The sequence below is a fragment of the Triticum urartu genome, chromosome 6 (assembly GCF_003073215.2).
Source record: "Triticum urartu cultivar G1812 chromosome 6, Tu2.1, whole genome shotgun sequence".
NCBI lineage: Eukaryota > Viridiplantae > Streptophyta > Magnoliopsida > Poales > Poaceae > Triticum > Triticum urartu.
The window spans coordinates 386,585,102-386,657,190 of record NC_053027.1 but is presented as its reverse complement, the minus strand read 5'-3'; the positions used below and the strand labels follow the sequence as shown (position 1 = coordinate 386,657,190).

The window sequence follows — 72,089 nt, the reverse complement described above, 5'->3', positions numbered from 1 at the left end:
ACTTCTTGGAATCTTTAGTGATTCTCCGTGTCACACGAGGGATCTTTTTCAGATCGAACATGTAAGGCATCCCACGCCGCATACATACCAGGGGCTATGTCATAGTCCCACCATAAAACTCCTATGGCTAAGTGAAAGTGTTAACGCCTTATAGTCCGATTGCCTGGTTCGCCGCATTATCACCTCCTTCACGGACCAAGACGTTGGATAAAGAGTGATTAAATGCTTTCCCGAACACCCCCGTACTTCCTACGAGGGGGCTGAAGCCGACGACTGGAAAACTTTTAGATTATATTAAAACGGCCGCACAGGAGGAATCCAAGCTTTCAAGCAAAACATAAAAATAGATTAACTATAAAATTGTCTTTTACAATTTCCATACACCTCATTCGAACATTATGTCGTTCGAGCACTGACCCGCTATCAAGAGGGCGGCCTCTAGGACGTCTTCAAAATAATGCTTCGGTTCCAGGCGGTCCTCGCCTTTGGGTGCACTCTTCGCCGCAACATCAATGGCCTTCATCTTCCCCCAGAATGTTTTGACTCGGGCAAAAGCCATCCGTGCACCCTCAATGCACGTTGACCACTTCATAGCATTGATACACGGCACCGCATCAACAAGCCTCTGTACCAAACCGAAATAGCTATTCGGAACAGGCTCGGTTGGCCACAACCGGAGTATGACATCCTTCATGGCAGCCGCGGATATCCTATGAAGTTCGGCCCATTGGGACATCTGTTCATTGAGCAACAGAGGGCGCTTTGATGCGCCAAACTGCGACCAAAAAAGCTTCTCCGTTGCATATCCATCTCGCGCTTGGTAATACTGCGCTGCATCGGAAGAACTCTTCGGCAAGTCCAAGAACTCGTCTAGAGAACTCCACACTTGGTTAAGCTGAGCATAGTTCATGTTGCCGAACTTAGCCTGCAGCAGAAAGGGCTTTCCAGCCATAATCTCCTTCGCTTGCCGAACTTCCTCACGGATTGCTCTGGATTCTGATCGCGCTTCTCTCGTCTCCTGCCGGGTCTTGTCCAGTTCAGCCGTTAAGGCTTTACTCTCCTTCTCTAGAAATTCACAGCGGCCGGTAGCATTCTCCAGTTCGAGCATCATCGTGGATATCTTTTCCTCATCTTGGCGCCGTGCAGCTTGTTCGTTTTTTAATTCAGCCGATGCCTTTTCGGCAGCAGCATTGCTCCGCCAGGACTGCTCCTTGGCCCGGTCCAGCTCCACTCGAAGAACTTCAACGGCAGCAGCACCATCTGCAGCCATGCATATTCCAGCATCTAAATTTCAGCATCATGCTTATACCACAAAAATGTATGAGGATTGATTAATGCGAGATCATCCCCTGCCACGTCAAGCTTCCGCTGTAGCTCGGCAATTTCAATAACCCGGGAAGTGGTCGAGGGGGAAGCAGCCTGTGTTCAAACTCATCGGGTTAGTCCTCACAACGATCATTTTTGATCCTCTGTTTGCTTCCTAATGGAAGACAACCTGAGTCTCAGGGGCTACTACCTATATACAGGCGCATCTTTGCAAAGGAAGCATAACTGAAAACATTATGTCACATACCTCGAAGCCCTTCAGTAGGCTCATGAAGGCTTCATTTAATCTGCTTTTCACGGACGAAATCTTCTCAATCATCGTACCCATCAAGGTACGATGTTCCCCCAAGACAGATGCTTTTTGCAACATGTCCCGCAATATATCCGGATCCCCCTGGTCTCCGGGAGCCACTCAGGGAGCACCACCATCCTCTAAAGGAATCTATTCACCCATCTCCAGAATCACTGTCGGCTATGAGCTAGACAGTCCGGGGCCTTTGCTATCATCAGCCCCGGACTCCCGGACGGTCGGAGATCCACCTTCGGGCACTGCCGCCTTTGTCCCTTGTGCAGGCACATCTTTGCAAAGAAAACATAGCTGAAAAACATTATGTCACGAACCTCGAAGCCTGTAAGTAGGCTCATGAAGGCTTCATTTAATCCTCTCTTCGCGGACGAAATATTTTGAATCACTGTACCCATCAAGGTAAGCTGCTCCCTCGAGACAGATGCTTTCCGCAACATGTCCCGCAATACATCAGGGGTCTTCGGGTTTCCGGACACTGCTCCAGGGGCACAGTCATCCTTTGAAGGAATCTGTTCGCCCGTCTTCAGAATCACTGTCGGCTGCGAATCAAACAGTCTGGGGCCTTTGCTATCATCAGTCCCGGGCTCCCGGACGGTCAGAGATCCACCTTCGGGCACTGCCGCCTTTGTCCCTTATGCAACTGGTTGATCAAAAGGGACCCTCCGTGATGACACTTCATAGTCATCTGCCTTATTGGGCGAGGAGGATCGAGGAGGCGTCTCGCTCTCCATCATCTCTGGGAGGAGACTTCCCGAGGAAGAGGATTGCCCAGAAAAACTTTGTGTCGGCCTGTAAAAATGCGTGAACGCATCACAAATATCTTCGATTAACAGCAACGAAGCGGACGCTATCAAAGTACCCTAGATTCACTTACGGTTCGGCCAAGGGCTTGTCCCCTTGCTGGAGCTATTCAGCGGCATCGCTGCCCAAACCCAAGCCGCTCGCTGGTGGCATCTTGCCCCTCTTAGATGACTGCCCCTCCCAATCTTCTGATGTGGCCCTTTTCCTCCTGCTAGGAGAAGGAATACTATATCCCTTTTCGCCCCTGTCTTCAGGCGAGGAAAGGTCGATCTCTCCGGACTCAGTGTCTGACTTACCTCCAGAACCAAGGTTCTCTTGATTTTTCTTGCTCTCCTCTTTGCCCTCTTTTACCGGTGCCTGGCGTGGTACCGGAGCGAGCATCCTTATTAGCACTGGAGTAGCTGAGTTTGACCCGTTCCACCTTCTTTATCCAGCCCTGGAAAAAGATGGATTGCTCAGTATCTTATTATGGGACGCTCGACTACAGGGTGTTCAGAAGTGTAATACTTACCGGGGTGGTCGAATGATTGCTGTGGAGGCCGATGTCTTCGGTGGTGGCTGGCCATTGCTCTCGTTCCCCGAAGAATAACCTCCTCATTCCTTCGTGCGTAGTGCCGAAGAAGTGCTGAAGAGTCCACAACCCTTCTTGGTTAAATTCCCACATGCAGCGAGGTCGCCGCTGGCACGGCAAAATCCGACGGACCAGCATTACTTGAATAATGTCAACAAGATCAATGCCCTTCTAGGCAAGGCTTCGGATGCGACCCTGCAGAGTCCGCACTTCATCAACGGATCCCCAGTCCAACCCCTCATTGATCCATGATGCAAGCCGAATTGGGGGGCGGATCGGAACGCAGGCGCAGTTGCCCACTTAGAGCCACAAGGCTCGGTGATGTAGAACCACCCCTGCTGCCATAAGTCGGAGGATTCGGCTAAGGATCCCTGAAACCAAACAGTGCTAGCAAGCTTGCGCACTGTGGCACCACCGCACTCTACCTGCACCCCCTCTATCACTTGCGACTTCACATTCAATGTCTTGAGCCACAAGCCAAAGTGCGGAGGAGTTCAGAGTAAGGCTTCGCACGTGATGATAAACGCCGAGATAAGAAGAATAGAGTCCGGGGCCAGATCGTGGAAATCTAGCCCATAATAGAACATGAGCCCTCGGACGAAAGTGTTGAGTGCAAACCCTAACCCGTGGAGGAAGTGGGACACGAACACGACCCTCTCACCGGATCTGGGGGTGGGAATAACCTGCCCCTCGGCAGGAAGCTGATGAAGGATTTCTGCGGTCAGATACCTCGCCGCCCGAAGCTTGGCAATATCTCCCTCCGTGACAGAAGAAGCTACCCACCGGCCTTGATGGCTAGATCCGGACATGATTGGGGCTTGTGGCAACTAAAATCCGGGTGTTGGAACTCGGAGGAGCAAGGGTTGAGGAAGAAGCAAGCGTGAAAGAAAAAAGACAGGCCTGTGCCCCTATATAAAGGCTGCGAATATTAAACGTCTCCTCCTGGGTATAAAAGCTTGTCTATTCCTAAGGAGTTGTACCCAAGCAACGGTTGGTTTACCCACGTCTGGGTCGACAAGAATCCCCTAAAAACAGGGAGACACGATCTCCGCTTGGACAAGACATGCCAATAAAACCACGTCTCGGGACATGGAGCGACGGGCCAGCTAACGGTTCGAATATAATGGTCGAGCAGGAACAATGTCGTATTGCCAAAAGGTTGCCAGCGGATTGAACTCGTGAAATATTATGTCCTCTGCAATTGTGTATACAGGTCCGGATACAATAATTATATCTGAAGACTATCTTGGTGTTCGGAAAGGGGAACCCGCCTTCCAATGCCGAAGACAATCTGCGCGCTGGACTCCTCGTCATTGAAGCCAGGTTCAGGGGCTACTGAGGGAGTCCTGGACTAAGGGGTCCTCGGGCGTCCGGCCTGTTATCCATGGGCTGGACTGATGGGCTGTGAAGATGTGAAGGCCGAAGACTGTACCCGTGTCCGGATTGGACTCTACTTGGCGTGGAAGGCAAGCCTGGCGACCAAAGATTCCTTCTTATGTAACCGACTCTATGTAAACCCTAGATCCCCCCAGTGCCTATATAAACCGGAGGGGTTAGTCCGGAAAGGACACACATTACCATAATCATATAGGCTAGACTTCTAGGGTTTAGCCATTACGATCTCGTGGTAGATCAACTCTTGTAACACTCATATTCATTAAGATCAATCAAGCAGGAAGTAGGGTATTACCTCCATATAGAGAGGGCCCAAACCTGGGTAAACATCGTGTCCCCCTGTTACCATCAATCCTAGACACATAGTTAGGGACCCCCTACCCGAGATCCGCCGGTTTTGACACCGACAGTACTACCGCAGGGCCCCGCAGTACTACCGCCTGTGCAGCAGAAACCAGAACAGCACAGATGCAATGAAGCAGAGGGCCGTAGAACTGCTAGCGCGGTACTACCGCTCCCCCTTGTGGTACTACCCCAAGGCAGGGATAGACTGGATATTGGGAAGGCACGGACATATAAAAATACATCCGTGGCAACTTTCACTGAGTTGGGACCTATGCAAAAATCCGACACAGTAGTACTGCAAGCCAGGAGTGGTACTACCGCGCGGGGTGCGGATGTAAAAAATTACATCCGCTCCTACTGCCGCGCATGCTGCTGAGCCAGGCCAGAACGCACGGTACTACCGTGCACCGGGCGCGGATGTAAAAAATTACATCCGCCCCTACTACTGCAGCCGCAGCAGCGCCTGGCCTGGGGCCACAGTACTACAGCTCCAAAGGAGCGGTACTACCGTGGGCGCTTGAGGTACTACCATGCTAGGGGCCGGTACTACCGCAAGGGCCTGTGGTACTACCGCTCCTAGGAGCAGTACTACCTCATGCCCAAGTTCAGCAATCACGACAATTTGCATAGACGAGAAAAGACGGAGGATGCTCCAAAGTGCCAAAGGAAAGGTGGTGCAAAAAGAGTAGACGTCTATGTGATGATTCCACCCAAACATTTCCAAAGCGGACCCCCTCTTAATAGTACGGCTTTCCTACGACTCAAATCCACCAAAAAGAAACGTAGAGAAACGCCATCTTCAATAGTCTTCGAGGGGCACTGAGGGAGTCCTGGATTAGGGGGTGTCCGGATGGCCGGACTATAACCTTTGGCCGAACTCCTGGACTATGAAGATACAAGATTGAAGACTTCGTCCCGTGTCCGGATAGGACTTTCCTTGGCGTGGAAGGCAAGCTTGGCGATACGGATATGATCTCCTCCCATTGTAACCGATTCTGTGTAACCCTAGCCCTCTCCGGTGTCTATATAAACCGGAGGGTTTTAGTCCGTAGGACGAACAACAATCATACCATAGGCTAGCTTCTAGGGTTTAGCCTCTCTGATCTCGTGGTAGATTTACTCTTGTACTACCCATATCATCAATATTAATCAAGCAGGAGTAGGGTTTTACCTCCATCGAGAGGGCCCGAACCTGGGTAAAAACATCATGTCCCTTGTCTCCTGTTATCATCTGCCTAGACGCATAGTTCGGGACCCCCTACCCGAGATCCACCGGTTTTGACACTAACATCGGTGCTTTCATTGAGAGTTCCACTGTGTCGTCACCATCAGGAAGGATGCCTCATCCCGTCTTTAAAGACGGCACTGTTGTTAAAGGAGCTTTGGCTATCGGCCAAACTCTCCGGCTAGGCAGTTTTCTTATGACCGCCTGTTCGGCCGCCGCGCCGACGATGACTTCTCAGGTCATCGAAAGCAACCTTCACGTAAACTTGAAACTCGCCGAGCAGTTAGATCCGATGGAGCTCTCCTGCCTAAACGAGCTCTTGGATCGCATCGCTGCCCTGGGAGTCGCTACAGAGTACGATCAGATTGGGCCTAAACCCGATCTAAGAGAGATTAACTCTCCCCAGGTCACCCATCGCGTTGCAGTGGTGGAGGAACAATGCGGCGATCCTTCATCTATCTTAAGGACTAGTTATGTCTGGATTCCCAATCCCTCCAAGCCGGATACCTGCGGAGAGGAGGACGTCACTCAAGCCCTGAACCTAAAGTCAGGCAGCAGGCTAGATTCATTGGGCAACATCCAAGAACCCAAGCTTCCGAGTTCGGAAACTCCTTGGCCCCTGAGTCTCAGATTGGGTGAAGTTCCGGATTTAATTCCACCCACCCACCCAAACATAAGCGATCTATCCCAAATTCGGCAAGAGCCCGCAGAAACAGTACACCATTACTGGGCCAGATTCCTCCTGGTCATGAACAGGATAAAGGACTGCTGCGAGGAGGATGCAATTTCATTCTTCTGCAATAATTGCACGGACAAGGGGATCCTCAACGCCATAAGTCGCCGTGAAATTACACGCTTCGCTGACTTGGCGTCCATAGTACGAAAGTACTATGCGATGGAAAGCGCCTGGAAAATCGAAATAAAATTTTGGGACAATCCGGCTCTGAATACAAACCCAGTCCGAAATAAAAGGGTGCACCATCGCCAGGCACCCGGGTTAAAAAAGCAAAAACCCTCTACAGGGCATGGAACCGTACTGGAGGGCTGGCTCAATGGACCCTGTAAAATTCACAGTACAGAGGGCGCCACACCAACTCATAGCCTTAGAGCATGTTGGATACTCCGGCATGTGGCTAGAAGTGGGTCAACTGGAGGCTCTACCAACGAAGTAACATCCTCAGCCCACGTAATAATGGCAGTCATTGCCCCGTGGATAGAACCATTCCTAGCCTACCTAACCAGGCAGGAACTTCCCGAGGACCAAAATGAGGCACGCTGCATAGTGCGGCGATCTAAAGCCTATAAAGTCCATGAGGGAGAGCTTTATAAGAAAAGCACCACTAGAGTCCTTCAAAGGTGTATCTCCGAAGAGGAAGGGCGGAATCTTCTAGCAGAAATTCATGCCGGACTCGGCGGGCCCCACGCCGCAGCCCGGGCCCTTGTAAGCAAGGCCTTCCGTACAGGATTTTATTGGCCGACGGACCGGGCAGATGCTCAGGACTTAGTCCAACGATGCGTTGGTTGCCAACTCTTTGCTAACCAAAGCCATATGCCACCCACCGCCCTCCAAAATATACCGATCACCTGGCCCTTCGCGGTCTGGGGGCTTGACATGGTGGGACCCCTTAAAGGAGGAACCCACAAGAAAAAATACCTACTGGTCATGGTGGATAAGTTCACCAAATGGATAGAGGCCAAGCCTGTTAAGACGGCCGAATCTGGACCGGTGATAGACTTCATATCCGGGGTCGTACGCCGTTACGGCGTCCCCCACAGCATCATCACTGATAATGGCACGAACTTTACGGCCGACGAGGTCAAACTCTGGTGTAAAAACATGGGCATCAAGCTCGACTATGCCTCAGTCTATCACCCACAAACTAACGGTCAAGTCAAGCGAGCAAATGGTCTAATCATGAGAGGCATCAAACCCAGATTGGTGCGGTCCCTCAAGGAACCTAACACGCATTGGGTAGAGGAGCTCGACTCCGTACTCTGGGGGCTGTGGACCACGCCGAACCATACCACCGGATACACACCATTCTTCATGGTATACGGCGCAAAGGCGGTTTTGCCCTGTGACATAATTCATGACTCACCTCGAGTGTGCATGTACGAAGAAAGAGAAGCCGAGCTTGATCGGCAGACAGTTTGGACGCCTTGGAGGAGGAGCGTGACGTGGCAAAAGCCCGTTCCACATTTTATCAACAACAGGCCCGAAGATACCAAAGCAGAGAAGTACGGGCCAAAACTTATAATGTTGGCGACTTAGTTCTACGCCTGCCGGATAAGAAAAAGGACAAACTCAAGCCCAAATGGGAAGGTCCCTTTATTATTGACCAAGTCCTGACTGGTGGAGCGTACCGTCTGCGAGATGCATCGGATAACCGACTCGAGCCGAACCCATGGAACGCAGCCCGTCTCCGAAGATTCTACGCCTAGCGCCGGACTCTGTGTTCGTCTCCTTCCTCTGTCCATTTTTTATACACTAGCTGTCTTATATTTCTCTCCTTCTCCCCTCTTTTTTCCCTTATAGCCTTTAAGGGCTCATTCGTGCCTCATTCGCACACAACTGACGCACTATTCGCGCTTATTATACCTGGGGGCTTCTTTAACAGAAGCTTATTTATATGGGCTTCATGCCCAACACATGTGTCACACTTCCGCATGTACCTTTTATTCACCATTATATGCATCGATATGACTTAAGTTTTGGCCAAGCTTGGTTGCCTAGCTCCTGTGCTTACCCCTACGTTCCTGATTGTTCGGCTAGGTGGTAAAGGGAGCACCTCTGCGATTGCTACTGCCGGGTCAGCCGGATGTGTACCTCAGACTGGGTGAAGCCGAAAGCTAGCGTTCTTAAGGGAATACTCGGTCGGTGAACTAAAGATGATTTCTTACTTGTTTATTCATCCGCCCCCAGACGTTTTTCTGCTTTTTTCGCAGTCCGGACATGCACTTTAGGGCATGCCTCCCAGGGAAAGGAACCCCTAATGGAACTATTCTCCCTGGAAGATGTTTCTTACTAACCATGTAATATAACATAACTAGTTGGGCACTTGTCTGTTCAAGCACTTATGACCCCTACGCCTGGTCTCCATGCATGCCCCGGTTCTTACATAACCAAGAGGGTATTCGGACACACTCCGGACTATCGGGTCCCGAGGTTGAAGCGAAAAGGTCCGCCATGACAAACGATCTACAATCCGGCTAGAAGGCATTTCACATGTCATCTTACATTACATAGTCAATTTGACTGGGCAAATTCCTCCTCAATACCATCCAACAGGTTGTCTAGTTTACAGTCCTGCTGGGAATATTTGGTGGCCAACTCTACCTGGCCGTACACTAAGCTCACAGGGATCTCCTTCCCATCGGGCCCCACAGGCCCGACCTCGGCCATGTGGTTTGGGTCAGCCTTCGTGTACCGCGTCTTCACCATGGCCCAGGCCTCCCTGGCGCCTTGACGGCAGGCCGATATCTTCCATAATTGGAAGCGCCGCCGCGCTCCCTTCAGCTTCTCTGCAAGCTCTCCAAGGCCTTCGGGCACGGAGACGGAGGGCCACAAGGCTTCGGCGATGCCTCGCATCACCTGCCGAACTCGTTCGTGCAGTTGTGAGAGCTCGGGAAGAAGGTCACCCGTAGAACTGGGCATTTCCTCTGCAGGACGACCTGTTAGCATACCTACAGACATAACTCTGTTAGTCAACTTCCTCGCCGAACTCTTTTTCAAAGTTCGTTCAAGCACTTACTAAATATGCCGCGTCGAAGCCGCCGATTCTCCTTAACGGAGTCCAACAGTTGGGCACGAACATCCTTTAGTTCCACGCCCAGCTGGGTGTTGGCATCTTGGAGATCATTCTTCTCCTGCCTCACCTTTGTGACCATGCTCTCACCAGCCTTTAGCTGGCGTAGGAGTTGCTGCTTCTCCGGATCTAATCCGGTGCCATCTGCAATTTTATTGTCAGACTGCATACACGCCGCACTCTACATGACACTTATCAACTGAGGCATATAATACCAGAGGGGGTCTTCTTGGGCTCCCCTGCTGCGTCTAGTGCGTCCTGAAGATGGGCCTTGCACTCTTCTAGCTCTTGGGACAGTAGGGTATTCTTTTCTGTAAGAACCTGCATAACAAATGATCCTTAAATCAGTTCTTCTAACTAGTTCAAGTCTCGGGGGCTACTGGTACATATATATTCATCAAAAAAATTCTTACCCGTATGTCCTTTACATACTGCTCCGCGACTCTGGTTAGACCATCTTGAGCAGCACGGAGATACGCGTCTCCCGAGTTAAAGGCCTCCAATGCCTCCTGGGATAGACAAGCATCACGAAGAACTGTTCGGCGACACCTGTGGTTCATGGCACTCTCCACCTCGGAATTGGTGGCAGACAGCCTGTTCACATCCTCTGTCGGAGGAGCATCTGATGCGCGCCTCGTGTTCGCCTCTGCTTCTGGTCCTGGCTTTGGAGCCTGGCTGGTGGAGGCACGATTGGCAACCTCTCCGGATATAGTCTGGCGAGCCCTCTTTTTCCTGAAAAAGATCACGGGTGTTAGTATGCATCGTAAGAATAATACCTTGGAGTAAGACGGCGCGCCTTACTGCTGCGCCGGTGTCTCTATCCGGACTGTGGATCTCTTTAGCCTGCCCGCCCTCACGGTCCCTTGTTGGCTAGTCGCGCGGGCTCGGCATCCCGCCTCGAGATCCTCTCCTGCAAAACACCATTGGTATACGGTGATCAAAAATAAGCACAAACAGATCACTTTCGAAGTATTGGGACTTCGGTCTCGGTTACTTGTGAGGCTGGGAACAGTCCGGGATAATCGGCTGTAATGGCCACCAAGGCATTGTCGATGCTCAGTTGGTGAAATACCCCATCGATTAGCTCCACAGATATGTCCGGATCCTCTTGAGAGGCCGGGTCGAGGGACCGTTCCGGATCCTCGGGTTGTGGAGGAGGGCTATTTATCTCCTTTATGGCCTGGCGCAGTTCCTGCATCAAAATCATAAGATGAGATACTTAACTATGGGAATATGGAACGGATGAGCGAAAAGAAGCGTCTGCTTACCCAGTTTGGAGGATTGTACATAGAAAATCCGCCCTGTGGATTGACACGGAGAAATTCCTCCTCTTCTCCCTTGTACAATGCGGACAAGATCTTCGTCAGAGCGGTGACCGATTCCGGCCCCTTACGGCCACAGCGGGTGGCATCATCCTCCCTGTTGAAATCCCACATAGGGTGGCCTCTATACTGAAGCGGCTGCACCCCCCGCATAATGCATGTGGCCATGACTCCGATCATGGTCAGTCCGGAATGAGCTAACAGCCTTATCCGGCTCATCAGGTAAAGGACGTCCTTGTCATTCTCCTCCTGAGGGCTCCGTGGGTGCCAGCGTAGGCGCTTCTTCAAGGGAGCATTATCGAACTCAGGGAGGCCGATCCGGATAGGGTCCGGCAGGGGGACATCTTCTATATAAAACCATTCTGAAGGCCAGTCTTCGGACGCCTTCTTTGGGGTACCAGATAGATATCCGGTCCCGGCGATGCGCCATATTTCGACTCCGCCCACTTGATATATCGACCCCTCCTGAGAACGGGGCACGAGGCAGAACAACTTCTTCCACAACGCGAAATGGGCCTCACAGCCCAAAAACAGCTCACAAAGGGCCACAAAGCCCGCGATATGCAATATGGAGGCTGGCGTAAGGTTGTGCAGCTAGAGGCCATAGAACTCCAGCAGCCCCCGGAGAAACGGATGAATTGGAAATCCGAGCCCTCTTATCAAATAAGGGACAAGACATACCCGCTCTCCTTGGGAGGGATTAGGGACGCTCTCCGCTTGCTCTCCGCCATTATAGGTGGCAAGTCCGGCTTGAACCGGGACCATGTAGGCTGGGGGAAGGAATCCCTTGGTTTGGAGCACCACTAGCTCGCTGTGCGGGATGGAACATCTCTTCCAATCTCCAGGTTGAGGACTGGGAGGGCGAGAGGAGGAGCTGCGACGACCAGCCATGATGGAATGGATCTCTGTCGAATGCGCTCCGATGAATGCTCGCAGAGGGGAGATGGTATGATTTGGATCTAAATCCTCGTCTATTTAATAGGCAGCTCATTTACACAGCCAGGGGAGAAAATGTAAAAATACCCTGGCTTTTCGCATTCATTTGACACCTGGAAGAAGGCCATTATTGGGCGTTGAAGCCAAGAAGCGCAATATTCATAAAAAGCCGGACACTATTTGACAGGTACACGGAATTTGGAGGAGAACCCGCCTTGCAATACCGAAGACAATCTGCGCACCGGACTTGTCGTCATTGAAGCCTAGTTCGGGGGCTACTGAGGGAGTCCTGGATTAGGGGGTGTCCGGATGGCCGGACTATAACCTTTGGCCGGACTCCTGGACTATGAAGATACAAGATTGAAGACTTCGTCCCGTGTCCGGATAGGACTTTCCTTGGCGTGGAAGGAAAGCTTGGCGATACGGATATGATCTCCTCCCATTGTAACCGATTCTGTGTAACCCTAGCCCTCTCCGGTGTCTATATAAACCGGAGGGTTTTAGTCCGTAGGACAAATAACAATCATACCATAGGCTAGCTTCTAGGGTTTAGCCTCTCTGATCTCGTGGTAGATCTACTCTTGTACTACCCATATCATCAATATTAATCAAGCAGGAGTAGGGTTTTACCTCCATCGAGAGGGCCCGAACCTGGGTAAAAACATCGTGTCCCTTGTCTCCTGTTATCATCCGCCTAGACGCACAGTTCGGGACCCCCTACCTGAGATCCGCCGGTTTTGACACCGACAGGCACCAAATCGTCTTTGTGCCTAGTCATGATATATCTGAAATACTCAATGCACATGATTAGTCCGCAAAAGAATTGTCATCAATCACCAAAACAACTAAGGGATAACTATGCCCTTACACCGGTTCTAAGCCGTAAAACATGGTGCACTAAACTATCAAGTAGTCATCATACTGAGCTTGTCAAACGTTCATAATGTCTGCATCTGCTCCTGCAATAGATCCGTCACCTAGTGGTGCATCAAGGACATAATACTTCTATGCAACAATGAGAATAATACTCAGATCACGGAGCTAGTCTGCATCATTGCTACTAACATCTTTCAACTTAGTTTTCTCTAGGAACATATCAAAAATAAACAGGGAGCTCCGTCGCGAGCTATTGATCTACAACATAGACATGCAAAATACTACCAGGTACTAAGTTCATGATAAATTAAAGTTCAATTAATCATATTACTTAAGAACTCCCACTTAGATAGACATCCCTCTAGTCATCTAAGTGATCATGTGATCCATATCAACTAAACCATGTCGGATCATCACGTGAGATGGAGTAGTCTTCAATGGTGAACATCCCTATGTTGATCATATCTACTATATGATTCACGCTCGACCTTTTTGTCTCAGTGTTCCGAGGCCATATCTGCATATGCTAGGCTCGTCAACTTTAACCCGAGTATTCTACGTGTGCAAAACTGGCTTGCACCCGTTGTATGTGAACGTAGAGCTTATCACACCCGATCATCACGTGGTGTCTCAGCACAAAGAACTGTCACAACGGTGCCTACTCAGGGAGAACACTTATACCTTGTAATTTAGTGAGAGATCATCTTATAATGCTACCGCCAACTATTGCTCTTGCAACTATTGCTATCTCATAGCGATAAAGTAAAGCAATTATTTGGCGCTTGCATCTTATGCAATAAAGAGACAACCATAAGGCTTCTACCAGTTGCCGATAACTTCAACAAAACATGATCATCTCATACAACAACTTATATCTCATCACGTCTTGACCATATCACATCACAACAAGCCCTGCAAAAACAAGTTAGACATCCTCTACTTTGTTGTTGCAAGTTTTACGTGGCTGCTACGGGCTGAGCAAGAACCGTTCTTACCTACGCATCAAAACCGCAACGATTTTTCGTCAAGTATGTGTTGTTTTAACCTTCAACAAGGACCGGGCGTAGTCACACTCGATTCAACTAAATTTGGAGAAACTGACACCCGCCAGCCACCTGTGTGCGAAGCACGTCGGTAGAACCAGTCTCGCGTAAGCGTACGCGTAATGTCGGTCCGGGCCGCTTCATCCAACAATACCGCCGAATCAAAGTATGACATGCTGGTAAGCAGTATGAATATTATCGCCCACAACTCTTTGTGTTCTACTCGTGCATATAACATCTACGCATAAACCTGGCTCTGATACCATTGTTGGGGAACGTAGTAATTTCAAAAAAATTCCTACACACACGCAAGATCATGGTGATGCATAGCAACGAGAGGGGAGAGTGTATTCCATGTACCCTCGTAGACCGTAAGCGGAAGCGTTATGACAACGGGGTTGATGTAGTCGTACGTCTTCACGATCCGACCGATCCTAGTATCGAAAGTACGGCACCTCCGCGATCTGCACACGTTCAGCTCCGTGACATCCCATGAACTCACGATCCAGCAGAGTGTCGAGGGAGAGCTTCGTCAGCACGACGGTGTGATGACGGTGATGATGAAGCTACCGGCGTAGGGCTTCGCCTAAGCACTATGACGATATGACCGAGGTAGATTATGGTGGAGGGGGCACCGCACACGGTTAAGAGATCAATGATCAACTTGTGTGTCTATGGGGTGCCCCCTTGGCCACGTATATAAAGGATGGAGGGAGGAGGAGGCCGGCTGAGGGAGTCCTGGATTAGGGGGAGCGGATAGCCGGACTATACCCTTTAGCCGGACTGTTGGACTATGAAGATGCAAGATTGAAGACTTCGTCCCGTGTCCGGATGGGACTTTCCTTGGCATGAAGGCAAGCTTGGCAATACGGATATATAGATCTCCTCCCATTGTAACCGACTCTGTGTAACCCTAACCCTCTCCGGTGTCTATATAAACCGGAGGGTTTAGTCCGTAGGACAAGAACAATGATACCATAGGCTAGCTTCTAGGGTTTAGCCTCTCTGATCTCGTGGTAGATCTACTCTTGTACTACCTATATCATCAATATTAATCAAGCAGGAGTAAGGTTTTACCTCCATCGAGAGGGCCCGAACCTGGGTAAAAACATTGTGTCCCTTGTCTCCTGTTACCATCCGCCTAGACGCACAGTTCGGGACCCCCTACCCGAGATCCGCCGGTTTTGACACCAACATTGGTGCTTTCATTGAGAGTTCCTCTATGTCGTCATCTTTAGGCCCGATGGCTCCTCCGATCATCAACAACGATGCGGTCCAGGGTGAGACTTTTCTCCCGGGACAGATCTTCGTGTTCGGCGGCTTTGCACTGCGGGCTAATTCGCTTGGCCATCTGGAGCAGATCGAAAGCTACGCCCCTGGCCATCAGGTCAGATTTGGAAGTTTGAATTACACGGCCGACATCCGCGGAGGCTTGATCTTCGACGGATTCGAGCCACAGCCGAGCGCGCCACACTGTCACGATGGGCATGATTTAGCTCTGCCGCCAAACAGTGCCCTGGAGGCCGCACCCGTATCCGCTCCAACCCTTAGCTCGGAGCCAACTGCACCGATCGAGGACGGGTGGCTAGACCCTACCGCGGGGCTGCAGTCTCTACGGCGATAGATCCGAACACCAGCCTTATCCTCTGCGAAGCCCGTGACTCCAAGGTGCCGGACTCTTCTCCGGACTCCGAACCCTCCACGCCCCTGCCAATCGAATCCGATTGGGCGCCGATCATGGAATTCACTGCCGTGGATATCTTTCAGCACTCGCCCTTCGGCGACATCCTGAATTCACTAAGGTCTCTCTCTTTGTCGGGAGAGTCCTGGCCGGATTATGACCGATAGGATTGGGATGTGAACGACGAAGAAATTCGACGCCCACCCACCACCCACTTTGTAGCCACTGTCGACGATCTAACTGACATGCTAGACTTCGACTCCGAAGACATCGACGGTATGGACGACGATGTCGGAGACGAACTGGAACCATCGCCCACAGGGCACTAGACAGCCACCCCATCCCACGATGTATACATGGTGGACACACCCAAAGGAAACGACCACGAAGAACGGGAGGACGCAACGAAGGATCGTTCCTTCAAAAAGCAGTCAAACCGGCAGCGTAAGCGCCGCTCAAAGCCCCACCTCGACAGAGACAGCGGTCATACAGACCCGGCCACAGAACAGGGCGAGCCGGCGAACGATGAACATGGCATCGAGCAACCGTCCGAACAAAGCAACTTGGATAAACAAAACGAACAACCCGTCCCCGGCAAAGATAACAGTCCGGACGACCTCATGCCGGGCAAGTTCCTGGAGCAGAAGAACCTCCACAAAAGGCTCGTCGCCACTACGCGTAGCCTAAAGAAGCAGAAGCGGAGCCTCAAAACTGCGGAAGATGCACTCAGAATCAGATGGAGCAAAGTACTCAACACCGCAGACAAATACGGCGGCACTCGCCACACAAAGAGCTACCCAAAGTGAAAGCTACTGCCTGAATTTGATGAGGAGGCCTTAGAGCCCCCGCAATCAAAAAATAAGGAAGCCACCCGGTCGGATAGACGACCCTATGGCCAACATAGAGCGGCAAGCGGCGCCGCACACAAGCCAGCACGCGATCCACCCAAGGATTCGCATCAAAAAGATGGCCCAGCCAGATCTATCTATGGGCCAAGAAAGCAAGCTCTAGTAAGAAACGCAACGCAACAAATATCCGAACACCCCGGCACACCCAAATACAGGGGTGCCGCACACCCCCTATGTTTCACCGATGAGGTGTTGGACCATGAATTTCCAGTGGGATTCAAACCCCTAAACATAGAGGCATACGACGGAACGATAGACCCTGGAGTCTGGATTGAGGACTATATCCTCCATATCCATATGGCCAGAGGAGACGACCTCGACGCCATAAAATACTTACCCCTCAAGCTCAAAGGGCCAGCCCGGCATTGGCTTAAAGGCCTTCCCAAAAACACCATTGGAAGTTGGGAAGAGCTCGAGGATGCTTTTCGGGCAAATTTTCAAGGGACCTATGTCCGACCACCGGATGCAGACGATTTAAGTCATATAACTCAACAACCCGGAGAGTCAGCCCGGAAGCTCTGGAACTGATTTCTTACTAAAAAGAACCAGATAGTCGACTGTCCGGACGCCGAAGCCTTAGCATCTTTCAAACACAGCGTTCGAGATGAATGGCTCGCTAGACACCTCGGCCAAGAAAAGCCAAGAACAATGGCCGCATTAACAAACCTCATGACCCGCTTTTGCGCGGGAGAGGACAGCTGGTTGGCAAGATGCAGCACCAGCGACCCAAGTACATCCGAAGTCAGGGACGGAAACGCGCGAGCAGCAAGGATCAGCGCCGGAATAAGGAAAACAGCCCGAAGAGCACGGCAGTCAACGCCGGATTCAAAAGCTCTCGGCAGGGTCAGAAAAAGCTGCCCCTCAAGGATAACAGGGACGAGCTATCTAACCTAAAGAAAATCTTGGACAAGATATGTCAAATACACAGTACCCTCGGGAAGCCTGCAAATCATACCCACAGAGAATGTTGGGTCTTCAAGCAATCCGGCAAACTCAATGCCGAACACAAGGGGCTTGATACACCAAGTGAGGACGATGACGAATGCCACAAACAGAGTGCTGGAAAACAAAAGAATTTCCCACAAGAGGTCAAAACAGTAAATTTACTTCACGTGACAAAAGGGAAAACAGAGTGGCACCTATAGAGATATGTGCCATGCGGCCTATCACAAAGGAGTCTCGCCATTGATTGTTAAAACCGATCACCTTCGACCATCAGGATTACTCCAGAAGTATCTGGCACGCAGGCTGGGCTGCCTTGGTATTAGATCCGATAATTGACAGATTCCACTATACACGAGTCTTGATGGACGGCGACAGTGGTTTAAACCTGCTATATCAGGACACAGTCCACAAAATGGGGATGGACCCAACAAAAATTAGCCATAGCAATACCTCCTTTAAAGGAGTAATGCCAGGCCCAGAAGTCCATTGCACGGGCTCCCTCCTACTCGAAGTTATGCTTGGCTCCCCCGATAACTTCCGTAGCGAAAAGCTAACCTTCCACATCGCCCCGTTCCAAGGATTCTTTATAGATTAAGACCCTACGTAAACCTTTTTTACTGTCTCTTGTTGATGTACATCCCTCGGATTCTCAGTACAATCAAGAAGGATGCTGACGTATTGGCATGTGGCCACGCCAGAATAATGCACATACCTGGACACCAGGGGCTTATTACAAAGGGTACCGTTTAGACCCGGTTTACACCATAAAGACCGATTACCTTAGGGAGTGTTCGGCATCGCGAGTTTGGCCTTATATGCATCAGCTCCGAATCATGTCTTTGATCAAATGTTGGGTTTGCCCGGCTCCTATGTTTTGCTGCCTTACGTTCCGCTCTATCGGCTAAGGCGGCACCAGGAGAACTACTGCGATTGTGCCCCGGTTCAGCCAGGCGAGCACCTCAGTAGAGAAAGTCGAAAACTGACTGTCATGATATAGCGTGAGACTGGTCAACCACTCGATGACCTATCGGAATCTTTGGGATTCCTCCGCATTAACGAAGGGCCGTTTCCCGGCCAGGCACACACGCGCCCCGAGTTCGGGCGAGCGCGGCGCCACCAGGGGCTATATAGTAGCCTCACTGTCAAACTCCTATGGCTAAGTGAAAGTGATAAAGCATTACAGTCCGATTGCCTAGTTCGCTGCGCTATCACCTCCTTCATGGACCAAGACGTTGGATCAAGTGTGAAAATGCGCCTTCTGCGAACACCCCCGCATTATATGCATGGGGGCTGAAGCCGACGACTGCCATCTTTCAGATTATATATACATATACCCATTGTTGAGGAAATCGTTAACTGGTAGCTGCTCAATTGGCTAGCGAGTAGGGGATTAATCGGCTAATCGACAAGTTAATCGGCCATTTAATCAATTAATCGGACGATTTTCCGGTTTATCGGCTACTCGGTGACCCTATGAGTAGGGGTTAATCGGCAAGTTAACTGGTTAATCAGATGAATTCTTGAACAGGGCATATACCTTAACGGCCGCACAGGAGGCATTATAATACTTGCAGGCACAAGTATAAAAAGCTTCTACATTTAATCAAAATATTATTTTACAATGATACATGTTATTCGAACATAATATCCTTTGAGCACTGCGTCTCTATTAAATGAGCGCCTTGCAGAACTTCCTGAAAATAGTGCTCGGCAGGTACTCGGCTTCTGTCCGAATCTTGGGATGCAACAACGGTGGCCTCCATCTCCGCCCAGTATGTCTTGACACAGGCAAGGGCCATCCGCGCACCCTCTATGCATGCTGACCTCTTCATCGTGTTGATATACGGCACTGCACCAAGGAGCTGCTACACCAAGCTAAAATAACTGTTCGGCTTTGGCCTCTCCGGCCACAGATGATCCACGACATACTTCATGGCGAGTCCGGATAACCTATTCAGCTCGGCCCATTCGGCCAAACAATCGGTCAACTGAAGCGGACGCTCTGGATTGTGGAACTGCGACCAGAAGAGCTTTTCCACTTCGCGATCTTTCTGATCCCGGAAGTGTTCGGCCGCATCAGCGGCACTCACAGCTAAATCCAGATATGCGTCCGCCGAACTCCACATCCGGTCCAACGGAGCATATTTAGGATCTCCGAACTTCATCCGCAGCATAAAGGGCTTTCCAGCCGCGATATCTCCGGCCTGACGTAGCTCCTCCTTAATTGCCCTCATCGCAGAACGAGCATCCTTGGCCGCTGTAGTGGCCTTCTCCAGGTCCGTCCGCTCCGCCCGATCTACTTTTTCAAGAAGCTTGCAGCGGTCAGCAACGTTCTTTAGCTTCACAGCCATCTCGGCCATTTCCTTCTTGCTTCGTCAGTGAGCAGCCTGTTCGGCTTTCAGCTCCTCAATCGCCTTTACGGCAGCCGCATCGCTTTTTCTGGCTTGCTCCTTGGCTCGGGCAAGTTCCACCCGAAGGTCCTCCACGGCAACAGCCCCATCTGCATCAAGTGCACACATTGTAAGATACTGGCATCAAGCTCCTCTTACCAAGTGCCTCCGGAGAAATTACATACCTTGTGCCTCGTCAAGCCGCTTGTTGACAAGCGCGATGTCGGCATCTGCCACGTCGAGTTGCCGTTTTAGCTCGGCAAATTCATCAGTCCGGCTGGCCACCGGACACTTCGCCACCTACATAGGAAGGCGGCAAAATTAAACCTGGGATTATGATCCTCTGCGTGCCGTCTCTTTCGACAGCACACAGAGTCTCAGGGGCTACTATCTACACAGGGCGCATCTTAAATATGCGGAACTGTCAGAAGGTACATCACTTCGCGTACCTCAAAACCTATCGGTAAACTCCTGACAGCCTCGTGCAACCCGCTCTCCGCGGACGAAATCCTTTCAATTACCATACCCATCAACATACGGTGCTCCTCAGAGATAGACGCTCGCCCTAGCAGATCCTTCAGTTCCTCCGATCGTGCACCAGACGGTGCCGAACTCGCTCGACGGCTTTTTCAAAGGTCGGACACGGAGGGCTTTGGGGGGCCATATGACTGCCTTCCGGCCCTGCCGGATTAGGAGAAACCCTCCGCGACGATACCTCAGGGTCGCCCGCCTCGTAAGGCAGTACGGCAGGGGGAGGCGTTCCGCTCTCCATCATTTCTGGAAGAAGATCCCCCGAAGATGAGCTCTGCTGAGAAGGGCTGAGATCCGAACTACAAGATCAAATTACGGTTAGTTCCCTCAGAAATAAAACAAGGATTTCTCTCGTTCTAAACCTCCCCTCTCTACTTACGGCTCGGTGGAGGGCTGATCCCCTTGAGGGCATAATACGGCCGAGGTATCCCCCGGCACAGGACCCTCTGGCGAAGATTTCTTCCCCCGCTTTGAGACCATGGTCTCCGGGTCTTCAAAGGCGGCCCTCTTCTTCCCCTGAGTAGAGGAATTTTTGATTCCTCCTTTCCGGACAGCCTCCTTCGGGGAGGCAGTAACTTCCTTGTGCCCCCCTTCGCTTTCCTCCGAAGGCGCGATCTCCAGCATCCTGGTTAACACGGAATCCGGCAAGGTCTCAGGGAGGGGGGTCGGACACCTAATTAACTTCGCCTTCGCTATCCACTCCTGTTTCAAGGACAACTCTTTTAAGGGTGATGTTGTGGTAAATGAACGGATGGAGTGTCCGGGCATAGGGCTACTTACCTGAGTATCCGGATGATTGCAGCTCAGACCTGCGTCCTCCGTAGAATCTGGACACACTACTTGTGGTCCAAAGAACAATTTGTACATCTCCACGGGCGTCATGCCAAGAAAATGTTGGAGAGCTCGCGGTCCCTCCGGATTGAACTCCCACAGGCGGAGGGGACGACGCTTGCAGGGCAGGACTCGGCGGATTAACATAACCTGTGTCACCACGATCAGACTGATGTCTCTTTCCAGGAGCTCTCGGATGCGGTTCTGCAGCAAGGGCACATTCTTTGCTGGCCCCCAGTCCAGCCCCTTATTGACCCATGACGCTAGTCGGGGCGGGGGACCCGAGCGAAAAGCAGGCGGCGCCACCCACTTGGTACCCCTGGGAGCTGTGATATAAAACCACTCTTGTTGCCATAAGCTGGGCTCCTCTTGAAAAGAGCCCTCGGGCCATGGAGCGTCGGCATTCTTGCATATAACAGTGCCTCCGCACTCTGCCTGCAGGCCCTCGATCATCTTCGGATCTACTTTAAAGGTCTGGAGCCACAGTCTGAAGTGAGGGGTAATGCGGAGGAAAGCTTCGCACATGATAATGAACGATGAGATGTGGAGGATGGACTCTGGAGCCAAATCGTGAAATTCCAGCCCATAATAGAACATGAGTCCCCTCACGAAAGGATCCGTCGTGAAGCCTAGCCCTCGGAGGAAGTGAGACACGAACACCACGCTCTCACCAGGCTTGGGAGTGGGAATAACCTACCCTTGAGCAGGCAGCCTATGCGAGGTTTCGCCGGTCAAAAACCTGGCCTCTCTCAGCTTTAACACGTCTTCCTCCGTGATGGAGGAAGGCATCCATCGGCCTCGAAGGTCGGAGCCGGACATCGTCGAAGGTCCGAAGCGCCTAAATCTGGAGCCTTGGGTGTTGGAACTCGAGGCGAGGGGTGGATTCGATTAAGATCGGAAGAAAGGAGTGAAGCCTTGGTCTCTTTATAAGAGGTTGAATACCAAGAGCTCTCCCCGTGACCGTTTGGGACTTACCTTTGATCGAGGGGATATACCAACGGGCACGACTGGGTTACCCATGTCCATAATGATGAGGATCCCGTAAATAAAGGGGACACGATCTCTGCTTCGACAAGACGTGCCAAGGAAACCGCCTCGCAAAACGCGCTGAGGTGGGACAGTAAAAACGATTCGAATAAAGGCTTGGCTGTGGCGTGATGTCACGCTATGGAATACATCAGCAGATTAGACTTGTGTAAATATTATTCTCTCTACGGCAGTATGTGGAACTTATTTTGCAGAGGCGGACACTATCCTTGTGTTCAAAATCTTTTATGAAGTATTCGAAGGAGGAACCCACCTTGCAATGCCGAAGACAATCTGCGCGCCGGACTCGTCGTCATTGAAGCCTGGTTCAGGGGCTACTGAAGGAGTCCTGGATTAGGGGGTGTCCGAATAGCCGGACTATACCCTTTAGCCGGACTGTTGGACTATGAAGATGCAAGATTGAAGACTTCGTCCCGTGTCCGGATGGGACTTTCCTTGGCGTGGAAGGCAAGCTTGGCAATACGGATATATAGATCTCCTCCCATTGTAACCGACTCTGTCTAACCCTAACCCTCTCCGATGTCTATATAAACCGGAGGGTTTAGTCCATAGGACAAGAACAATGATACCATAGGCTAGCTTCTAGGGTTTAGCCTCTCTGATCTCATGGTAGATCTACTCTTGTACTACCCATATCATCAATATTAATCAAGCAGGAGTAGGGTTTTACCTCCATCGAGAGGGCCCGAACCTGGGTAAAAACATTGTGTCCCTTGTCTCCAGTTACCATCCGCCTAGACGCACAGTTCGGGACCCCCTACCCGAGATCCGCCGATTTTGACACCGACACCGGCCCTCATAGGGCGCGCCCAAAGTGTGGAGTCTTACTAGGACTCCCTAGTCCTAGTAGGATTCTACCTTCCACATGGAATAGGAAAAAGGGAAGGGAGAAGGAGAAGGAAGGAAGGGGGTGCCCCCTTTCCCTATTCCAATTCGGACTAGTCCATGGGGAAGGGGCGCGGCCACCCTTGAGGCCCTTCTCTCTTTTCCCCGTATGGCCCATTAAGGCCCAATATGAATTCCCGTAACTCTCCGGTACTTCGAAAAATACCCGAATTACTCGGAACCTTTGCGATGTCCGAATATAGCCTTCCAATATATCGATCTTTACGTCTCGACCATTTCGAGACTCCTCGTCATGTCCCCGATCTCATCTGGGACTCCGAACAAACTTTGTTCATCAAATCACATAACTCATAATACAAATCATCACAGAACGTTAAGCGTGCGGACCCTACGTGTTCGAGAACTATGTAGACATGACCGAGACTCATCTCCGGTCAATAACCAATAGCGGAACCTGGATGCTCATATTGGTTCCTACATATTCTACGAAGATCTTTATCGGTCAAACCGCATAACAACATACATTGTTCCCTTTGTCATCGGTATGTTACTTGCCCGAAATTCGATCGTCGGTATCTCAATACCTAGTTCAATCTCGTTACCCGCAAGTCTCTTTACTCATTCCGTAATACATCATCCCGCAACTAACTCATTAGTCACAATGCTTGCAAGGCTTATAGTGATGTGCATTACCGAGAGGGCCCAGAGATACCTTCCGATAAACGGAGTGACAAATCCTAATCTCGATCTATGCCAACTCAATAAACACCATCGGAGACACCTGTATAGCATCTTTATAATCACCCAGTTACGTTGTGACGTTTGATAGCACACAAGGTGTTCCTCCGGTATTCGGGAGTTGCATAATCTCATAGTCTGAGGAACATGTATAAGTCATGAAGAAAGCAGTAGCAATGAAACTGTAACGATCATAATGCTAAGCTAACGAATGGGTCTTGTCCATCACATCATTCTCCTAATGATGTGATCCCGTTCATTAAATGAAAACACATGTCTATGGTTAGGAAACATAACCATCTTTGATAAACGAGCTAGTCAAGTAGAGGCATAATAGGGACACTTTGTTTTGTCTATGTATTCACACATGTACTAAGTTTCCGGTTAATACAATTCTAGCATGAATAATAAACATTTATCATGAAATAAGGAAATAAATAATAACTTTATTATTGCCTCTAGGGCATATTTCCTTCAAATGCGCCGCCGACTTTGGTGCCTGGGAGATAGCACTCCATGCGCGGACGTTGCTTGGATGGCTGGTGATCGGGCTTCGTCTCAACGATGACCTGGCGCCAAGAGTTGCCTAGCTGGCGACGCAACAAGGAGGGAGGCTCCTCCTTCATGTGACGTCTGATCTATACCGTGGCCACGCGGCAAGGATGGCGACTCCTCCTTCGCATGATGTCTGATTTGAACACCGCGGTTGCATGAAGGGGACTGCGACGCCGACCCTCGGTCGATCATCGTCCACTCAAGCACGATCTCGATCAGCCGAGCAAACTCTTCGTCTGTTGCAACTGCGATGGCGAGGAGGACGACTTTTGCTCCTTCTCGTTCGAGGAGAATCGGCTCCAGCTTGATGGATGGTATGTGAAGACTATCAACACGTGACTCTGCTAGATTTGCTTTTAGTCTATCACTCAGGGCATGGCCAAGGCGCCACTGTGGACGGCTGCCCCAGCGCTTGACATCACTCTAATATGTCCACGTAGGCACAACCAGTAGCTTGCAGATGAAAGCGTGATCCTGCAGAGGAAGTAGCCTCCTAGTGACAAAAGCAAGAGAGAGAGGGCAAAGGCGAGAGACGGTGTGAGGTAGCTTCTCCTTGTGTGCATGTATAGTAAGGTAAAAAGCAAGGTTGTATACGTCATACATGGGCTTGATGGGGCAGCTCTATGCGTTGAGTGTTTGAGAAACTAAATGGTGCCTCATATATCTTTACTTAGGTGGAAGAGGTGAGGCATTAGGAAGGTGATGCCTCTTTTGTACATGCCCTCAATAACCTTGAGTGCAAATGACATCGTTGCTACCGGACTATTTATACTAGTAGAAGGCACATGCTATACAAGTAGGCTCTTTGTTAGGGCATGTACGATGCATAGCCCCAGGGTGATGCCTCACATGCCATGTAGGACCGGATAGAGAAGCAGGATCCTCTATGGGAGACAGGTGCTTGGAGAGAAAAAATGTGGTTCAGTGTCAAAAGCTGAAAAAGGTTGGCGTGAAAAGTAAAGATGCATGTGTACTAGAGTCTTTATTTTCTATTTCTTAATGAGACCTACTAGTGGTAGCTTGCATTTTTTTAGAAGAACAAGAGGCTCCTCCCCAGTTCCATTATATGAATGAAACCACAAAGTCGTTTAGGGATACATCAACTCACTGAGAGGAGCAGTTCAGGGAAGATCTAGGAGAAGGAAATTACATCAAGCATGCAGACATAAATCGCGAGGAACACAACATGCACATAGCGCAAGCAATTCCTGGGAGGCTTTGCGAGACTTCAGCGGGGGCGCAGCCACAGCTTGAGGCGACCAGGTGGCCGTCAGGGTTGAGATCGGGCTTGAGAATGTTGTTGCTCCAGTCTCTCGCTTCTTGGAAGGAGAGGCAAAGCCCAGTGCATCGTCTGTGATCTTCAGCTTGATCCATGGATCCACCAGAGGGGCTTCGGGGTGCCCCATCATCAGCCACTGATTAGTAGCGGCCGTCGCAAGAAGTTTGCTGGTAGCTTGCATTTGAGAGAAAAAATAGATGTAGATGCCCTAAACTACTTTTTGTTATGGGGCCGCCCTCATTGCACATGCCCTTAGGCAGCAAAAGAGATACCGTATGTCTTTAAATGATGAGTACGTAAGAAAACAATCACAATGAACCTTTTCTAAGCACCACCACGTGAGGGTACAGGAGGTGTGCAGGTGTAGTGTGTGGACAAGTCCAGAAGAATCCAGCACAACTCATTTTGACGCGCGAGCTCATTCAGCGAATTCCAGAAATTAGAACCACTGGATCGGTTGTGTTTGCTATGATAAATTGATAAGCAGTATCAATTCACATTCACTTTGTGAAAGAAATCAACGGCTAAGAAGTGGTCCACGTCAGGGCCAGCGGCAAATTCAAGTTTAAAATTTGCTGATCATAGCAGCAGTAGAGATATCAGCAGGACACAATCATATCGTACCTTTTTTTTAGGGACAATCATATCGTACCTTAGCTGGAGCGAGATGGACCAAAAAAATATTTTTCAGAAGGGGACGGAAGTGGTGCAGACTCGGACAAGCAGGCCCAACATCTGTGCGTCACGTAATCCCTATCCCGTACCGCGTTGGCGGTCCATGCGAACACGCATCCCTGCAAAAAAAGAGTCGGCCGTTCTGCTCCCGCCACACGCGCGCACGCACACACACATGCCGCTCCTCCACCCCTCGCTTCCGCCGCACCGCCTCCTCGTCGTCCGGCAGTGCAGGCTCATCGCCCCGCCGGTGCATCCTCCCTCCCGCCTCTCCGTAAGGTCGTGCCCTCGCCGACCTCCGAACTATCCTAACCCCAACTATGTCAGTTCTGACAGCAAGCCGCCACCTCTTTGGCTCACCCCTTATTGTTCTTGCACAGGGCGGCGGCGGCGGCACCGGTCGCGCATGAGGTGTGCGCGCTACCCTTCCCGCCGGACCGCGCCTCCCACCACCGCGAGCTCGCCGCGGCCGTCGCCTCCGTCGAGCGCGCCTGCCGCCTCTGCGTGGATGTGAGTTCAACTCGTCCCCTCTCCTTTTATTTTTAGATGAACAGGGAGGTTTCCCTCCCCGGTTCCATTACCAGCATGAAACCAAAACGCGATCTCCAGTTATACAGCAGCTCACTTAGAGGAGCAGTTCAGCCTAAACGGCATTAAGAGATAAAAAAGGGAAACCAGGGACCGTCCCCTCTCCTTTGGATGTGTCCGTTTGAGAAACTGGAGGCTTGTCAGATTTGGGCGTGGGGCTAAGCTAATCTCCGTTCGGTGATATCGGTAGTAGTGTAATACTAATAAACTGATATGGTCCTTTGGTAAAGTCAGATTCCGGCATTGTGTGTGCGGATTTTGGGCGTTCCAAAGCTCAGTTGCAGTAGATTTTTTCCTGAACTGAAAACTCAGCTAGTTAGTCGGCTACAGAGCTGAGCAGCGATTTTACAAATCATCAACTAATTTGCATTTTTGTGTGGAGCTCCATAATGTTGATCTTCAGCAATGCCAACATGGAGAAGCTTTGATAAAACCATGAGACTTCCCGTGTGCGAAGTTCCTTCTCTGGCATAAAGTTTGCCACAGGAAAATATAGCACAGAGTGAACCACCAATATTTTGAAGCAGGATGTAGTCTGCTCAGTATTATGTCAGCTTATGAAACTTTTTTTAAACGTGTCTAGAGCACCACTTTAGTCATTCAAAATGTTCCAATAGCCAGGATAGGTCATAGTGCATTGCAAATTTAATATGTCTGTGACAGGAAACTGAAATCATGTCTAGAACAAGATTGGAACAGATACGATTTAGCCATTATCAGAAAATTACCCTTGTTTAGCAGCAGAAAAACAATTTTGTTTTAGTCAGGTTTACCAACAACAGAGGTTTCAGAGGAAAAAGACTATACTAAACCCGAATGTTCAACTTTTTGAGTTGCCAATTTATCATCCATCATCCAATTATGATTTCTTAAATTTTAAATGTTTTTCCGACATGTCGCTGAAAATAATCGAGCAACCTGAGCTTATTTTGCTGGTTAAATTGATTGCCTTGACAGGTGAGGGCATCAATGCTTGTAGGTGACGAGAAGATTCTTGAAAAGAACGATCAAACTCATGTGACAATTGCAGATTTTGGAGTTCAGGCCCTTATCAGCTTTGGTAATTCATAATTCATTTCCTCAGTTCAGCATATGATATGCACTTTTCACCGTTGTCTGATGCCACCTCTACCATGATCCCATTCGAAGAGCTACAACAACTGTTCCCATCGATACCTCTGGTGGCAGAAGAGGACTCAGCATTTATACGGTCCTCTAATGCTGCTGATAGTAAGAGTAATACACTTGTTGAGTCCATTTCAAGTTTTTTCACAAAACATGTGAATAACAACGGTCCTCCTTTAACTCATGATGATGTGCTGAGAGCTATTGACAGAGGAGGCAAGGATGCTGTCTCCTTTGATTCAAATCCTGCTACTTATTGGGTAAGCTATGAAAGTTTTATTAATCATACATCCAGATCTGCAAAAGTTAGTTCCAGTGAATAAAGATGATGCTTTAATTTTGTAGCTACTTGACCCGATTGATGGTACCAAGGGTTTCTTGAAAGGGGAGGATTCTTTGTATGTGGTATGTTTCTTTGTATGCATTTTATGACTCATGATTAGATTTTGTTGATCACGTCACTACTGAAATCTGGAAAACAGCCATTGTTAGAGCATGCTACAAAACCGCACAAGCATACAACTTTGTTATGGGCTGCACATTCATGCATGCACAAAAAATGTTTTCCCCATCGAACAAGCATGGGACTCATGGGTCTTTCTTGGTAGCCACATTCGTGTTGACCATGCTTACTTTTGTGGGATTATCTGTATCTAGGGGTGGGCATATTAACCGTTGACCGAACTACCGAACCGAAATAACCGGGACCAAGACCGAATAGACCAGAACCGATTATTTCGGCCAGAACTTCGGTGATGACTTCTGCAAAACCGAATTATCTCGGTCAACTCGGTTTTAGGCATCACGTAACTGAAAACACCGAACAGACCGAATAAACGTGATATGGGCCAAAAATTGTAGAAGGCCCAACGCAATGCATGACTATGTATTCACGTTTGCTAACCCCCCCGTAGCTCTCTGCCTCGGCCCACATGCATCGACCACACATATCTGGATATCCCCACTCGGCAACAACCTAGCCGCCCAGCTTTTCCCCCAGCAACCAGCGAAGGTGGATCGGCAGCCGCCACCAGATTCCATGTCGTCCCTCCCTCTATCACGGCGGACCACGCCATCTCCTCTCTATCTCCCCATTCCAGCGGGTGGCAGCATGACCCTCTCTCTCTCCATCCCGGCGGCCGACGCGGCGACGCCATCTCATCTCTATTCTCAGCGCCAGTCGCCTCTTCTGCTTTCCTCTGGCAGTAGGTGAGTCAGCGGCTTCGATCTGGATAGAGAGTGCGAGCTGCAGAACATCGATAACTTCGGTTAAGATCGAGACCGAACCGAATTCATCGGTTGACCGAACGCTCGGTTAGATATTTTCTAGAACAGTTTGTCTAATTTTTTAAGAATGTCACATCTAAGCTCCCACAAATATATAATGCAGCAACAAGAAACAAAAAAAAACTAGGACAAAAAAATAGACCACAAACAGAGTGGAAATCAGCTTAGATGTGACATCTAGATGTGTTGTGTCCTAGACAGACCCTTTCTAGAACACCGATCGGTCATCATTAGCACGAAACCGAATTCCTTAATAGCCCGAGAAACCGAACCGATCGGTTCGGTGCAACCGAACGCCCAGGCCTATTTGTATCGACACTATGGACAGGCCTGGGGCAGTGGTGAAGTACTCCCCACTTGTGCCAAGTGGTCTTGGGTTCGATGCGGCATCTCTGCATTGCACCATGCAGGGGTAAGGCTTACCTCATATAATCCTTCGCCTTCCCCGGACCCACCTGGTGTGGGAACTTCTAGCACTGGGTTTGTCCTATCATTTATCTGTATCGACACTATTTGTGTAGTTTGTTCCAATACTTTGGTCAGCCACTACCTTTTTTTTCTTCGAAAAGGAGGTTATCCCCGGCCTCTGCATCAGATCGATGCATACGGCGTATTAAACAAGTAAAAGTTCAACAAAGTCTTCAGGTCTAAAAGGTAAACAAAGCTCACAAAGAGCAAAAACAGAAAAAAAAAAGCCACAACCGACTGGCATATAGAAGATAGGAAACTAAACACCTATCCTATTACATGACCGCCATCCAAACCGGTTGAAGATAGCCCGTGCTACCGTCTCCCACCGGATAGACCCAGTAACCATACGCCCCACCATACGCCCCCTGGCATCCGTCGGAATGAGTAGCGACCACATACTTTGGTCAGCCACTACCTGGTAATTCGGATGCATGCATCAAAAGCAATAATCAGCATTATGTGGTTTGTCATACTTTTGAGGTTTGTAGCTTGACGTTTATACCTAGTCTTTCATTCAAATAAATCATTGATTAACCAAGGGTAAGAACACATATGCAAAAAAATTATGAGGCACATTTCCTTTTGACTCATCGTTCAGTATCAAAATCCAGCAGTTTTGCATGTCTGAATACGAAGTATGTTTCCTCCTATCTGGTCACTATTCGATAAGGATTTATTCCTCAGTGGTTTTCTAACATTAGATCTTAGTCACTTTGTTTTCTTACTCTCTTTCTTCCAATATGAAGCTTTTTGGCTTGGTCCTTAGGTGGGTTTGGCTCTTGTGGTGGATGGAAAGTTAGCAGTAGGAGTGATGGGATGCCCAAATTTGGCCGAGACTACCGTAGGCGACACGGAAGATGAAAGTATTGCGGCTTGTCCTGGCCATGGCATCCTTATGGTGTCTCATGTAGGCTGTGGTACTTGGTCTAGGCCCATGTCTGCTGAGATTAGCCAATTGACAACGGCACCGGATGTTTGGAAGAGATGCTCTGTTGATCCCTGTTCAGTTGCACAGATGGCACGCTTCTGCATTGTTGATAGCCATACTTGGGATATGATGCCATTATCTGCCCACTTCAGCTCGACAATGGATGAATCTGAGCCGAGAGATGAGAACAAAATTCTTCTCCAAAATTCTTGCGGTGGAAGGTATGTTGCAGTTTCCTTGTGACAATCCACGCATTCTAGTTTACCTTCCTAACCAATTTAAACATGGTCCTAGTGAATCAGCACAAGGCTTTTTAAGGATTGGCAGTTATTTTATCGCCATCCTAACAAGTTCTCAATGGATATTTCAAAAAGATGTTATTCACTACTAGGTTGTTAGCATAATCTGAAATGGAGCCATCCTTTTTCTTTCTTTTGCTGCCCTGCTACCTTATTGCTTTTAGTTTTCCTAGAAAATATCTATCTTAGGTTGGTAGTGACTATCTTAGACTAATATCGTATCGATTTGTTAATACATGATTTACCGTGATCTGACCTTATTGTTGCTGCTTTTTTAGCTTGTCCAAGTATCTCTTGGTAGCTTGTGGGAGAATGTCAGTTTTTATCCTCCTAGCACGGGCGGAAAAACTACTCAAGGTGACCTCTTGCTTGAATTTTCCGTTGTACTGTGTGACAAGTTAGACAGCTTGCTGGCTTAGTTTGCACTTGTACTGATCCTTTCTTCTCCGGCTATTCACATAGGCTTGGGATCATGCTGTTGGGGTAATTTGTGTTGAGGAAGCTGGAGGTCAGGTATTTCACGTTTGCTAGGCCAGGGATACAAGAAATGTCCATTTGTCTATTGATTCTTAACATTATAGCTATACTTATGAGTCTCTAAATTGATAAAACTGACAGACATGTGATTGGAGCGGGAAACCATTGGATTTTGGAGCTGACCTAACCGGGCATAGAATCATCTATCCTTCGGGTGGTGTTCTGGCGACAAACGGTGCTCTTCATGACAAGCTTGTGGAAATGGTCTCAGCAAATTACAAAAATAGCAACGTTGAATAGATTCAGAACTGAAACACGGTTTTTTTTCTTTCTTTTTTTTCACTTTCTTTTCACCAAGGTGGTCTGGCTGAGCATTAGATTGCATGACTTCTCGCGTTACAGAGATAAACCACAAAATTTGGCAGATTACTTTCAGTGTTGATACCAAAATGTATATACATGAAGAAAACAGATGTTCTCTCTGAATAGTTGGTGCCTGAGCTGCTTAAGCAATGCCATTCAGAAGCTGTACAGGCTAAACATGATTGTCCTCTTATTAGCCGTCTTGGTATCCAATTGGTTGCCAAATTCTAGAACCTTTTGCCTCCAATCTGACAGTAGACAGTAGTGCACCATACAATATGTTTGGCCATCAGTTCAAACAGACGAGCAGTCGTCGCTCCAGCGCAGGGTAAGGATAACGACTTACCTTCCTATGGGTCTTCATGCAGAAGTCGGCAATGCCCGCCAAAAGGTTAGCACATGTACTATGATACCAGCTTAGTTGAGGTGAAGGAAAGAGAAATCAGCAGAAAAGACTCACCTTCTCTTAATTAAGAGACGATCTCTTACCAACAATGTGGTCTCACCATACTTTTAGGAGGGTCTTGTTATTAGAGATAAGAATAAGAGATAACCGTTCTACATTTTATTTTTATTGTCTTCTCTAGGCTATATGGCAGGCTTAAGATAAGACAGGCTTTGCCATTGGCTTCTTGTTGTAATCCATGTTGACTTTACAAGGCATCATCGGCTACTGGTGCATGAATTTGTTGTGCGAAGAAAGTAAAAAAAAAATACACGCCTTGGAAACAATTCTATCATGTGAAGCAAGAATGTTGAAAGTTAAAAAAAGAGAGTCAATTTCACTTTTTACCCTGAAGTTGTACATTTGTGACACATATTGCCTCATTTAGTGAAACTTCTGTTGAAATATCAGATTTTGGAACACGGTTTTACCTTAGTTTTGCATTTTCCTTGTTTATATTAGATAAGATCTGCATGTTGTGCCAATGATTCCTAAAAAAAAGTGTAAAGATCAAAGGACATTATTGACAATCATGTCCAGACTTCTCTTGTCCATTTGTTTCATTCATCGTCATCATCCAGATATTTTTGACTCCGGACGTCACCTTACACCTTGCCTAATGGACATGCATCAGAATAAAAGGGCCCAAAGCTTCTAAAAAGGGTATTCTAGACGAATTTTCACTCGATGGGTAATTAGTGTCACAAATGCATATATAGGGGTAAAATGTGGAATTCACTCTAAAAAGAGTGTAAGATCATGTTTCATTTTTCTTCCCATCACTCTTTCCTCCAATCTTCGCCGTATGAAATCAATCAACTTGATCTATTTACCTTCTGAACAAATTTCACTTTAATTTACTTACTAAACTTCTCAACAAAATATAAGATAAATCACGAACATGATTTGATAATATTTATCTATACAATCACATTAACATTATGGTAAGATAAATTACAAGCTAACATAATGCATGGGTGATAGTACATCTGTTGGCTGGGCAGAGGGGGTAGCTGCCAGCCCATCCGAGTTCGAGTCTCAAATCAAACGCGTTGAAATCTTTATAAGAACAAATATTTAAATATTTAGAAAGCGGAGCGAGTACAAATCTAATACAATTTTATCGGGAGCGAGCGAGTATTATATACCCTGGCCTCTGGCCTTGTTGGACGCGTCGTATCCTTGTAGTTCGTGATTGCGACGTGTTGAGTTGTTGACCCTGTCGGCCATGGCGGATCACAGAGAATCCCCTGATACTCGTAGCAGCATCCCGGATGACCTGATCCCCGAGATCATCTCCCGCCTGCCTGCCCGAGCGGTCCTTCGTTCCCGCGCCATCTGCAAGCTGTGGCGCAGCATCATCTACGACGACCGGTTTCCCCACGCCCACCGCCGACATCAGCCGCACATGCCCCTGCTGCGCCTCTACCGCGACGACAGCCTAGCATCCCCGGAACTGAACCCGCCGTACTTGCGCGTCCGCATCGAAGGCATCGACCTCCGCGCTCGCGCGTCCCAGCCGGTGCTCCGTTTCGCCGTCGCTCAAGAGCACAAGCACGCCGTCGAGTCCGAGGAGAAGCGGCCGCGACGGGACCGCAATTTCCGGCACATCGATCCGGCGACGCTGTGGCACCCCAGCGCGTTCGACGTCCAAGGTGTCGAGTAAATAGGCAATTTCTATTAAATTAATCCATGAGTAAATCCCTAGCATGGCATTGACTAAGCTGATGACGTACTGACTCTGATCTAAACATGCACATACTAAGCAAACAGTAGAAAATCTACACATACTGCTAGTACTGCTAATATGAAAATAATCAGGAGCGGGATAAACGAGTTATACCCTCCAGTAGACCACGCAGAGGCCGCGGCTTTGGTGACAGCAGCGGCGTCCTTGGCGGCCTTCTTGTCGGCTTCAGCTTTCTCGGCGGCGGCACGGTCGGCGTCGGTGGACATGGTGATGATGAAGACGACGCGGACGTAGAGGAAGTAGACGATCGGAAGCGAGCAGTCGCGTAATCGCTGCCCAAAAATCTATTCGTCCCTCACTCCGTACAGGAACCAGAAGGGCGTGGTTTCGGAGACCTGCTCTCCCGTCGACCGTGTACGCGGCGGACGGGATGGAGTCACCGGCGGCAGCAGCAGCAAAGGAACGACGGTGGGTGTGCGCGTGAGCAGATGTGATCTGTTCGTGGCAGCTAGGGTTAGGAGACACCGCATACTTATAGGCGCAGCCGTGTGGAGAGACGTGGGCTCGACCCACGTCCGAGTCCGTGACAGCCCATGATCCGACGTCTCAGATCGTGGCCCAGCTGTCAGAAAACTCTCCGTTAGTGACTGGCAAAAATAAGCGCGTAGGTGTGAGTTCGGCTCGGCTCAATCCCGCAACCCGCGACGCGTCGTGACGAGGCGTGGCGTGGCGAGGCGGGCGGCGGAGGAGGAGTGCGCGAGGGCCTCTTCTCTTCTCAAGCTCCAATAGCATGTAGAAGAGAAACCCCTATAAACCACTCCAACTCTCCTTCCACTTCCGGGGTGGGACTAAACTTCCCACCACACCTAGTGCCATATAACCCACGTGGCCCTTAGAGATTTTTCAGAAATTGCAATATGGGCCTAGAGTCCATCTCAAATTTCAGCAATCCCTCACCAGATCTCGAGGGCCCATTGTGTCCTCTGTTTCAATTGCTGTTTCGATATACCAGTGTTTCAGTGAAGACCTGTTAAGGTTGAACTTCACCTAGAACAAGTGGCTACACTCCTTCACAACTGAACAATGAACTATGCCTTGAATTGTTAGTTTGGCGTAAAGAAGTTTCACTACATGTCTTACTAGTACTAGGCTGCCGAAGGTTGATCCCTCGGGTGGAGCATATAAGTCATAGACTGTGACCAGCAGTCGGGCTCATATAGGTGTGTTCCTCCAAAGATCGCTCTGTAGGATAGCATCTTGCTTTTATAAGCTTTGGAACACATTGAGACCGTAGTCACCCTACCATACAGTATCGAGAGTATTGCATTTCCAACGGAGTGGGTTAGTATAGTTACTCTCCTCAGTTCATCACTGGCTTGTTTTCCCATGTCCTAATTCACGGGATCTCCGATCACATAGGTTGGGTTACCACCATGGCAACTCATGTGGGTCTCATACCCATCTCCCTCGATGCATTATCTATCACAACACGTGATAGCCCTTTTGTAAAGGGATCTGCCAGATTCTTAGCCGTATGGACATAGTCCAACGCTATCACTCCGGAGTTTCTTAATTTTCTGACAGCTTTTAATCTCATTCTTATGTGTTTGGAAGACTTCATGTTGTCCTTTGAACTCTTCACCTTGGTGATGACAGTCTGATTGTCACAGTTCATAAGGATAGCCGGAACTGGTTTATCAACCAATGGCAAGTCCATCAAAAGATCTCGAAGCCATCTCGCTTCAACACCATATGTGTCTAATGCCGTTAATTCTGCTTCCATTGTCGATCTCGTTAAGATCGTTTGCTTGCAAGACTTCCAGGAAACAGCGCCACCTCCAAGAGTAAACATATACCCAGTTGTGGCCTTCATCTCATCAGCATCAGAGATCCAATTCGCATCACTATACCCTTCAAGTACCGACGGGTATCCGGTATAGTGAAGTCCATAGTCCATAGTACCTTTCAGATAGCGCATAACTCTCTCAACAGCATGCCAATGTACATCACCCGGTTTGGAAACAAACCGGCTCAGTTTGCTTACAGCAAACGCGATGTCAGGCCTCGTTGCGCTCGCTAGGTACATCAGTGAACCAATGATTTGAGAGTATCTCAATTGATCTTTAGCCATGCCTTTGGACTTTCGAATCAATACACTAGGATCATATGGTGTTTGAGATGGTGTGCGGTCCGAATATCCAAAACGACTCAACACCTTCTCAACATAATGGGATTGCAGAAGTGTGATCCCACCCTCATTATCTCTCAGTAGCTTGATGTTCAAGATAACATCAGCCACACCAAGGTCTTTCATCTCAAAGTTCTGAGATAGAAACGATTTGACCTCCTCAATGACTTTGAGGTTTGTTCCGAATATCAGTATGTCATCAACATACAAGCACAGTATAACTCCTTCGCCCCCACCATGGCGATAGTATACACATTTGTCAGCCTCATTAACAACGAAACCAACAGATGTCAGAGTTGTATTAAACTTATCATGCCATTGCTTAGGTGCTTGTTTCAGGCCATATAAAGATTTTATCAACCTACACACCTTTCTTTCCTGACCATCTATCACAAAGCCATCAGGCTGTTGCATGTACATTTCCTCCTTTAGCTCTCCATTTAGAAAAGCCGTCTTAACATCCATATGATGGACGAGAAGACCATGTGAGGCTGCCAACGAGAGTAATACTCGAATGGTGGTCAGTCTAGCCACAGGTGAATAAGTATCAAAGAAATCTTCCTCTTCTTGCTAGTCATAGCCCTTGGCCACAAGCCTAGCCTTGTACTTTTCAATCGTACCATCGGGCCTAAGCTTCTTTTTGAACACCCACTTACATCCCAGTGGTTTGCAACCATAGGGACGGTCAGTGATCTCCCATGTCCCGTTAGCCATGATGGAATCCATCTCGCTACGGACCGCATCCTTCCAGTAGTCAGCTTCTGGAGAGGCATACGCTTCTGAAATAGAAGTGGGAGTATCATCCACGAGGTACACGAAGAAATCATCACCAAAGGTCTTTGCAGTCCTTTGTCTCTTGCCCCTACCAAGGGTTTCCTCGTCATCCTCCTCAGGATTTTCATCATGTGTTTGTTCATAATATTCCATAGGGATGGCAGGTTCAGGAGTCTCCTCAGATTCCTGTCTAGAAGTGCTTTGCATATCTCTCATAGGAAAAATATCCTCAAAGAATGTAGCATCCTTAGACTCCATAATTGTACCGATCTTCTGGTCAGGTACCTCAGATTTCACTACTAGAAATCTATAGCCAACGCTGTTCTTAGCGTAGCCCAAATTAATGCAGTCCACAGTCTTATGTCCAAGCTTACGCTTTTTGGGGATCAGCACGTTGACTTTCGCCAAACAGCCCCAAGTGCGCAAGTACGAGAGTGTCGTCTTTCTCTTTGCCCATTTCTCATAGGGAGTGATCTCACTATCCTTTGTTGGAACTTTATTCAGGACATGCCATGCCGTCAATATAGCCTCCCCCCATCATGCCTTGGATAAACCCGATGTATCTAACATGGCGTTAACCAAATCAGTTAGAGTACGGTTTTTCCGCTCGGCAACCCCGTTTGACTGGGGTGAATAGGGAGGCGTCCTCTCATGAATAATGCCGTGTTCCGCACAGAAGGAATCAAACTCACTCGAGAAGTACTCTCCACCACGATCTGACCTGACTCGTTTATTTTTCTTTTCAAATTGATTTTCAACTTCTGCCTTATAGATTTTAAAGTAGTGTAGAGCCTCATCTTTAGTATTTAACAGATACACATAGCAATATCTAGTGGAATCATCTATCAATGTCATGAAGTATCTCTTTCCACCTTTAGTCAACACACCATTCATCTCGCAAAGATCAGAATGTATGAGTTCTAATGGTGCCAGGTGTCTCTCCTCCGCGGCCTTATGAGGCTTGCGAGGTTGCTTAGCTTTGTAACGCCCCCGATTTGACCGTACAGTAATCATACACGCAAACGTGTACGATCAAGATCAGGGACTCACGGGAGGATATCACAACACAACTCTACAAATAAAATAAGTCATACAAGCATCATATTACAAGCCAGGGGCCTCGAGGGCTCGAATACAAGAGCTCGATCATAGACGAGTCAGCGGAAGCAACAATATCTGAGTACAGACATAAGTTAAACAAGTTTGCCTTAAGAAGGCTAGCACAAACTGGGATACAGATCGAAAGAGGCGCAGGCCTCCTGCCTGGGATCCTCCTAACTACTCCTGGTCGTCGTCAGCGGGCACCACGTAGTAGTAGGCACCTCCGGTGTAGTAGGAGTCGTCGTCGACGGTGGCGTCTGGCTCCTGGGCTCCAACATCTGGTTGCGACAACCAGGAAGAAAGGAAAGGGGGAAAAAGGGGGAGAAAGCAACCGTGAGTACTCATCCAAAGTACTCGCAAGCAAGGAGCTACACTACATATGTATGCATTGGTATCAACTGGAATAAGGCTATTATTTGTGGGCTGGACTGCAGAAAGCCGGAATAAGAGGGGGATAGCTAGTCCTTTCGAAGACTACGCTTCTGGCAGCCTCCGTCTTGCAGCATGTAGAAGAGAGTAGACTGAAGTCCTCCAAGCAGCATCGTATAGCATAAACCTAACCGATGATCCTCCCCTCGTCGCCCTGTGAGAGAGCGACCACCGGTTGTATCTGGCACTTGGAAGGGTGTGTTTTATTAAGTATCCGGTTCTAGTTGTCATAAGGTCAAGGTACAACTCCAAGTCGTCCTGTTACCGAAGATCACGGCTATTCGAATAGATTAACTTCCCTGCAGGGGTGCACCACATACCCCAACACGCTCGATCCCATTTGGCCGGACACACTTTCCTGGGTCATGCCCGGCCTCGGAAGATCAACACGTCGCAGCCCCACCTAGGCACAACAGAGAGGTCAGCACGCCGGTCTAAACCTAAGCGCACAGGGGTCTGGGCCCATCGCCCTTAGCACACCTGCACGTTGCGTACGCGGCCGGAAGCAGAACTAGCCCCCTTAATACAAGAGCAGGCTTACGTTCCAATCCGGCGCGTGCCACTCAGTCGCTGACGTCACGAAGGCTTCGGCTGATACCACGACGCCGGGATACCCATAACTACTCCCGCGTAGATGGTTAGTGCGTATAGACCAAATGGCCAGACTCAGATCAAATACCCAGAACTCGTTAAGCGTGTTAAGTATCCGCGAACGCCGACCAGGGCCAGGCCCACCTCTCTCCTAGGTGGTCTGAACCTGCCCTGTCGCTCCGCCTCAAAGATCCACTCGCGGGTGCTCCTCAAGCCGACCCGTCTTTAGTCACCACATGTATCATGTATAAACTATATAGCATATACCCGTGACCAACTCCCGAGTGATCACGGCCCGATAGTATAGCATGGCAGACGGACAGGAATGTAGGGCCACTGATGATAAACTAGCATCCTATACTAAGCATTAGGATTGCAGGTAAAGGTAACAACAGTAGTAGCAAGGACAGGCTATGCATCAGTATAGGATTAACGGGAAGCAGTAACATGCTACACTACTCTAATGCAAGCAGTATAGAGAAGAGTAGGCGATATCTGGTGATCAAAGGGGGGGCTTGCCTGGTTGCTCTGGCAAGAGAGAGGGGTCGTCAACACCGTAGTCGTACGGGTAGCAGCGGCGTCGGTCTCGGTGTCTAGAGAGAGAAGAGGGGGAAGAAACAATAAATATAATGCAAGCATATGCATAGTGATGCATGACATGACAAGTTACGGCGTTAGAGGTGCCCTAACGCGGTAGTAGGTGATACCGGTGAAGGGGGATAACATCCGGGAAAGTATCCCCGGTGTTTCGCGTTTTCGGACCGGTGAACCGGAGGGGGAAAGTTGCGAGTTTGATAGGTTAGGGATGCGTGGCGGACGAACGGGCTGCGTATCCGAATTCGTCTCGTCGTTCTGAGCAACTTTCATGTACAAAGTTTTTCCATCCGAGCTACGGTTTATTTTATATTAATTTTAAAAGATTTAATCATTTTTAGGAATTTATTTAATTAATTCAACATTATCCAGAATATATGCTGACGTCATCATGACGTCAGCAGTCAACAGAGGTGTTGACTGGTCAAACTGACGTGTGGGTCCAGTGGGACCCACCTGTCATGCACTGTTTTAATTAACTAACTATAATTAGGTTAATTAGTGATTAGGTTAATCTAATTATAATAATTAACTTAATTAATTCTTAATTAAATAATTATTATTATTATTATTATTATTTATTTTTAATCTTCTTTTTTTTCGTTCTGGGGGCGTGGGCCCCGTTTGGCAGTGGCCCGAATGGCCTAACGGGCGCTGGGCGCCGGGCGGTACGGGCGACGAGCGCCAGCCCGATAGGGCGCCGCGGGGCAACGGGCGAAGGGGCGGGCGCGTGGCCTGGCGTCGGTGGCCGTGGCCACAGCCGGAGCGCGGGGAGATTGTGGCACAGGGGCAACCACGACTCGCGGGGCGCGCGTGGCGCGGCGCGCCGTCGGGCGCCGGCCGTAGCAGCAACGGCAAGGCGGAGGGAGGGTTGCGCGGGCGAGCGGAGCCAGGGCAGCACGGCAGGCGCGGGGCGGAGGCCGGCGCGGGCGCAGCCTGGTCGTGCACGGAGCAGGGCACCGGACGCAGCAACGGGAGGACGCGAACGGCGACTACGGCGAAAGGATTGAGAGGGGGATCGTCGGTGGGGTCCCTCACCCGCGTTGCAGGGGAGGCCCGATGCAGGGCGAACGCGACGGCGGGGAGCGGTGGAGTCGAGGAGGCGTTCCGGCGGGGTCCGACAACGGCGCGTGGCGAGGCAGCGCCGGCGTCGAGCACGTCGGGTGGCGGGGAGGAGATGAGGAGGCGGGCGGCGAAGCGGCGTTCCAGGCGGCGTAGGGCGACGGGGATCGACGGCGGCGTCGGGCGCGCCGCCCAGATCCAGAACGGGGAAGGAGGAGGAGAGGCGTGTGAGGGGGTGTCGGGCACGAGCGCTTCGCCTCTGGGCGTGCGGCGGCGCGAGGGATGGCGAGGGGAGTGAGGGGGTCGAGTGGGAGGAGTGGGGAACAGCTAGGGTTAGGTCTCAGGGGGGTGGGGATAAGGTGCGGCCGGCTGGGCCGGCCCGTTCGGACGGCGAAGGCCAGCTGGGCCACTTGGCCCAGCGGGGGGTCTGTTTTTTTTTTGTTTGACCTTTTCTTTTTTTCTATTTTTCTTTTCTGTTTTCTTTTAGCTCCTAATTATTTTAGTTTCTTTAAAATGCCAGGTTAGCACCTAACTTAGTATCATCAAAATAGGCCACTGCCAAACCTAGTTTGGACCCAAAATACATTAGTATAATGTATTTTTATTTTTCAAAAGCAATTAAATTATTAGTTTAGCCACTGTTTTTAATTAGTTTAGGGCACTTAGACACTTTGTAAAAGGTTTGTTCCACCACAAAATCTAGTTAGGGATCATTTGCCACATGATGAACATTTTAGTTTTGATGTTTGAAAACTTTTATTGTTTGCTTGATTTTGACTTTGAATTTGAATCGGTTTTGGCCTAACGGTAGATTATCAATAGTAACCGGGGTGACGTGGCATGATTATCGTTGGATTACTGTAGCTTGATTACCCGGGCGTTACAAAACTCCTCCACTACAAGAAATCTCGTCCCGAGATTTAGGAGGTAGAAGGAAACAACGCGGGGTATTCATCACGCAGGCGATCCTCGCGTTCCCAAGTGGCTTCGTCTTCAGAGTGATTCGACCACTGGACTTTGAGGAATTTGATCGCCTTCTGACGTGTGCGGCGTTCAGCTTGGTCGAGAATGCGGACCGGATGCTCTTTATAGAGAGGTCCTGTTGCAATTCAAGCACTTCATGATCCACTGCTCGGATTGGGTCCTTGAAGCAGCGTCGAGTTGTGACACATGGAACACATCGTGAACCTGAGAAAGGTTCGGCGGAAGCTCCAGTTGATATGCCACTTTACCACGCCTTTCGAGAATAGTGAAAGGACCAATATAGCGGGGAGCTAGCTTTCCCTTGATCCCGAAGCGGTGAGCACCCTTCATTGGTGTAACTCGAAGATAAGCCTTTTCGCCAGGTTGATAGACCATGTCTTGGTGATGACGGTCATACTGACTTTTCTGACGTGACTGAGCAGTCTTGAGATTCTCGCGAATAATGCGAACTTGTTCTTCGGCCTGTTGGATAATATCCGGACCGAAGAGTGGACGTTCCCCAGTTTCTGACCAGTTCAGAGGGGTTCGACACTTTCGTCCATATAGCACTTCGAAGGGGGACATCTTCAGACTAGCTTGATAGCTATTATTATAAGAGAACTCGGCATATGGAAGAGATTCCTCCCATTTCTTGCCGAATGAGATTACACAAGCTCGAAGCATGTCTTCGAGAACTTGGTTGACACGTTCAACCTGTCCTTGCGACTGAGGATGGAACGCAGTACTGAACGACAGATGAGTCCCCATAGCTTCTTGGAAACTCGCCCAAAACCTTGAAGTGAATAAGCTGCCACGGTCTGAACTGATAACCAGTGGGATACCGTGAAGTGAAACAATTCTAGCCATGTAGAGAGTAGCAAGCTGACTAGCAGTGATTGTCTCTTTGACCGCCAGAAAATGGGCAACTTTGGAAAGCCGGTCAATGACGACAAGAATAGCATCATTACCTTTCTGCGATTTGGGAAATCCAGTGACGAAGTCCATTTCAACATGGTCCCATTTCCATTCAGGAATAGAGATAGGTTGCAGAGTTCCAGCAGGCCTTTGATGCTCTGCTTTGATTCGGCGACAAACGTCACACTCAGCAACATAACGAGCAATGTCCTGCTTCATATTAGACCACCAGAATCTTTGACGAATATCCTGGTACATCTTTGTACTACCAGGATGGATGGACAGAGGCGTATCATGGGCTTCTTGCATAACCCTTTTAGTCTTATCCAGGTTTTTCTTCGAACATGGTACCACTAGGCGGCCTTTGAAATACAAGGCGCCATCGTCGGCGATCGTGAAGAATGAGGGCTTTCCTCTTTTGAGGTCGCGCTTAATCTTGAGGACTTCATCGTCACATTTCTGTATCCATTTGATGGTGTCCACAAGATCTGGTTTCGCAACCAGGGTATTGAGAGAACCCTTGGAAACAACATGGAGGTTCCGTTTGGGAAAACCTTCGGGAGGGGGAGCGAGTGATCCCGGGGGAACAATATGGAGGTTCAGCCTTCTAAATTCTTCGGTAAGCGAGGGCTGAACTTTGTGGACCTGGAGGTGGTTGCAGTAAGACTTGCGGCTCAGGGCATCAGCCATTACATTAGCCTTGCCGGGGGTATATGATATATCCACGTCAAAGTCTGCAACAGTCTCCATCCATCTTTGCTGACGGAGGTTCAGGTCTGGCTGAGTAAACAGATACTTCAGACTTTGATGGTCGGTGAAGATCTCGCAACGATTACCGAGAAGGTAATGTCGCCACTGCTTCAGTGCATGAATGACAGCAGCAAGCTCGAGGTCATGAACCGGGTAGTTTTCTTCGTGAGGGCGCAGTTGACGAGAGGCATAAGCAATCACTCTGCGCTCTTGCATTAGGACACAGCCTAATCCTTGACGGGAAGCGTCGCAGTAAATGACGAAGTCCTTCTTAGTATCAGGTGGAACAAGTACGGGGGCAGAAGTCAACTTGTCTTTGAGCGCCTGGAAACTTTCCTGACACTTGTCTGTCCAGTCGAACTTGACACCCTTATGCAACAAATTAGTCAGAGGCCTGGCAATCTTGGAGAAGTTCTCGACGAATCGACGGCAATAGCTGGCGAGACCGAGAAAACTTCGGACTTGCTTCACATTCTTCGGAGGAGTCCAATCGAGAATAGCCTGAACTCGTTCAGGGTTGACGGCAATACCATCTTTGGAGATGACATGCCCAAGATAGGTTACTTCGGGAAGCCAGAATTCACACTTGGAATACTTAGCATACAGCTGATGTTCCCGAAGCCTCTCTAGCATAAGACGCAGATGTCCAGCATGTTCTTCCTCGTTCTTGGAAAATACAAGGATATCGTCCAGATAAACCACGACGAACTTGTCGAGGTAATCCATGAATATATAATTCATCAGACGAGAGAAGGTGGCTGGAGCATTCGTTAAACCGAATGACATGACGGTGTACTCGTATGATCCATACCGAGTCACGAAGGCAGTTTTTGGGATGTCCTCTTCACGAACACGGATCTGGTGGTAACCCAACCTCAAGTCGAGTTTGGAGAACACTGATGAACCAGCCAGTTGATCATAAAGATCATTGATCCGAGGAAGAGGGTATTTATTCTGAATGGTAGCTTGGTTTATAGGACGGTAGTCTTGGACCAATCGGTTTGTCCCATCCTTCTTCCTAACAAAGAGAGAAGGTGCTCCCCAAGGAGAGCAACTAGGACGAATGAAACCTTTGACAAGAGATTTGTCGATTTCCTCCTTAAGTTCAATGAGTTCATGCGGCGGCATCTTATAGGGTCGTTTGGCTATAGGGGTGGTGCCGGGTTTCAAGTCGATGATGAATTCGACAGCTCTAGCAGGGGGAATCCCTGGAAGTTCTTCTGGGAAGACATCTTGGAATTCACGAACGACGGGAATGTTTTCAATGCCCTCGAGTGGTGCAGCGTTCAACGCATTCAAGGCATAAAGACGTGCCTCGGCGTTCTGAACTAGATGAGCTTGGTAAGCTATTATTTCGTCAGAAGGGTGTAGCAGATGGACGACCTTAGTGGCGCAAACTATAGAAGCAGTATGCGCTTTCAACCAATCCATTCCCAGAATGAGGTCGATGTTAGACGACTTCAGGATAATGGGAGAGGCATAGAATTCCAGCCCTTCGATTTCCACGGGGACATCGATGCCAACCATTGAGGTTTGACATTGTCCCACGGGGGTTTTTACCAATACCGAAGCGTTCATCTCCTCACATTTAACGTCATGCTTGTATGCAAAATCTTCTGACATGAATGAATGCGATGCCCCTGAATCGAATAAAACAGATGCAGGTACTGAGTTTACGAGGAGTGTACCCATCACGGTAGCAGGCTGGTCTAGAACTTCATTGAGATCAACATGGTTGGCATGAACACGACCATAAGACTTGGCACTGTTGTTGCGAGGCTGGTTGCTTCCACGGCCAGTTGCTGGGAGGGCCAGTTGATTCTGGTTTTGATTGCAATCCCTAGCACGGTGACCTGGCTGACCACACTTGTAGCAGAGGCCATTATTGGGAGTGGGAACAGGAGCTTGTGGTGGTGGAGCTGGAAGTCTTGTCTGCCTAGTTGGATGAGCAGGCAGACGAGGTGCAGCATAGGACTGCCTTGGGGCAGGTGCATCCGGCTGGTACATGCTGTTGGGGATCCATATCTTGCGCTTCTGCGAGGACGGGCCCGAAGATGAGCCCGTGTCACGGCTGCGCTTGTGAGAGCTCTGGTATTCCTGCAGACCAGTTTCGACGTTGATGGCTTTGTTCACCAGAGTGGCGAAATCAGCAAAGTCGTGCACTAGAAGTGCGAGCTTGATGTCAGCTTGAAGGCCATCACGGAACTTCTCCTGTCTGCGTGCATCAGTTGCGATGTCTTCTTCAGCATAGCGGGACAAGTCAAGAAACTCCCGCTGGTAAGCTTCCACAGTTTTATTGCCTTGGGTGAGGTTGCGGAACTCACGCTTCTTCCGGTCCATAACTCCCTGAGGAATGAAGCGAGCACGGAAGGCAGCTTGGAAGTCTGGCCAGGTGATGATTGTTCCAGCTGGCAGAGTACGCCTGTGGCTATCCCACCATTGAGCTGCGGGTCCCTTCAGGAAGAAGGAAGCAAAGGTGACATAGCTGGCAGGGGCTACATCAGCAGACTCCATCTCATAGGTGATGTCTCGGAGCCAGTCATCAGCATCCAGAGGCTGAGTTGAGCTGCGGTACACCGTTGGGTTCAGGCGCATGAAATCCTGCAGAGTTACTGGGGCTGGCTGCTGGTTCATATTGGGGCGAGGAAACTGAGCCATAATATTCTCCATGAACTGACGATTCAGCTCAAACTGTTGCATCATCCCAGCCATGTACTCAGGTGGTGGTGGGGCGTTGCCACCACGACCACGACCACGACCACCTGGTCTAACCATCCTGCTAATATATAACAGGGGTAGTTCATTATTGAGAAATGTGCAAAGACGAGAATCATTCATGATGAAACATGCACAACGAAAGCAGCACGATAGATACTACATAGTAGTCGGCATATCTTACAAAAGAGATCATGCATGGAGTTCGTTACACAGAGTCTGGTACATAGACTAAGACATCATAGGCGGCACACAGGCTCGCGGCGAATGCAGCTAACACTAACAAGCAAGTCTACGTCAGTCCCATGCGGTACTGCAGAGGTAGGTGTAGCCCGACAGCTGGTAGTGACGCGAAGGGAAGACCTCCACGCGAGTAGCCTGGGGCCCACGGATACTCTGGTGCGGAACCCGATGCGCAGGTGGCAGGAGAGGACCCAATGCAGGAGAGTAGCCTCCCACATCTGGCCAGCCGACGCCCTGGGGCATCACAGTCCGGGCAGGGTAGATCGCAGAACGCGACAGCTCCCTAGATCCGACGAAGGGGTGCAACATCGTCAGAGCACGGTAGAGGTGCTGACGAGTGGTGTACAACTCGTGGCGAAGAGCTCGGTTAGCTTGATCCAGCCCATCAGCATGCAGAACCAGGTTCTGATGGTAGAAGGGCTCTCGGGTGACAGTGGAGTAGGCAGCAGTGTAGTATCCCTCCGCACCAACATCGGATGCGATAGCAATGTGCCTGAAGGGGGAGGTACCCAACTCCTGATACTCTCCACGGAGACGTGTCAGAGCAGCATAAGCAGCATCGTGGACCGCCATATCGATAGTCACTCCAACACCATGAGCAGTGTGCAGCACGGTAGTGGAGTCATACTCCCGAGAGTAGAGGTGGACGATGGCACGGTACTGCTCCTGGTTGAAGTCCTGATACTCCTCATAGACGGTGTACTCAGGGTGCCAGCGATAACCCAGATAGGTCATCATCTCAACCAACACAGCAGGTGATCCTGAGGCACCAATGGCCGTCGTGTGGCGCACGACCTGCCCCGTGGGTTCCATCTGAAAACAAAGATGTTTTCACAGGAGTCAAATGACAATGTGGATAATGTTCAAGTACTACTCTAAAGAATAACTAGGGCTTATCCAACTTTGGGGTGAGCGTGGTCACGGGATCCTAGTGTTAGAGTTAGTAAATTCGTTTAACCCGAGTAGAAGAGAGTTCAGAGTCCCAGAGTAAAGGTCGAGGAGTAAAAGATCCTAGTACCACCCGATGGCGACGTGGGCCCGTAAGGCACACAGCCAAGTTAGTAAAAGTTTATACAATGTCTAGACTCGACTTCGGCCAAGGAGTGTGGAAGGGGGATTCCTACAGGCAGTCGGCTCTGATACCAACTTGTAACGCCCCCGATTTGACCGTACAGTAATCATACACGCAAACGTGTACGATCAAGATCAGGGACTCACGGGAGGATATCACAACACAACTCTACAAATAAAATAAGTCATACAAGCATCATATTACAAGCCAGGGGCCTCGAGGGCTCGAATACAAGAGCTCGATCATAGACGAGTCAGCGGAAGCAACAATATCTGAGTACAGACATAAGTTGAACAAGTTTGCCTTAAGAAGGCTAGCACAAACTGGGATACAGATCGAAAGAGGCGCAGGCCTCCTGCCTGGGATCCTCCTAACTACTCCTGGTCGTCGTCAGCGGGCACCACGTAGTAGTAGGCACCTCCGGTGTAGTAGGAGTCGTCGTCGACGGTGGCGTCTGGCTCCTGGGCTCCAACATCTGGTTGCGACAACCAGGAAGAAAGGAAAGGGGGAAAAAGGGGGAGAAAGCAACCGTGAGTACTCATCCAAAGTACTCGCAAGCAAGGAGCTACACTACATATGTATGCATTGGTATCAACTGGAATAAGGCTATTATTTGTGGGCTGGACTGCAGAAAGCCGGAATAAGAGGGGGATAGCTAGTCCTTTCGAAGACTACGCTTCTGGCAGCCTCCGTCTTGCAGCATGTAGAAGAGAGTAGACTGAAGTCCTCCAAGCAGCATCGTATAGCATAAACCTAACCGATGATCCTCCCCTCGTCGCCCTGTGAGAGAGCGACCACCGGTTGTATCTGGCACTTGGAAGGGTGTGTTTTATTAAGTATCCGGTTCTAGTTGTCATAAGGTCAAGGTACAACTCCAAGTCGTCCTGTTACCGAAGATCACGGCTATTCGAATAGATTAACTTCCCTGCAGGGGTGCACCACATACCCCAACACGCTCGATCCCATTTGGCCGGACACACTTTCCTGGGTCATGCCCGGCCTCGGAAGATCAACACGTCGCAGCCCCACCTAGGCACAACAGAGAGGTCAGCACGCCGGTCTAAACCTAAGCGCACAGGGGTCTGGGCCCATCGCCCTTAGCACACCTGCACGTTGCGTACGCGGCCGGAAGCAGAACTAGCCCCCTTAATACAAGAGCAGACTTACGTTCCAATCCGGCGCGCGCCACTCAGTCGCTGACGTCACGAAGGCTTCGGCTGATACCACGACGCCGGGATACCCATAACTACTCCCGCGTAGATGGTTAGTGCGTATAGACCAAATGGCCAGACTCAGATCAAATACCCAGAACTCGTTAAGCGTGTTAAGTATCCGCGAACGCCGACCAGGGCCAGGCCCACCTCTCTCCTAGGTGGTCTGAACCTGCCCTGTCGCTCCGCCTCAAAGATCCACTCGCGGGTGCGCCTCAAGCCGACCCGTCTTTAGTCACCACATGTATCATGTATAAAGTATATAGTATATACCCGTGATCAACTCCCGAGTGATCACGGCCCGATAGTATAGCATGGCAGACGGACAAGGATGTAGGGCCACTGATGATAATCTAGCATCCTATACTAAGCATTAGGATTGCAGGTAAGGTAACAACAGTAGTAGCAAGGACAGGCTATGCATCAGTATAGGATTAACGGGAAGCAGTAACATGCTACACTACTCTAATGCAAGCAGTATAGAGAAGAGTAGGTGATATCTGGTGATCAAAGGGGGGGGGGCTTGCCTGGTTGCTCTGGCAAGAGAGAGGGGTCGTCAACACCGTAGTCGTACGGGGTAGCAGCGGCGTCGGTCTCGGTGTCTAGAGAGAGAAGAGGGGGAAGAAACGATAAATATAATGCAAGCATATGCATAGTGATGCATGACATGACAAGTTACGGCGTTAGAGGTGCCCTAACGCGGTAGTAGGTGATACCGGTGAAGGGGGATAACATCCGGGAAAGTATCCCCGGTGTTTCGCGTTTTTGGACCGGTGAACCGGAGGGGAAAAGTTGCGAGTTTGATAGGTTAGGGATGCGTGGCGGACGAACGGGCTGCGTATCCGAATTCGTCTCGTCGTTCTGAGCAACTTTCATGTACAAAGTTTTCCCATCTGAGCTACGGTTTATTTTATATTAATTTTTAAAGATTTAATCATTTTTAGAATTTATTTAATTATTTAACTCTAACATTATCCAGAATAGTATATGCTGATGTCATCATGACGTCAGCAGTCAACAGAGGTGTTGACTGGTCAAACTGACGTGTGGGTCCAGTGGGACCCACCTGTCATGCACTGTTTTAATTAACTAACTATTAATTAGGTTAATTAGCGATTAGGTTAATCTAATTATAAATAATTAACTTAATTAATTTCTTAATTAAATAATTATTATTATTATTATTATTATTTATTTTTAATCTTCTTTTTTTTCGTTCTGGGGGCGTGGGCCCCGTTTGGCAGTGGCCCGAATGGCCTAACGGGCGCTGGGCGCCGGGCGGTACGGGCGACGAGCGCCAGCCCGATAGGGCGCCGCGGGGCAACGGGCGAAGGGGCGGGCGCGTGGCCTGGCGTCGGTGGCCGTGGCCACAGCCGGAGCGCGGGGAGATTGTGGCACAGGGGCAACCACGACTCGCGGGGCGCGCGTGGCGCGGCGCGCCGTCGGGCGCCGGCCGTAGCAGCAACGGCAAGGCGGAGGGAGGGTTGCGCGGGCGAGCGGAGCCAGGGCAGCACGGCAGGCGCGGGGCGGAGGCCGGCGCGGGCGCAGCCTGGTCGTGCACGGAGCAGGGCACCGGACGCAGCAACGGGAGGACGCGAACGGCGACTACGGCGAAAGGATTGAGAGGGGGATCGTCGGTGGGGTCCCTCACCCGCGTTGCAGGGGAGGCCCGATGCAGGGCGAACGCGACGGCGGGGAGCGGTGGAGTCGAGGAGGCGTTCCGGCGGGGTCCGACAACGGCGCGTGGCGAGGCAGCGCCGGCGTCGAGCACGTCGGGTGGCGGGGAGGAGATGAGGAGGCGGGCGGCGAAGCGGCGTTCCAGGCGGCGTAGGGCGACGGGGATCGACGGCGGCGTCGGGCGCGCCGCCCAGATCCAGAACGGGGAAGGAGGAGGAGAGGCGTGTGAGGGGGTGTCGGGCACGAGCGCTTCGCCTCTGGGCGTGCGGCGGCGCGAGGGATGGCGAGGGGAGTGAGGGGGTCGAGTGGGAGGAGTGGGGAGCCAGCTAGGGTTAGGTCTCAGGGGGGTGGGGATAAGGTGCGGCCGGCTGGGCCGGCCCGTTCGGACGGCGAAGGCCAGCTGGGCCACTTGGCCCAGCGGGGGGGGTTCTGTTTTTTTTTTGTTTGACCTTTTCTTTTTTTCTATTTTTCTTTTCTGTTTTCTTTTAGCTCCTAATTATTTTAGTTTCTTTAAAATGCCAGGTTAGCACCTAACTTAGTATCATCAAAATAGGCCACTGCCAAACCTAGTTTGGACCCAAAATAAATTAGTATAATGTATTTTTATTTTTCAAAAGCAATTAAATTATTAGTTTAGCCACTGTTTTTAATTAGTTTAGGGCACTTAGACACTTTGTAAAAGGTTTGTTCCACCACAAAATCTAGTTAGGGATCATTTGCCACATGATGAACATTTTAGTTTTGATGTTTGAAAACTTTTATTGTTTGCTTGATTTTGACCTTGAATTTGAATCGGTTTTGGCCTAACGGTAGATTATCAATAGTAACCGGGGTGACGTGGCATGATTATCGTTGGATTACTGTAGCTTGATTACCCGGGCGTTACAAGCTTGCACACATGGAAGGCACTTAGAACCTTTGGCTAAAGTGAAATTCGGGATTAAATCCAACTTGGCTAGCCGCGTCATAACACCAAAACTAATGTGACAAAGACGTGAATGCCAAACTTCAGATTCATTAACATTCGAATGAATATGGTTCACGACTTTATTACAAAAAACTGCGAGGGAAAGGCGGAACATCCCTCCGCTCTCATAACCTTTTCCAACAAAGAGTCCATATTTTGTAACAACTAATTTATTAGACTCGAAAACCAACTTAAACCCTTCTCTACATAGAAGGGAGCCACTAACGAGGTTCTTCTTGATGGCGGGGACATGATGCACGTTCTTCAGCTGCACGATCCTTCCCGAAGTAAACTTCAGATCGACCGTGCCAACACCATGAACAGAAGCACTCGCGCCATTCCCCATCAATACGGACCCGTGACCTGTGACCTGGTAAGAAGTGAACAATGAAATGTCAGCACACACATGAACACCTGCACCTGTGTCCACCCACCAATCGCTGGGTTGAAACAGTGAAAAAACATTAAATAAATTACCGTACCCAGATGCACCATTCTCATTGTTGCCCACAATCATGTTGACAGACTTGGAGTCCTGTCCTGACTTCTTGTACTTGTTTGGGCACTTGTTGGCCCAATGTTCAACCGAACCACAAGTAAAGCAGCCCTCGTCCTTCTTGTTCTTCTTGAAGGTCTTCTTATCCTTTTTCTTAAAGTCGGTATTGTGTTGGACACCATTCTTTCCCTTGGGCTTGTGGGAGTTGAAGTTCTTCTGGTTCACCATGTTGGCAACAGAAGTCCCTTCGGCCCCTTTTCCGTGCGAGTCTTTTGCCCTCGAATTCTGCTCAACACTCAGATGGCCAATGACATCCTCCATAGAGAATTCACGCCTCTGATGTTTCAGAGTGGTGGCAAAGTTCCTCCAGAAATTAGGGAGCTTAGCGATTATGCAGTCCGTGACAAACTTGCCCGGTAACTCGCACTTGAGAAGCTCAAGTTCCTTAACAATGCATATTATCTCATGAGCCTACTCCAATACAGGACGGTTTTCAACCATCTTGTAATCGTGGAACTGCTCTATAATATACATCTCGCTCCCTGCATCGGCGGCCCCGAATTTAGATTCGAGCGCCTCCCACAAGTCCTTGGCGACAGGCACATGTAAATATGCGTCGATCAGTTTATCTCCGATCACGCTAAGAACTGCTCCGAGAAACACAACGGTAGCCTCCTTGAACGCCTTCTCCTGTTCAGGAGCAATCGTTCCCGTGGAGACACCGGTGACCCAGAACACATTCATAGCCGTGAGCCATAACGTGGTCTTAGTCTGCCAACGCTTGAAGTATGTATCGGTAAATTTATCCGGTTTCAGTGCAGCGGCAAAGCCACTTGCCGAGAAATTCCTACACATAATAGGTTTTTGGATTGTTGAGTAAATAGGCAATTTCTCGAGTAAATTAATCCATGAGTAAATCACTAGCATGGCATTGACTAAGTTGATGACGTACTGACTCTAATCTAAACATGCACGTACTAAGCAAACAGTAGACAAATCTACACATACTGCTAGTACTGCTAATATGAAAATAATCAGGAGCGGGATAAACGAGTTATACCCTCCAGTAGGCCACGCAGAGGCCGCGGCTTTGGTGGCAGCAGCGGCGTCCTCGGCGGCCTTCTTGTCGGCTTCAGCTTTCTCGGCGGCGGCACGGTCGGCGTCGGTGGACATGGTGATGATGAAGGCGACGCGGACGTAGAGGAAGTAGACGATCGGAAGCGAGCAGTCGCGTAAACGCTGCCTAAAAACCTATTCGCCCCTCACCCCGTACAGGAACCAGAAGGGCGTGGTTTCGGAGACCTGCTCTCCCGTCGACCGTGTACGCGGCGGACGGGATGGAGTCACCGGCGGCAGCAGCAGCAAAGGAACGACGGTGGGCGTGCGCGTGAGCAGATGTGATCTGTTCGTGGCGGCTAGGGATAGGAGACACCGCATACTTATAGGCGCAGCCGCGTGGAGAGACGTGGGCTCGACCCACGTCCGAGTCCGCGTAGGTGTGAGCTCGGCTCGGCTCAATCCCGCAACCCGCGGCGCGTCGTGGCGAGGCGAGGCGGGCGGCGGAGGAGGAGTGCGCGAGGACCTCTTCTCTTCTCAAGCTCCAATAGCATGTAGAAGAGAAACCCTTATAAACCACTTCAACTCTCCTTCCATTTCCGGAATGGGACTAAACTTCCCACCACACCTAGTGCCATATAACCCACATGGCCCTTAGAGATTTTTCAGAAATTGCAATATGGGAGCCCATCTCAGATTTCAGCACAAGGCTCTGCGACGGCGTCCTCCTCATCTCCCACGGATGGAGCATATATGCATACATTCCTGCCACGCGCTTCTGGGCCGACCTCCCCGAAAACGGCAGCATCGTCGCTTCTACGTGCATCGCCCTTCCGGCAACTTCCATATCCTGTTGTCCCACCGGCTCTGTCGTGCCGAGCCATGGGTCTTCACCATGGGCCACAAGGTGGTCCAGAGGCGCATTGCCTCCCCCGACTTTCTGTCCGATCAGAATACGATCCGCCCCGCCTGCGAGTCGCCGCCGGCCCTCGTCTCCGGCAACCTGCACTGGCTGCCGCAGAGCTTCCAGAGCGACAGACAACTGCTGGTGTTCGACACCGTCTCGGAGACGTTCCGGTGGATGAGCCCACCCGACGTAGATGCGGACGGACGGGCGCTGCTGGAGCTCGAGGGCATGCTTACCATGACCGTCATGCGCGGGGAGAGGACGGTGCAGCTCTGGGTCATGCCGAACTACGAGCAACCTGCCTGGTTCTGCAAGCTCCAGTTCTCACTCTCGGTGGATCACATCGACCGCTTCTCCGGCGTGGCAGTCGTGTCGCTGGAGGGAGACGTGCTGGTCCATGGCGAGCGCTGCGTGTTGCAGTGCGATTCCAAGGGGAGAGTGCAGAAACATCACAAGCTTGATTGCCACCGGACCGTCGCCATGCCACACTTGTTTAAAGAAAACCTTGTTCGACATGGCTGCCTTGATTGTCCACAGCCCAAGGCAGGGTGGCGTGGTCGTGAGAGACCACCTTTTTTCCGCGATACGCGGGATGGATGCTACTACCGTACATGAAAGTGGATGGTGAAGTAATCCCTCAAAAAATGTAAATGATGGAGTAATCCCCACAATAAACTGTTAGGTTTAGATGTGTCCAATTATATTTTAGGTTTAGATGTGCTTTAGCAAAACTGTTAGGTTTATGTCCTCATATATTTCTCCATATGGATCTGATGAATTTGTGGTAGATATTTCTGTCGCTGTTGTTGGTGTGGTTCATTGTGACTTTGGAGTCCTTCTTTAGCGTTTTGATGAGGATCTTGTAGTTTGACAACATCTATCTCTGGAGGATCATCCCCAACCTAAGTATATTCAAGGATTATGACTTTTCATCCTTTTGGATGGGCGACTCAAGAGGATTTCTAAAATATATGAAGGTAGTGAAGTATGTGCAGGTGTATGAGTGGCATTTTCGCTGTTTCGATTTGGCTGCAGTTCACTTTACTAGGGCCAGTTCTTTTGGCGGACTAAAAAAAAGCTATCTAATCTCTAGCTTTTCACATAAACCGTTTTTCTTATTCACTGAGGCTTCTAAACTAGTGATGGTGTAACTAATTTAAAAGTCTCAAGAAATTTATGTTTAAGCTGGGAAGAGACAGCTTATTTTTTAAGCCACCCAAAAGGACTGACCCTAAAGCCTTGGCCGTATTTCGTATTCCAAAGATTGATATCATGGAGAAGATGTTTCTAAAAAATTTCTTTGTACTCTCTCTAGCGACAAATAATATGGATCGGAGGGAGTAGTTCTTTGTTACAAGAGTTACTCTGTGATTTCTCAGATCTACTCTAATCTAAAGCATTGTACTTGTAATTTTTGTCGAGTTTGAATACAGTTATAGGTCATTCTAGAAACACATCTCCCTACTTTGAAAGGAAAGGACACATTCCCTCTAAGCCATGACTTGAAGATAGTAACATGTTGCTTTTCAAGCCTATAAGCTACAATGTCCAATTCATGTTTATCCATTTGCTTCCATTTTTGCAAGGATGGTTCTTCCCCTCTGAAAAGTCTGTCATTTCAGATAATCCAAATCCATGATGCCAGAATATAATTTCCATGAAGGACGGCAGGTTTAACTTTGTCTTGATATCATGAAAAGAAAAAATAATTCACATACTACCACATCAGCTCTGGATCGACAAAAAACAGCACTACGAGAACTATTCTCACAACATCAGAAGGTTCATGAGTTACTAGGAATGACATTAAAGAAGTGGTAAACTTCATCTTCATCAAACACTCCAACCTCAGTTGAGCAGATCTCACAACAAACAGGGTGATAAACTGGCCCCTTGTTTGCAACTTCTGGTGTAGCAGAATCAACAGCCGTTACTTTCCGATTCTTCCTTTTTCCTTTCCCCTCCCGTAGAATCTGATCAGTCTTGACCTTGCAGTTGCACACAAACATTGCACGGTACTGGTTTACATACTTTTCGTGCCTGAACATCAGAAAAAACCATCCACAATTTTAGTATTGGTGTTCGTATAAAATACCAATTTAAGCATTGTAAAATCTATTGTCAGCAATACCAATATAAAGGTGAACAATCAGAAAGACAGATAACTGAGAATATTTAAAGCATTCAGGGTTCTGAAGTGAAAGCTTCGATTGAATCCTCAAGGAGCTGTGAAGTACAGTGACAACTTTATCTGGTGTACATGTTTCTTTTCTGCGTGGATATAGTTTAACTGTACAAGGCTTGGGAAACAGATGATTACATGATGGGTGGCAAGAGGACTTGGTCTAAGAACATAACCATGCTGGACTCGGTACAACACAGCACATATCTGAGCCGGGAGGCCAACACGTATATATCACGGTTAGTTGCGTTATCTTGTGCAAAGCAAGCTATTTCTGAGCATTGTGCAAAGCAAAACAACATCGTAATGTTTATAGAGATAATCATATCACAGACTTCACAACATACAACAATTAATCAGATATATTCATGTTTCAGACTTCACAACATACACCAAACAAATTGTACTTGTGGGATTCTCATTCTTGTTCAAACAAACCAGATTAAGAGTTCAGTAGAAACAAAATTTACTTTTTCAAATTCATAACGAGGAAACAAACAGGCACAGTTAAGAATGATGCATTTATGTAACATTTCATCATAGAATAAGCTTATGAAGATAGATTGCACATGCTAATCTAAAACAGTGGTTTCTGCTTCCAGGAGAATACCTCTCACATAAGCAAAGCCAAATTAAGAAATTAAACGTTTAGGAACAATTGAGATGTACACAGTTATCCTAGACAAATAAACCATGCAGAGATTCTATTATTTCTTACAGCCACTTGATCAGTATGACGCAGAGATGTGGAAGCTCTGAAAAATACTTACTCACATATATTCCTAACGGTATTAACAATATGCCAACTTCCCTAAACATGATTATAGAATCAGTACCACTTAAATTTCTCCATGAATTTATCAAACTAATGCAATTATCCTATACATGTTTACAGAGGCAGTCACAGCACAATCCCAATAGTACTTGTGTAACAGATATAAGTTGTTCCGTCTTCACCTTTAAAGAATTTTTTTTTTTGCAATCTTCGCCATTAGGAAAAAACATTGCTGCAAAGCCTTATAGTTTTTTTTTTGAAGCATAATAAAAGTACAAAAAAATAAAAATGTAAAGGCATTATAGTCCAAAGAGCCCCCTAGTCTCTGAGACGAGACCCTATGTGAGGCATCAAGTGGATTACCTCTGGGAATCCAGGCACAAGGTAGTGAAACACGCGGGGCAGCTGAGCACGGCGTCAGAAGTCCGTCCTTTCCTCTGCTTGTGCGCCCAGCGCTCATCAACATCGTCTACGGCGGGGTCGTAGAACTCGGGCTCCACGGAGTAGTCTATCTCGTCGTCGCTGGACACTGCACCAAATTAAAAAAAAAATTTGGCGAATCAGTACAATTACTTAAGAGCACTTATTAGAACATGATTCATGAGCATGTGCTGCACCTTGCCAGATTGCAGGAGCCTAGTTCTTTGGAGCGAGAACAAGGTTTACATGTGGGGTTGCCGGATTGGGGATTTACGGCGGAGAAACGGGGGGGGGGGGGGGGGGGGGGGGGGGGGGGTTAAGCAAGTTACCTAGGTCGCGGGGATCTGCTGGATCTCCGGCCTCCGCCTCCATCGGCTGCTTCTCCGCTTCCTTGGAGACCTCGGGCTCCATGAATCCTTTGTACTCCTCGGCGCAGTCTCCCTTTACTTCTTTCCAGCCCTCTCGCTCTTTCCTCTTCTCCTTCTCTTCTCTGACGATGGGAGAGGGTGCGGCCTGCGGGCACGAAACATAGGCGGCAAATCCTATATGCCGCCTTAGACGCGCCGCCTGAAGCATTTGCGCTGGTGGGCAGGCCCGGTAACGTGTTCCTTTTTTCATTTGCTGTCTTTTTTCCTGTTTTTCTTTTATTCCCTTTTTCCACATTTATTGATCTTTTTTAAAAAAATTAATTAATTTATAAATAAATTTACATATGTTGTAACATGCCTGAACAACTCTATTCGTTTAAAACAATATGTGCATTTTTTCCCACATGCACAAACTTTTTCTTCAAAACATATGAACATTCATAGTCAAAGTACATGCAGTTTTTTCGTATAAATGTTTTTGTATTATCAAAGAGACCTGCAAAATCAGAAATAAAATATGTAAAAGTATCGTGTGGAAAGTGTCTCTCCCTTTCTATTGGTTGTGTGATATTCCCTGGTGATTTGTCTTTACCCTTACTCCTAGTTTTTCTTAAAATTAGTTTTGATGACATTTTAAAATGAAAATAGTTTTTTGGATTTTTTGGAATAATGTAATAGTTAATGTGTCATGCTAGTGGCTAGGCCATTATGGGGTTCCATAGTTACCGCTTAAGGCGACATTATTACGTAAAGCTTTCAATTAATTTCAAAAGCATTTCACTTAATTTCAGTAATGATAAAGTAAAATTTCAATACATCCACAAAAGATTCAAATGCAGCTTCAACTCAAAAATGTTCAGATGCATTTGAAACTATTACGGAATGTATTACAATAGTGTCGTGTCATGATCCAAACGCATCCCAAAAGCATTTGAAAATTTTGAACTGAATTTCAAAATTATTGTAAAGTATATTAAAATATTATTGAATCATGAATAAAATGCATTTGAAACTTTTATGAAATATATATTGAATTATTATTGAAATTAAGTGAAATACATTTCAAAATTAATTGAATTTCATACTTTGTGCAAACTTAGAATCCAACATTTCAAATGTTTTTGAATCTTTTTTTCCAAAATGTTGAAGTTTTAAAGTTTAGAACGTTAATTATTACTTCTAATTGTGCCCACCTATGAATTTTGTAGGTATCTGATTTTCGTCGAATCCTAAAGGATACATCAATGGATCCAAATATAGGAATACATTGCACGAGTCTCAAAAGAAAATGCAAATAGTTGATACATGTATGCTACATGGCTTGCACGTTAGAAAGTTTGTGTTTCAAGAAAAGCTAGAGACTTGCAAGGTGCTCGAGTGCCGCTTTTTTGTCTCTGCACAAGACCTGCTTAGGAGCAATGAGCTAAGTATGAATATCATTTTATGGTGTCGCGGTACCTGCAAGATCACCCTCTTATGGCTTGTGATCATCGGGAGAAGTCCTAGTTGTGTGAGTTTGACCAATTGATTAAGAATGAGATCTATTTGGGTACCCGATTCTCCATTGGAGGAGGTCAATCAAATACTCTCATTTGACCCAGTCAAAAGCTTTTGAATGTCGTGCTTGAAGACAAGGGACAATGTAAGTAAGATTTCTCACATACAAAATGTTGTCATGGATGCTTCTCTATAAATGCACTGATAAGGCTCGACTAGATGCGAGTCGTTTGTCGGCCCAAACTTTCATGGTACTAGCGTCAGCAACAAGAAATTCCGATCGAGCCAAGATACAAGACCGTAATATTAAAAACTGGCGTCGAGTAGATGAATCAACTCCACGCGTACCAGCGACAAAATCCGTCATGGATCAGCAAAGGCAAGCACGATATTTAGTGTGCCTCGACACGGGACGTTTTCTGATTTTTATTCAACTCACGCGAAAACAAATCTTGACCCTTTACACGGCCAGATCGGCCAGTATTTAAAGAGCACGCATGATCTAGTTCCTAAACCGACTCAAACCTTCCTTACTGCACGTAACAAACTAAATCTTTTTTCCTAGTCAAACCGGAAACCAAGTACTACTAGGACTCTCTCTTATCTCAACTAATTAACTATTCAGCCAACTGATCACATAAAAACAAACTTGGACTACGTACTAGTGCTAGATGGAATCGATACAAAAAAATATTCAGTACGTAACTTCCTGTGCAACACACGGAGTTCTGAACATTGGCCTGACTTCATCTGGTTTTGCTTCTGGTGATGGTATTTTAAGTGCAATTGTTTCCATCATTAAAATATTAGAATTTGTAGCTGGATCAATCTTTGCAAATGCAGTAGTGGACACATCATGCACCTTGAGCGTTGAAGATGATGATGTTTACATGAGGACTGAGGCGGACGATGAGAATCTTGGTAATTGAAAGTGTGTTATATCGACTAGAGAGGGGTGAATACGCGATTTTTATGAATTCTTCACTGACGAATTTGCGAGTGAGGAAATTCCTGAGTGAAGAACTACTTGCAGCGGAATAAGTACTCAGAAGTATACATAGCAGTGCATGAGCATGGTCTTCATGATGAAATGAAAACAAGTACAGAGTACAGAAAGCGTAAACACAGGATAAGACAAACAGACTGAAGAAATTGAACTGAGAAAATAGAGGAAGTCTTTAGTCAAAGTCTTCAAATAGATATGAACAAGCACTCAACACATAAAAGAAGAAATGGAAGGGTTGAGGAAATGGAACTAGGTAACTTGGTGAAGACAATGATTTGGTAGACTAGTTCCAATTGCTATGACAGTTGTACGTCTGGTTAGGGCGGCTAGGTATTTAAATCTGAGGACACACAGTCCCGGACACCCAGTTCTGAACACGCAGTTCAGAACACTCAGTCCTCACCGTATTCCCCTTGAGCTAAGGTCACACAGACCTCGCCCAATCACTCGTGGTAAGTGTTCAGGTGACTTCCAAACCTTCACAGACTTGGTCACTCGGCGATCCACAATTTCCTCTTGGATACTCTAGACCATGACGACTAACCGTCTGGAAGATGCACAGTCTTCAAAGGTAACAAGCGTCGGATCCACGCAGGATCAATCTCTTCAGTGATGCTCAATCACTTTGGGTTTGTAGGTGTTTGGGTTTGGGTTTTCCTCACTTGATGATTTTCACTCAAAGTCCTCGGAGAATGGAATGCTCTCAAATGACAAATGTCAGTTTCTCTCAGAGCAGCCAACCAGCTAGTGGTTGTAGGGGGCGGCTATTTATAGCCTAGGGAGCAGCCCGACATGATAAGACATAAATGCCCTTCAATGATATGACCGTTAAGTGGGTAGATACTTTGGGACAGCTGGCACATAGCACAACAACGGTCGGAATTTTGAGTATCAAATTCCTCAGGGCTATCATGTTCCTCATTGTGTAGGCAATCCGCACTGGCGAATTCCTAACTCCTCAGTCAGAACAAATTCCTCAGGGACCAGAAGAACTTCGTCTTTGTCACTGAAGAAATTTGACTGAACTGTATGAGATTTCCAATGGCTTCACTCGAAAGGATTGGTAGGTAGGATTTGAGTTGAGCATCACATGAAAAATTTTCCTTAGTATTTGCTCGACCCCCTTTAACAGTACGGTGTTTCCTATGACTCAAGAAAGAGAAAATGAAACTGCGAAAACAAAAGTCTTCATGCTTCATGCTCCTCGAATGAATACCAAGTCTTCAGGATTGCACCAATTTCTTCACTTTCAAAGTCTTTAGAAAGCCAAAGTCTTCAGTCGAAGAACTTCATTTTTAAGGGTCGATGATACGTCTCCGTCGTATCTATAATTTTTGATTGTTTCATGCCAATATTATTTAACTTCCATATACTTTTTGGCAACTTTTTATACTATTTTTGGGACTAACATATTGATCCAATGCCCAGTGCCAGTTCCTGTCTATTGCATGTTTTTGGTTTCGCAGAATATCCATATCAAACGGAGTCCAAACGGGATAAAAACGGATGGAGCTTATTTTTGGAAAATATGGAAAATTTGAAAGAAAAATCAACGCGAACCAGTGCCCGAGGTGGTCACGAGGCAGGGGGGCGCCCCCCCTAGGGTGCACCCCCTACCCTCGTGAGCCCACCGTAAGGCGGTTGACACTCTTCTTTTGCCGCAAGAAAGCTAATATTCGGAAAAAAATCACGGCGAAGGTTTTAGGCCAATCGGAGTTACCGATCTTCATATATATACGAAACGGTGGAATAGAGCCAGAAGAGAACGCAGAACCAGAGAGAAACAGAGAGATAGATCCAATCTCGGAGGGGCTCTCGCCCCTCCCACGTCATGGGAGCCAAGGACCAGAGGGGAAACTCTTCTCCCATCTAGGGAGGAGGTCAAGGAAGAAGAAGAAGAAGGGGGGCCCTCTCCCCCTTGCTTCCGGTGGCGCCGGAGCGCTGCCGGGGTCATCATCATCACCGCAATCTTCACCAACAACTTCACCGCCATCATCACCAACTCGTCCCCCCTCTATGCAGCGGTGTAACCTCTCTCTTACACGCTGTAATCCCTACTTAAACATGGTGCTCAACGCTATATATTATTTCCCAATGATGTATGGCTATCCTATGATGTTTGAGTAGATCTGTTTTGTCCTAATGGCTATTTGATGATCATGATTGGTTTGAGTTGTATGTTTTATTATTGGTGCTGTCCTATGGTGCTCTCCGTGTCGTGCAAGCGTGAGGGATTCTCGCTGTAGGGTTTGCAATATGCTTATGATTTGCTTATGGTGGGTGGCGTGAGTGACAGAAGCACAGACCCGAGTAAGTAGGTTGTTTGCGTATGGGATAAAGGGGACTTGATACTTTAATGCTATGGTTGGGTTTTACCTTAATGAATCTTTAGTAGTTGCGGATGCTTGCTATAGTTCCAATCATAAGTGCGTATGATTCAAGTAGAGAAAGTATGTTAGCTTATGCCTCTCCCTCAAATAAAATTGCAATAATGATTACCGGTCTAGTTATTGATTGCCTAGGGACAAATAACTTTCTTGTTGACAAAATCTCTCTACTAAAACTAATTTAGTTGTGTCTTTATTTAAACAGCCCCTAACTTTTATTTTCGTGTTCTTTACTTTCTTGCAAGCTTACCCAAAAACACCTACAAAGTACTTCTAGTTTCATACTTGTTTCCGGTAAAGCGAACGTCAAGCGTGCGTAGAGTTGTATAGGTGGTCGATAGAACTTGAGGGAATATTTGTTCTACCTTTAGCTCCTCATTGGGTTCGACACTCTTACTTATCGAAAGAGGCTACAATTGATCCCCTATACTTGTGGGTTATCAAGACCTTTTTCTGGCGCCGTTGCCGGGGAGCAATAGCGTGGGGTGAATATTCTCGTGTGTGCTTGTTTGCTTTATCACTAAGTAATTTTTATTTGTTGTTCTTAGTTGTTTTCTATCTTTAGTCATGGGTAGGAAACGCAAAATACCAAAAAAATTAGTTGTACCTACTGAACCAATGGTTGAAGAACCACTCAAAATCTATCACACTGCTGAAGCTTATTACTTGGATCATCTTCGATCCCTATGTGCTCGTGCTGAAACCCCAACTAGCTTAGTTGAGGGCAAATCCTTAGATGAGCATGCTTGTTATGTGCGACACCGAATATCTAAAAAAGGGAAAATTCTATTAGGTCAAATTCGTTGTTTGCAATGCTATGCTTGGAATTTAAGTGAAATTTATGATTTTACTTGTTGCTCTGAAAAACCTAAGAAACACCTTCCCTATCAATGTGAGTTTAGTGATAATGGAATCGTATCTTCGTATGCTAAGAGTGTTTACAATTACTATGATGTTCAACAAATTGAAGAATTTGTTGCTTTTAAGGGTGCTTATGAAATTGTTTTTGACCATCAGGTGCTTATGAAATTGCTTCTTTGATTGAAAAGTATGATGCTACTTTTCACAAATCTGAAAAATTTTCCATACTTAAATATTGTTATGAGAATTATGCTTCTAATGCTTATGTTAAACCATATATTGAGAAATACTCCGCTGTCCAAGAAGAGACTAATATTTTGCAGGAGTCTATGGAAGAAGAAATTGATGAAACCGTGAGCTTATTGGATGAAAAAGATGATGAGGAGAGCGAAGAGCAAAAGGAGGAAGAGCGGATTAGCTACCCGTGCCCACCTTCTAATGAGAGTAACTCTTCAATTCATACATTGTTTAATTTCCCTTCGTGCTTACCGAAGGATGATTGCTATGATGACTGTTATGATCCCTATGATTCTTTTGAAATATCCATTTTTGATGATGCTTGCTATGCTTGTGGCCAAGATGTCAATATAAATGATGCTTATGAAGATGAACTTGCTATAGTTCCTTATGTTAAACATGAAATTGTTGCTATTGCACCCACGCATGATAGTCCTATTATCTTTTTGAATCCTCCCAACTATACTATATCGGAGAAGTTTGCTTTTATTAAGGATTATATTGATGGGTTGCCTTATACCGTTGCACATGATGATTTGATAGATATAATATGCATGTGCTTGCTGCTCCTACTTGCAATTATTATGAGAGAGGAACTATATCTCCACCTCTCTATGTTTCCAACACGATAAAATTGCAAGAAACTGTTTATACTATGCATTGGCCTTTACTTTGTGTGCATGAATTGTTCTTTTATGACATGCCGATGCATAGGAAGAGAGTTAGACTTCGTAATTGCTTGATTTATGTTTTTTTGTGCTCACTACTAAATTACAAATCATTGTTAATTAAAATTGGCTTTGATATACCTTGGGATCCGGGTGGATTCATTACTTGAGCAATATATGCCTAGCTTAATGGCTTTAAAGAAAGCGCTGCCAGGGAGACAGCTCAGAAGTTTTAGAGAGTCATATATTTCTGTTGTGTGCTTTTATAAAGTTTAGAAATAAAAATAATGTGCCAAGGTTTGCCTTTAGGATGTTTACATTTGCTTGATGGTTTGTATGGTGCAGGACAGAAACTTTGGCTGTAGTGCATGATTTTACATTTTTTGCTGGAACGTCAAATGGTTCCGAATATTTTTGAACTGTCTTCCTATACAAATTGTTTATTCTTCCTAATTTTGGCATAATTTTTCAAGTATCATAAGTATGGTGAATGTTCATATTATTATAGACTGTTCTGTTTTAGACAGATTCTGTTTTTGATGCATAGTTTGCATGTTTTGATGAAACTATCAATTTATATTAGTGGATTAAGCCACGAAAAAGTTATATTACAGTAGACACAATGCAAAAACAAAATATTAATTGGTTTGCAACAGTACTTAGAGTAGTGATTTGCTTTATTATACTAACGAATCTTACCGAGTTTTCTGTTGAAGTTTTGTGTGGATGAAGTGTTCGATGATTGAGAAGGTTTCGATGTGAGAAGAAGGAAGAGAGGCAAGAGCTCAAGCTTGGGGATGCCCAAGGCACCCCAAGTAAATATTCAAGGAGACTCAAGCGTCTAAGCTTGGGGATGCTGGGGAGGCATCCCCTCTTTCTTCAACAAGTATCAATATGTTTTCGGATTCGTTTCGTTCATGCGATATGTGCAAGTCTTGGAGTGTCTTTTGCATTTAGGTTTTTATTTTTTTATGCACCATGCTGGTATGAGATGGTCCTTGGTTGATTTATAGAATGCTCTTTGCACTTCACTTATATCTTTTGAGTATGGCTTTATAGAATGCTTTATGTGCTTCAGTTATATCATTTGAAGTTTGGATTGCCTGTTTCTCTTCACATAGACAACCGCCATTTGTAGAATGCTCTTTTGCTTCACTTATATTTGTTAGAGCATGGGCATATCTTTTGTAGAAAGAATTAAACTCTCTTGCTTCACTTATATCTATTTAGAGAGATGACAGGAACTGGTCATTCACATGGTTAGTCATAAAATCCTACATACAACTTGTAGATCGTTGAATATGATATGTTTGATTCCTTGCAATAGTTTTGTGATATAAGGATGGTGATATTAGAGTCATGCTAGTCGGGTAATTTTGAAATTGAGAAATACTTGTGTTGAGGTTTGCAAGTCCCGTAGCATGCACGTATGGTGAACCGTTATGTAACGAAGTCGGAGCATTAGGTGTTTAATGATTGTCTTCCTTATGAGTGGCGGTCGGGGACGAGCGATGGTCTTTTCCTACCAATCTATCCCCCTAGGAGCATGCGCGCAGTACTTTGTTTCGATGAATAATAGATTTTTGCAATAAGTATGTGAGTTCTTTATGACTAATGTTGAGTCCATGGATTATACGCACTCTCACCCTTCCATCATTGCTAGCCTCTTCGGTACCGTGCATTGCCCTTTCTCACCTCGAGAGTTGGTGCAAACTCCGCTGGTGCATCCAAACCCCGTGATACGATACGCTCTGTCACACATAAGCCTCCTTATATCTTCCTCAAAACAACCACCATATCTACCTATTATGGCATTTCCATAGCCATTCCGAGATATATTGCCATGCAACTTCCATCATCACCATATACATGACTTGAGCATTCATTGTCATATTGCTTTGCATGATCGTAAGATAGCTAGCATGATGTTTTCATGGCTTGTCTGTTTTTTGATGTCATTGCTACGCTAGATCATTGCACATCCCGGTACACCATCGGAGGCATTCATATAGAGTCATATCTTTGTTCTAGATATCGAGTTGTAATATCGAGTTGTAAGTAAATAAAAGTGTGATGATCATCATTATTAGAGCATTGCCCCAGTGAGGAAAGGATGATGGATACTATGATTCCCCCACAAGTCGGGATGAGACTCCGAACGAAAAAAAGAAGAGAAAGGCCAAAAAAAAGAGAAGGCCCAAAAAAGAGAAAAAAAGAAAACAAAAAAATGAGAGAAAAAGGGAGAAGGGGCAATGTTACTATCCTTTTTCCACACTTGTGCTTCAAAGTAGCACCATGTTCTTCATATAGAGAGTCTCTTGAGTTATCACCTTCATATACTAGTGGGAATTTTCATTATAGAACTTGGCTTGTATATTCCAATGATGGGCTTCCTCAAATGCCCTAGGTCTTCATGAGCAAGCAAGTTGGATGCACACCCACTTAGTTTCAGTTTGAGCTTTCATATACTTATAGCTCTAGTGCATCCGTTGCATGGCAATCCCTACTCCTCACATTGATATCTAGTAATGGGCATCTCCATAGCCCGTTGATACGCCTAGTTGATGTGAGACTTTCTTCCTTTTTTTGTCTTCTCCACATAACCCCCATCATCATATTCTATTCCACCTATAGTGCTATGTCCATGGCTCATGCTCATGTATTGTGTGAAAGTTGAAAAGGTTTGAGAACGTCAAAAGTATGAAACAATTGCTTGGCTTGTCATCGGGGTTGTGCATGATGTAAATATTTTGTGTGGTGAAGATGGAGCATAGCCAGACTATATGATTTTGTAGGGATGAGCTTTCTTTGGCTATGTTATTTCAATAAGACATAATTGCTTGGTTGGTATGCTTGAAGTATTATTATTTTTATGTCAAAGGATAGACTATTGCTTTCAATCACTCGTGTCTTAATATTCATGCCATGATTAGACATATGATCAAGATTATGCTAGGTAGCATTCCACATCAAAAATTATCTTTTTTATCATTTACCTACTCGAGGACGAGCAGGAATTAAGCTTGGGGATGCTGATACGTCTCCGTCGTATCAATAATTTTTGATTGTTCCATGCCAATATTATTCAACTTCCATATACTTTTTGGCAACTTTTTATACTATTTTTGGGACTAACATATTGATCCAGTGCCCAGTGCCAGTTTCTGTCTATTGCATGTTTTTTGTTTCGCAGAATATCCATATCAAACGGAGTCCAAACGGGATAAAAACGGACGGAGCTTATTTTTGGAAAATATGGAAAATTTGAAAGGAAAATCAACGCGAACCAGTGCCCGAGGTGGTCACGAGGCAGGGGCGCCCCCCTACCCTCGTGAGCCCACCATAAGGCGGTTGACACTCTTCTTTTGCCGCAATAAAGCAAATATTTCGGAAAAAAATCACGGCGAAGGTTTCAGGCCAATCGGAGTTACGGATCTCCATATATATACAAAACGGTGAAACAGAGCCAGAAGAGAACGCAGAACCAGAGAGAAACAGAGAGATAGATCCAATCTCGGAGGGGCTCTCGCCTCTCCCACGTCATGGGAGCCAAGGACCAGAGGGGAAACCCTTCTCCCATCTAGGGATGAGGTCAAGGAAGAAGAAAAAGAAGGGGGTGAAAGTGCGTTATATCGACTAGAGGGGGGGTGAATAGGCGAATTTTATGAAAGTCTTCAAAACGTGAGAGTTATGAAGACAAACAGCGATGATTATGCCTTTTACTATGCAGCGGAAGGTAGATTACACTAGGCCAGCCATGGTCATGTATTCAATAGAGTGAAAGCACAATGACAAACAACTGTAGTGTAATAAGGATCAGGTAGGAAGAAGTTATGAAGCCAAACTGATCATACATTCACGTTGTGAAGACAAAAGATAAAGCAAGCATGCAATGGCTTCACAATGAGTAATAGTAAGAAAGGGGAGTGAAGATGAAACCAGTGACTCGTTGAAGACAATGATGATATGTTGGACCAGTTCCAGTTGCTGTGACAACTGTACGTCTGGTTGGAGCGGCTAGGTATTTAAACCTTAGGACACACAGTCCCGGACACCCAGTCCTGAACACACAGTTCAGGACACCAAGTCCTCACCGTATTCTCCTTGAGCTAAGGTCACTTAGTCCTCGCCCAATCACTCTGGTAAGTCTTCAAGGTAGACTCCCAAACCTTCACAGACTTCGTTCACTGGCAATCCACAATGTCTCTTGGATGCTCTGAACGCGACGCCTAACCGTCTGGAGATTCACAGTCCTCAAGTGTAATAAGTCTTCAGATCACACAGACAAGAAGACCTAAGTGATGCCCAATTTGCTCTGGCTCTGGGTGGTTAGGGCTTTTCTCCTCACTAGGAATTTTCTCTCAAAGGCTTCGAGGTGGTTGCTCTCAAACGACAAAAGCCGTGCACTGAAATCTGAGCAGCCAACCGTTTATGGTTGTGAGGGTGGGCTATTTATAGCCACTTGGCAACCCAACCTGATTTGTCCGAAATGATCCTGGGTCACTAAGGAACTGACACGTGTCTCAACGGTCAGATTTCGAACTCTCATGGCAACTTTACTTGGGCTACAAGCAAAGCTGACTTGTCCAGCTCTGGACAAGATTCACTCTCATTGTCTTCACTCGAAGACATAGGTTTTTGATTTAGGCATCACTTCAGTCATTTTGACTGGTTCTCCTGGACCCCAATTAACAGTACAGTGGTTCCTATGACTCAACACAAAAGAAAAAGAACTACGAAAGATCTAAGTCTTCGAGCTCCATATGCTTCATAACGTGTCTTCTTTTGTCATAGTCTTCAGAGTGAATATCTTCATGTACCACCTTTGTCTTCAATGTCTTCATACATTTTTAGGGGTCATCTCTGGTAGTAAAACCGAATCAATGAGGGACTTCTACCTGTATTATCCTGCAATTCTCACAAACACATTAGTCCCTCAACTAGGTTTGTCATCAATACTCCAAAACCAACTAGGGGTGGCACTAGATGCACTTACAATCTCCCCCTTTTTGGTGATTGATGACAAACTAGTTGAAGTTTTCAACGGGGAATATAGTCTGTGAAATTGTAAAGGAATTGTCTTCATAAGTTGCAAGGGCTCCCCTGAAGATGTGCATATAAGTTAATTTGCTTTTGGAATGCAAATGCACATGGCAGGTTGTACTTGTGGAGATCCACTTCAGCTTATGATGACAATCCACTATGCATGTGAAAGTATATGAAGATAATGACATGCATAATGAAAAATGGACGTCTGCAGAATGAGATAAGTGCAGAATTTATCGTCGCACATGCAGAATTTATCTTCGCAAACAGAGTGGCAAACAAGTAGCAGACAACCATCGAGTTTTAGTGTTTACAACTCAAAGAACCAAATGAAGCAAAAACAAGAGTTGTAAACACGAAGCAAAATATAACAAAACATAAGGCACCCGCCCATATTGACCCGCTTGAAGACTATAAAATCATATGCTTCTCCCCCTTTTGTCAGTAATGACCAAAAAGGTTTGAAGACATAGAGTTTTCTACGCGTTCCCAGGCGCAGCAGGGTCGGTGGAGTTGTTTGGCGGTGCAGAGCTTGGAGGTGCTGAAGCAGGTGGCGGTGATGTAGCATCGTCGTCTGAAAGTGCGTTATATCGACTAGAGGGGGGTGAATAGGCGATTTTTATGAAAGTCTTCAAAACTTGGGAGTTATGAAGACAAACAGTGAAGATTATGCCTATTACTATGCAGCGGAAGTTAGATTACACTAGGCCAGCCATGGTCATGTATTCAATAGAGTGAAAGCACAGTGACAAACAGCTTCAGTGTAATAAGGATCAAGTAGGAAGAAGTTATGAAGCCAAACAGATCATGCATTCACGTTGTGAAGACAAATGATAAAGCAAGCATGCAATGACTTCACAATGAAGTAACAGCAAAGAAGGAAGTGAAGATGAAACCAGTGACTCGTTGAAGACAATGATATGTTGGACCAGTTCCAGTTGCTGTGACAACTGTACGTCTGGTTGGAGCGGCTAGGTATTTAAACCTTAGGACACACAGTCCCGGACACCCAGTCCTGAACACACAGTTCAGGACACCAAGTCCTCACCGTATTCTCCTTGAGCTAAGGTCACTTAGTCCTCGCCCAATCACTCTGGTAAGTCTTCAAGGTAGACTCCCAAACCTTCACAGACTTCGTTCACTGGCAATCCACAATGTCTCTTGGATGCTCTGAACGCGACGCCTAACCGTCTGGAGGATTCACAGTCCTCAAGTGTAATAAGTCTTCAGATCACACAGACAAGAAGACTTAAGTGATGCCCAATTTACTCTGGCTCTGGGTGGTTAGGGCTTTTCTCCTCACTAGGAATTTTCTCTCAAAGGCTTCGAGGTGGGTTGCTCTCAAACGACAAAAGCCGTGCACTGAAATCTGAGCAGCCAACCGTTTATGGTTGGGGGGGCTATTTATAGCCACTTGGCAACCCGACCTGATTTGTCCGAAATGACCCTGGGTCACTAAGGAACTGACACGTGTCTCAACGGTCAGATTTCAAACTCTCATGGCAACTTTACTTGGGCTACAAGCAAAGCTGACTTGTCCGGCTCTGGACAAGATTCGCTCTCATTGTCTTCACTTGAAGACATAGGTTTTTTGATTTAGGCATCACTTCAGTCATTCACTGGTTCTCCTGGACCCCACTTAACAGTACGGTGGTTCCTATGACTCAACACAAAATAAAAGAACTACGAAAGATCTAAGTCTTCGAGCTCCATAGCTTCATAACGTGTCTTCTTTTGTCATAGTCTTCAATGTGAATATCTTCATATACCACCTTTGTCTTCAATGTCTTCATACATTTTTAGGGGTCATCTCTGGTAGTAAAACCAATCAATGAGGGACTTCTACCTGTGTTTTCCTGCAATTCTCACAAACACATTAGTCCCTCAACTAGGTTTGTCGTCAATACTCCAAAACCAACTAGGGGTGGCACTAGATGCACTTACAATCTCCCCCTTTTTGGTGATTGATGACAAACTAGTTGAAGTTTTCAACGGGAATATAAAGTTTGTAAAGGAATTGTCTTCATAAGTTGCAAGGGCCCCCCTGAAGATGTGCATATAAGTTAATTTGCTTTTGGAATGGAAATGCACATGGCAGGTTGTACTGGTGGAGATCCGCTTCAGCTTATGAGGACAATCCACTATGCATGTGAAAGTATATGAAGAGTAATGACATGCATAATGGAAAATGGACGTCTGCAAAAATGAGATAAGTGCGGAAATTTTCATCGCACGGAAGTGTAACAAGTAAAGACGACCATCGAGTTTTAGTGTTTACAACTCAAAGAACAAATGAAGCAAAAACAAGAGTTGTAAAACACGAAGCAAAGAGTATAACAAAATAGGCACCGCCCATTTTGACCCGCTTGAGACTATAAACATCGTATGCTTCTCCCCCTTTTGTCAGGAATGACCAAAAAGGTTTGAAGACATAGAGTTTACTACGCGTTCCCGGCAGGCGCAGCAGGGTCGATGGAGTTGTTTGGCGGTGCAGAGCTTTGAGGTGCTGAAGCCGGTGGTGGTGAAGTAGCATCATCGTCTTCATCAATGATCCTTGCAGTTACTGTGGCAGCAGATGAAGAAAACTCAGAGTCTTCAAGTGACGGTGTGTTGCGCATCACAGCCCTTCTAGGAGGTGTGGTGTCAAATCTGAAGCGCTCTGTGAAGCCATCCTCTTCAAGTTCAGCTTCAGTGCAGATCATTGAAAGCCCTTTCCACGTACGACGGCAAGTTTCATGTGTAACGAAGGCATTCTTGGTGGCCAGGTTTCGAAGACGATTGACATCCACCAAGAGGCTCTTCATCTGACGTTTCAGCCAGTCGTGATGCCTATCTTGCTTTTGGTGAAGGGCCACAAGAAGCTCTCGGTCAGTGAGGAC

General features: G+C 47.5%; 2 protein-coding genes and 1 pseudogene across 3 annotated transcripts; 2 read left to right on the top strand and 1 right to left on the bottom strand.

Moving 5' to 3' along the window:
• The first annotated feature begins 26,457 nt into the window (after window positions 1-26,457).
• On the top strand, window positions 26,458-32,094 carry LOC125513657 (putative PAP-specific phosphatase, mitochondrial). 2 transcript variants are annotated; one of them, XM_048678822.1, is made up of 9 exons: window positions 26,458-26,658; window positions 26,760-26,889; window positions 27,925-28,027; window positions 28,117-28,352; window positions 28,438-28,497; window positions 30,617-30,999; window positions 31,356-31,434; window positions 31,540-31,585; window positions 31,696-32,094. In XM_048678822.1, exons 1-9 carry the CDS (start codon window positions 26,483-26,485, stop codon window positions 31,701-31,703), a joined length of 1,221 nt encoding a protein of 406 aa, XP_048534779.1. In that variant the 5' UTR covers window positions 26,458-26,482; the 3' UTR covers window positions 31,704-32,094. The 2 variants fall into 2 exon arrangements, with proteins under 2 accessions (XP_048534779.1, XP_048534778.1); XM_048678821.1 differs by having other exon boundaries at window positions 26,459-26,658; window positions 31,540-31,590.
• Window positions 32,095-33,343: 1,249 nt separating this feature from the next.
• LOC125516801 lies at window positions 33,344-54,378 on the top strand (annotated as a pseudogene).
• A 1,021-nt stretch (window positions 54,379-55,399) lies between these two features.
• LOC125517642 (E2F-associated phosphoprotein) lies at window positions 55,400-57,665 on the bottom strand. The gene is made up of 3 exons (XM_048682848.1): window positions 57,470-57,665; window positions 57,084-57,249; window positions 55,400-55,803 (listed from the first exon to the last, which is right to left on the bottom strand). The coding sequence occupies exons 1-3, from the start codon at window positions 57,549-57,551 to the stop codon at window positions 55,548-55,550; spliced, it is 504 nt and encodes a 167-aa protein (XP_048538805.1). The 5' UTR covers window positions 57,552-57,665; the 3' UTR covers window positions 55,400-55,547.
• Between the last annotated feature and the right edge of the window lie 14,424 nt (window positions 57,666-72,089).

Coding starts and splice junctions, on each gene's coding strand:
- LOC125517642 (XM_048682848.1), bottom strand. CDS start 57,551: ATGGAGCCCGAGGTCTCCAAGGAAGCGGAGAAGCAGCCGATGGAGGCG. Junction 57,250..57,469: donor AGCAGATCCCCGCGACCTAG/GTAACTTGCTTA, acceptor AATTTGGTGCAG/TGTCCAGCGACGACGAGATA. Junction 55,804..57,083: donor TTGTGCCTGGATTCCCAGAG/GTAATCCACTTG, acceptor TCTGATGTTCAG/GCACGAAAAGTATGTAAACC.
- LOC125513657 (XM_048678821.1), top strand. CDS start 26,483: ATGCGAACACGCATCCCTGCAAAAAAAGAGTCGGCCGTTCTGCTCCCG. Junction 28,498..30,616: donor GGGAGGATTCTTTGTATGTG/GTATGTTTCTTT, acceptor CTTGGTCCTTAG/GTGGGTTTGGCTCTTGTGGT. Junction 31,435..31,539: donor GGGCGGAAAAACTACTCAAG/GTGACCTCTTGC, acceptor CTATTCACATAG/GCTTGGGATCATGCTGTTGG.